Source organism: Lissotriton vulgaris, chromosome 3_1, assembly GCF_964263255.1.
Source record: "Lissotriton vulgaris chromosome 3_1, aLisVul1.2, whole genome shotgun sequence".
NCBI lineage: Eukaryota > Metazoa > Chordata > Amphibia > Caudata > Salamandridae > Lissotriton > Lissotriton vulgaris.
In genome coordinates this window covers 166,172,515-166,244,603 of record NC_141689.1, presented here as the reverse complement: position 1 = coordinate 166,244,603, position 72,089 = coordinate 166,172,515, and the positions used below count along the sequence as shown (strand labels likewise).

At 43.5% G+C, this 72,089-nt stretch overlaps 1 protein-coding gene across 1 annotated transcript; it reads right to left on the bottom strand.

The window, feature by feature from the left end:
• Positions 1-20,954: 20,954 nt before the first annotated feature.
• CCL27 (C-C motif chemokine ligand 27) lies at positions 20,955-51,579 on the bottom strand. The gene is made up of 3 exons (XM_086962891.1): positions 51,424-51,579; positions 46,136-46,262; positions 20,955-21,209 (listed from the first exon to the last, which is right to left on the bottom strand). The coding sequence occupies exons 1-3, from the start codon at positions 51,479-51,481 to the stop codon at positions 21,053-21,055; spliced, it is 342 nt and encodes a 113-aa protein (XP_086819017.1). The 5' UTR covers positions 51,482-51,579; the 3' UTR covers positions 20,955-21,052.
• Positions 51,580-72,089: the final 20,510 nt, after the last annotated feature.

The window sequence follows — 72,089 nt, the reverse complement described above, 5'->3', positions numbered from 1 at the left end:
ATAGGTGAAGAGCCACAAGGTGAGGCCCTGGCCTGGCAGTTTGGGCTAGACTGTTCCCATTGGGCGCAGGGTCAAGACTTATTTGCATATGGCTGGGTCCAAACTGGAATGGCATGGTGAGCAAATAAACTATGGATTTAGGCCCGGATCTCTGTACTGGGGTAAATCTATGACATTGTTCTGCATTCTGTCCATCAATAGTTCTTTTTGCATTTGTCACCCCGAGTGGGACGGGTATGCCCAGACATGAGTCCTGTGCTCTCTATGTTACTGGAATCAAGCTATCCTGGTTGAAGAGGTCCAAGAATGCTTGTTTCCAGTCCAGAGAGGACCTGGCCTGGCAGTTTGGGCTGGACTGTTCCCATTGAGCGCAGGGTCAAGACAAATTTGCATATGGCTGGGTCCAAACTGGAATGGCATTGTGAGCAAAAAAGCGATGGATTTAGGCCAAGATATTTGTACTGGGGTGAATGTATGACATTGTTCTGCATTCTGTCGATCAATAGTTCTTCTTTCATTATTCCATTTATAGGCATATCAGGGTTTCAAACCTCAAGTAAATTCCCTGATCTCTGGCAAAGCTACCGTGGTATGTTGGTGAGAACTCTTGCATGCCGATGTGGACCACATGGCCTTTAATCAGTCCTTTCAAAGAACCATACTCTAGAATCTGTAAAAACAAGCAAGATATCTATCTGTTATCCTTCCTGCACTAAAACGCATCCCTACCATTGTTGGTAAAGTCATAAAATGTGATGTCCTACTGACATATTGGGATCCCACCTTGAACAAATTTACCAGTCAGTAGATTCATGATGTAATAGAGTCATGGGCAGCTACCTCGCCTTAACTGAAGGAATTGCTGTTACGGTCTCAAAAAGAGCATTTGTAAGATGTTTGACTAGAGGAATATCTATACAATGCAGATTTAACACAAAAGGATAATAAGTGGTTTTGATGCTGTTGTGTTTGCCCTCGGGATACCATCTAACTGGACTCCCTAGTTTTGAATTAGTAAGCAATAAAATGTGCACTCTATGGCTTGCAATCAATACAGTAACAAATGCTGTTAAAAAAAAAAGACAGCGCAATACTCTGACTCAATCCACTACCCTTCCCTCCTCACATGTGTATCTTAAGACAGAACAGCTAGGCTTCTCTACTCATAGCCCCACGTTGGCCAACTCTAATCATTTGGGGAGAAGAGTTGGCCTAAAAGCTATGGCGGTCGACCTCGAATCTGGGGAACTGGGTTAGAGTCTCCGCAATGACGCTGAACATCCTGTGATTCTGGGAAAATCACTTATTCTCCCCATGCCTAACAAAAATTAATGTGTCTTCATGTAATGCAACTGGTGTACCACTACCCCGAACAGACACCAGACCTGAAACTCCAGGAAACATTTCCACATCCTAATAAGATATGGTCATCCTGGATACCAGCTCTGCATCTTAACAAAGGTAGTGGTAAACGAGTGTAATAAGCATTACCAATAGAAGCTGTAAACTTGTCTAACACTGCCTGTCCTCTTATTAGATGGCGACTAGAAGCAGCCCATGTCACCTATGCCAGGAGAGTAACTTTAAGCAGTTCACTCACAAATGAGGAATGGAAACTGTTCAGTGGCAGCAAAGAGCCATGAGTATAGTGTCTTCTATAAGTGTATCATCATCATCATCATCATTTTCAATCACCGTGCTTGGCATCATCAATGACCATCCAGCTCATCAAAATTCATCCTTATCAGTATTATCTACCACCATCCACCACCATCATCATCTTACATCATCCTCAATTATCAGACATGTCATCTGCTATCATTATACATATTTTTTCATCAATAAACATTCATATAATGACCCATCAACACCCATATCACATCATCATCATGAATTTCATTATTCAGTCATCATCCTCCATATCACTATCATCAATTGTCACAGTAGTCTTCCATTTCATTTTCAATTATCATCATCCTTAAACTCCTCTGCCAAAATAATATCTCTTCATCCATCTCGGCATTATTCATCATCCATCCTCCATCAGATATTGTCGTCCATCTCACAAGAAGCCATCATTATTCATCATCTATCGTCTCTGTTCCTCCTTGTCATATCATTCCTCATCCACTTCCGCTGTTGTCCAGATCATTCACATTCTATTCTAGTCTATTCTCCAGTATTTGTAGAGCACGTGGCTACCCAAAACCGGGAGTCCCAGCACTATCAGACTGGTTGGAGTGAGTGAGCTGAAAAGCCTCAAAAGATTAAGAAAAGATAGGTATTTTGTTTCTTTCTGAAACTCATAAAGTTGTCCTCCATTCTGAGGCTGGTAGGAGTTCCAAAGCTTGGGTGAGATATTAGCAGAAGATCAACCTCCACTTCTAGTTCTCTTGATTCTCGGGACAAAGAGCAGCTCAAGGTTATTTATCGCAGGTCCCTATTGGCATGGTAGGCGGTGGGCAATTGCTGAAGGATAAATGGGCCTATGTTGTGCTCGGCCTGATGTGAGATGCATAGTGTCTTAAAGTACACTCTGCAACTCATGGCCAGCCGGTGAAGAGTTTTGAGCACAGTACCAGATTATTGTCTTTCCAGAACACCTAACATTATCTCAGCATTTGTGCTTTGGGTAATCTGCAGTTTATTTGTTACTGATTTTGGGTTGCCGAAGTAAAGTGGATTGCCATAATCTAGGCGAGAAAGTATTCGACCTTGGATCACATGTCTATGTGATTCTACTGGGATCCATTACAAGACCTTTTTCACGGCTCTCAAAAGGCTGAAACAGCTGCCACCCACCTTTTTGTTTGTGAGGCCATGGTTATATGGTTGTCCAAGGTTATCCCATGGCTACTGAAGGACTGGGTTTTCCTAAGACCCAGCGGTGCCAGGGACAACACCTGAAACCTTTGTGGGTTACCTGTTCCGGCGTACAAATGACAGAGACACGGGACACTTCCTTCGGCGTCAAAGATTCGAGGTTTATTTACTGCAGGGAACACAGAAGTCGCAAGAAGTACATAGCATGTAGGTTCAAGGAGACTGTTTCAAATTGTATCTGTGGATCGCTTCTTTTATACAGTTTTTCGTCATACAACAACATGGCAAACAAAAGGTTACAACCCGGTTCCCACAGTAAACTTCATAGGGGGTCGCTTTCATGTATTCAGGGTCCCGGAACATAATTACAGTAGCATTGCTGGTTCCCAACTGTAAAAGTACATCTTCTCACCATTAGTGCATTCCATTCCGACAGTAAACAAATCAAGGAAGAGTCAGAAACAGGTGCAGAGGAAGACGAGGATAGCAAACAGATTGAAAAGAGTGTAAGGGGGTGCTATCAGAAACACGTTTACAGGGATCAAAGGAGACGTGCCTAATGAATGCACAACTGAGACAATAGGCACGGCAAGATGAGCCTCGAGCGGGGCCATCTGCCTTGCAGTGTCATCCCCCTCGTCATAAAGACACCCTCAAAGGAACACGTGTCTTCCGCAAGAGTTTGGGAATCCCAGGGTCACGAAGCGGACAGTGTCCGTTCGCTGGCTACTTGAGGGCAAGAAACAAAATGGATGCCATATCTAAAATGGAACCCGTGGGTTCAGATGAAGTAACCCACGAAACAGACGAACGGTTTAGGTTAGCACAGCGAAAACGCGTACACCCACTAAACTCGTCATTTGAGGTTCGTAGATACCAGACTCGACCATGTTCGAGTGAGTCGAAAACACCACTTACAATTGTCACGGAACCTCAGACGCTCCTTTGGCCCTCATGTAGGCAAGCACTAGTCGGAATCAGAATCGATCTCGATATTCATCAGACCATCTAGATGTTGCTGCAGCATTATTCTATCCATCAGTGCTTCCTTAGTAACAGGTGGCCGTCTTATACACGTCGTAGCACAGAGGCCACATAAGGCAGGACCGCACTGCACACAAAGACAACACGTGAACAGAAATGCTACAACAACCCCAATGATCATCAGAATTTTCCAACCCCACGTCGACATCAGGCCCCAAAAACCACCCCAGTAGCGTCCAATCCCTTACGTCCACGTGTATGGACTCGGAGATCTTATGCAACTTCGAGATGGCTTGATAGACAGTTGGAGCGTTGTCAGGAATGAAAATGCAACAACTCGAATGGATCACCTTACATACTCCACCTCTATCTGCAAGGACAACATCTAAAACCATACGATTTTGTAACGTCATAAGCTTGTCAGCCTGAAGCTCTGCTGTAAGATTACCAAGGGCGCTCGCAGTAATATTAGCGGTCGATTCTACCACTCGAGTCAATTGTCTCAGGTTCCTACTATTAATCATAGGTCCCCAAAACGGCAAGAAACCCTTAAAGAAGTCTCCTGCTTCTTGACCGGCAGTGTCTTCTTCGCTAATCACGCCTCTCACAACTCTGGTCTTGTGATAATCGGACCCAACAGTAAAGGTCGGCGGCAACAGATTCGCAATATAACATGTGCCTGAGAAGTCACGAGGCAACCATGTATATGCGCGGTCGTAACAAACAAAGTAAGTACCCTTGGCAGTCAGAAAAACAGGGGAAGAGGCCGACGGCAAAACATACGTTTCGGTACAGGCACTCCTCCCAAGCTGAGCTCGCGGGCTTCGGCCAAGCCTTTCAAACAGAAATTACCGAGATGGGGTACGATCCAGATCGGAGACGAGCTTTTAAGCTGCCGATCACCCACTGACATGCTATACTCAGCCTCACTCAGATCTCTGTATGCTCGCACCTCTTCCTCTGGGATAAGCGATGCGTCAAAGATATCCCTATCTAAATCGGCAATCGCTCTTGCCAAAGGCTTGTGGTACGGGCCAGAACCATGATCTGCAGTGCGTGGCTCTCGATGGGGGTAGGAATCTAGTGCGCTACGAAACATAGTTTGGAATGCTCGAGCAAACCCTGGGAACTGTAAGGAAGGACCAAGTACGGAATTCCCCTATCCGTGGTATGTGGCATTAACCCACACGCCCAACAATTGGTAGTGTTCATCACCAACTGATGTTGATGAAGAAGCTGGACAAAGGAGTTATTCATAAATTCCGCACGTCTAACCTGCTCGTGATGGGGTAAGATGTGAAAGGAATGAGGAGAAACAGTGGAAGTAGGTTTGGGTTCAGAGGAAAGGGTAGGTGAAGCAGAAGGCAACAATGATTGTATCGCATAGTATACTCCACCCACCAGTAACGAAGAAACAGTTAGGAACAGTAGGAACACCTGAAACATAAAACATTTGGTACGTACAACCCTATGCAATTCGAATCTTTGTGCTTGAGTCTTCTCCACTTCCAACAACCTTGAGAAAGCCATCCTCTAAAACCGTCCGCAACGTTCTTGACGCACTTCGTTCTGTGTAGCAATGGTCAATCCCCAGGAGTTCCTAGGAATCAACGGCCTCCGACCTAGTGTCAGGACCTACTAAACAGAAGGAAGTACCCGCACGGCCCTACGGTCAACCCAGATGTAAGGTTCTTTTGATCAAACAATATATACAAAATCTCCTAGCTGTGGAAAAACACACATGTGTGGAAAAGAACTCAGAATTTGATAAGAACCACAGTTGTTCAAAAATGTTCAGAGTGATAATGGGGGGTAACGTAAATTTAAAAAAGGAGAAAACGAAAATAATTTTTTATTTGTCTCTAGTATTGGAACGAAGAAAATATCTGCTTCTTCCAGGACGAGTCTGCTCTTCAAACAATGGGTCGGATTGTGGAACAGAGTCCTGTCGGTCAGACGTTAGTTCAGATCTTGAATTCTCCAATGGCAAAGGTTCAATAACGTTATCTGGCTGCACTGAAGTATCTCCCATAGGCTGAGCGTCACTGAACGGCACAAAATTCGGCAAAGCTTCTGTTTCTGTTGCAGCGATGCCAGTCCTCACCCACGAGTCCGCCGGTAAAAGTATTGGTACCTTTTTGGTGTGGGTGGCGTGCACCCAATGCTTACGTCCTTCCAAACGAGCAGCGGTTCTCGTGGCGAGTAGCACTTGGAAGGGTCCAATAAACCTCGGCTCAAGGTTTTGCTTCCGGCCAAAGTTTCTGGTTACCACCCAGTCTCCGGGTTGGAGCTGGTGGCCTGGACCCTCCGTCTGCGCCGGCAGTGCTTCAAAGACCTGTTGATGAATTAACCTCAGTTTAGCAGTCAGATCATGAAGGTAATCAATTAGCATTGGATATTCAAGATTCGTGAATGCACTAGGTCTAGGAACCCCCCAAATATTCGCAGGACGACCGAACACAATCTCATATGGGCTGAGCCCTACTCGAGAGTGTACAGTCGCCCTAGTTGACAGAAGAGCCAGAGGCAAAGCATCGGGCCACGAGAGACCAGTCGTAGCCTGAATCTTTGCGAGTTTTAGTTTCAGAGTACCATTGTACCCCTCAACCAAACCTGCTGACTGGGGATGATTGGCGCTGTGGAATTTTTGTGTAATTCCAAGGCCCTTACACACACTCTTCATCACACTTCCCACAAACTCACTTCCGTTATCAGACCATACAATCCGTGGCATTCCATACCGAGGAAAGTATTCCTTCAGTAGGACTTTCGCTGTGGACAGGGCAGTATTGTCTTTGAGAGGATAAGCTTCGATCCATCGGGAGAATGCGCAAACCACAACTAAAACATATTTCAGGTTATTACATCGCTCCATATGGATGAAATCCAGCTGGATTACCTCAAAGGGACATGTAGGAGGAGCGAAATGGCCAGGGGGTGTAGGAGTGCCCTTGCCAGAATTGTACATCCTACATACCATGCAATTCTTGACCAATCTCTCTGCACACTTAGCGATACCATCATTCTTCCATACAGGGGACAACAGCTTGCAGATACCCTTCACGCTAATATGTGACAAACCGTGTGCCATGGTCACAACAGCTAGCACATATGCATCCGGCAACATCCATCTTTGATTCTCCGACAAATCAATCCAACATCCATTCGCATCCAACTTTCCTGTGCTCTCCTTCCACTTGGTCTTTTCAGTTTCGGTGGCCTCATTCTGAATCGCTTTCACACTTTCGACAGTATCCTCACACATACCAGTTTCTGCAGGCCACCTTACCGAACTCGTCACATACATTCTAGTTGCAAGGTCTTTCGCAGTCTCCTTAGCAATCTCATCAGCAAACGCATTGCCACGACCAACATCATCCGTCACCTCACGGTGCGCACTGCATTTAATAATTGCCACATGCTTGGGCAATGTGAGTGCGTCTAAAAGATCATTCACAAGCTGTCCGTGCTGGATCTTCGTACCGTGCGATGTCATAAAACCTCTCTCTCGCCACAATCGTCCAAAGCTATGAGCAACACCAAAAGCATACTGGCTGTCGGTAAACACATTCACCCGCTTCCCTTTCGACAAAACACACGCTCTCGTCAAGGCAATTAATTCTGCTGCCTGTGCAGAATTCTGACTCAATCTCGCCGTTTCCACAACCGTGCTTAACGTTACCACAGCATACGCAGTCGTCACATCACCATTCGGCAACTTAAAACACGAACCGTCCACATACAAAGTACCATCGGGGTCTTCCAATGGAGTGTTTTTTAGGTCAACACGACCCTTCGTTTCTTCCTCAGTTCGCAGATAACAATCATGTGGTGGTACCTCGTCTGATTCCATATTGGTTGGCAACAACGTCGCCGGGTTCAGGACATTACAGCACTTTATTTGAATATGACTTGCCAAAAGCGTCAACTCATAACCGGACAACCTTGCGCTCGTCAAGTGTTGAGTTTTCGTTCGATTCAAGAGAGTGTCAACTGAATGCGGAACCATCACCGTAAGCATATTATCCATGACCAATCCTGAAGATTGTCGGATGGACACCGCAGCTGCCGCTGTTGCTCTCAGACAACTCGGCAATGCTCTAGCTACTGGGTCCAAGGCCGAGGAAAAATATGCACATGGACGCTGCTTACCACCAAATTGCTGCGTCAAAACACTCAACGCACAACCTTCCCTCTCGTGAACGTATAGTGTGAACGGCTTACTGTAATCAGGAGTACCTAACACAGGGGCCGAACACAACGCATCACGCAGTTCAGAAAAACTTTTCTGACATCCTTCGGTCCATGGCAAAGGAGTTGGAACATCCTTGCACGTGAGGGCTACCAATGGTTTCGCTAGCAATGAAAAATTTGGAATCCATTGCCTGCAGTATGACGTGATACCTAGAAAGGCACGCACATCTCTCTGAGTTGTTGGCACAGTCATTCGAGCGATCGCTGCAGTTCTCTCTGGGGTCAACCTTCTTCCCTCCTTTGACAATAAGTGACCTAGATAGGTTACTTCTTGGCAACAATATTGCAGTTTAGAAGGTGACACCTTGTGATGTAAGTCACAGAGATGTTGCAACAGAGACACCGTAGCAGTTTTGCAGATATCTTTTGTGTCTGCAGCCACCAACAAGTCGTCGACATATTGGATCAAGGCCGCACCAGCCGGTAACACAAACGCGTCAAGTTGACTCTTCAGGGCTTGGCTGTATATTGATGGGCTCTCACAATAGCCCTGAGGAGCGCGTTTAAACCTAAAGCTGCGACCACCTAACGAGAAACCGAATAGGTCCCTACTTTCCTCAGCAATCGGAATACTAAAGAAAGCATTCTTCAGGTCGATCACTGAGAACCAAGAAGCAGATGCTGGAATCAGAGTCAGTAAAGCCGTAATGTCAGGCACCACAGGGAACTGAGGAACCACAATTTTATTCACCTCCCGTAAATCAATGACAAAACGATAAACAGGAGGCTTAGATGGATCAGTGCGTTTCAGAATAGGTAGCACAGGACTATTACACACGTTTCCCCGAGTCTCCTCGATAACATATTTCACGATCAAATCATAGATGATCGCTAGCAACGCTCGCTCACCATCAAGGGAGATACGATACTGGGGAATACGTGGTAATCGCACATTTGATTTCAATTGGACAACATAAGGGGAGATGTCAAGCAGGCCCACGTCATTGGGACCTGTTGCCCACAAAGATGCAGGAAGAGAACTCAATTCCGATAGGAGCTTATCAGTTGACAAGTACATAGGAGAGATTACTCTCTCACCCAATGTAAGTTTTACTCCCGTGGGAGAACAATACAAAGTCGCATACAAACGTTTCAGCAAATCCAGTCCCAAAAGATTTTCACCACACCCAGTAGTCAAAATCAAAGGAGCTTTCAGCTCACGAGGCCCAATTGTAAGAGGCAAAGGGCAAGAAACCGGATTGCTAACAGGGGCACCAGAGAATCCAACGGAAACATTCGTTAAGCCAGACAAAGGTGCGCCAGGGAGTTTCGAATGCATGATGGAACTTTTTGCTGCACCAGTGTCCAACAGAAAAGGCTCAACTACGCCCGATGTGGCAACTGCGACGTAAGGCCCTCTCTGATCAACCGGAACTGATACTACTCCCTCTCTTTGTCTATGGCTGTCCTAGTAATTACCGTCATCAGTACCCTGGTCGATATAATAATCGTCCATATTGTACTGTGCGGATCTACCTGACGATGATCCATGCTGATCAAAACAATTATTGGAATCAGAGGAATTATTAGAACGCTCATTTTGATTCTGAGTAACACCACGACCTCTACCTCGTGAAGCCTGTTGAGGACCACTACGACCTCCTCTAGACGAATTGCCATTATTCCGATCGCGCAGAACCGGACAATCAAATTTCAAATGACCCTCACCTCGACAATAGGCACATTGATTGTACCCAAGCATAGATCTCTGCGAAGAAGAGTCATTCCGCGACTGTGACCTAGCGGGCTGCGATTGCGATCTATTCCGCTGTTGAGAATCGTCTTGATTTGAGCGCGGAGGATACGCTTGTTGTAACAAAACTTTCGTTTTTAACTCTTTCGTCTTTTTGTCTGCACGATCATTTTCCTCTTTCTCTCTATTTTCATAATATTGAGCCGTAACCAATATCTGAGCAGAAGTAGAAACAGCCCACGCACTTTCGGAATTTTTCAATTTGTTGCTAAGTTCAGGCAACAAATTTGATACAAACTTATCCACAAACAATCTCTGACCTCCCTCAGTGCCCATATCTTGACCACTATGATCGATGAATGCCTCCTCAAATCTCGTAAAGAAATCGGAGACACTCTCGTCCTTCTTTTGCTTACAAGCAGACAGTTTATCCCAGTTCACTTTCATTGCTGGCATAAGTTTCTTCATAAGGGTAATTATTCTCTGGGGAAGATCAGTAATGAGCTGTTCAGGTTTAGCCCCACCAACTTGTCGTACGTCAGCCGCCACAAGAGCAGCCCAATCACCGCCTAACTCGGCTGCGTGATTCTCTTGACGAATTTTCACCCAAACCGATTGTGGTACAACATTGCCGAACAACATGTCGATGTCGGCAAGATTCATTATCGTAGCATCCACTAGCTGAGACAATTCTTTATAATACCCCGCGGGATTTTTACGAGGGTCAGGCAAAGTTTGCTTAACCTGCAAAACTTCCGATCGTTTCCATGGAAGGTGTATCCACACTCTCTGGAAGTGTGGCTAAATAGCAGGATTAACAGTCGCATCACCTGGCCTCCACACTGAGGGGACTTCACGCATGGGATACTGACCAGGCGTCGACATCCATTCCTCATGTTTGTCTTTAAACAATGCACGAGGCATCAAAGTGGGACGAAAAGATAGTAGATGCTCGACAGCGCGTCGAACATTGCTACCCACAATCATACCACTCGAAAACTGAAGCTGAAGTTCAGTTAAAGCGGCCAGTACATCATCTGCCGCGTCAACTGATATCTCATCGCGTAAGAGTTTGCACATTTCTTCAAACACGAATCTTTGTGTTGGTTCATTGAATTGAGTAAAGTGTCAACAACTATACGTGGAGGATTCTTAAGGGGATATCTAATCCAATTTTTCGCCATTTTAATTAGCGTATCACGTTCCCTACCACCAGGAAGCTGACTACGTCTTTGGGGAGCATCAGAATCAGCAGACCCAAGAATCGGTCCAAGAGGAGAGTAAAAGTTGGCAACAATATTAGGAATACGTCGCCGAACAGACGGTGAAGAGGAGAGAAGTAAAGGGGTAACAATAGGAGGACCAAATACAGGAGGAGCAAGAGCAGTAGGAGTAGCCACATGAGTGGAAGTAGCGGGAAAGGTAGATTGAGAAGGTATAGACGGTGGAGCAGTAGGGACAGTAGCAGGTAGAGGAATAGGGACAGAGGGGTTCGCAAGAACAGGACCAGCGGCAGGCTGATTAACAGCTGCCGGAACAGCAGGTTGAGGAACAGGGGGAACCACAGGCACTATAGTATCCTGTGCGTATGGAGGTGGCGACTTCAGTAGGTATGACAACAAGGGATCCTCTACTGCTTCCTCTCCCTTCTTATCAGTACCCGTCGGTAATGCGGGATAACACTTATCCATTGTCATACGTTGCAATCTATCAAAAACTTCCTTTTCCTTCTCTTCTTTGTCTCGCTGGAACTGCTCTGCATTTCTCATTGTTGTAACAATACCTTCTCTCTTACTACGTTTAAGCTGTTTGATTTCTTTTTGCTTGGCTTCTTTGCGCCATAACCGAAAGGAATCAAACATGGCCGGCCTTGCTTTTCTTTGGAACAATTTAGTTTCAAGATTATCTAAAATCGGGGTCTCAAAACTACCATGAGGTGGCCAACTAAGGACACTGTCATCTTTAGTGTAGCGGACCCAGCAATCATTAAATGTGATAGGACCCACACCATGTCGACTATATAATTCATATATTGGAGTTCCAACTGGAGGTATCGGACATGAGTCCTCCAATCGGGAATCCGCACCACAACCTCTAAAGCAACTAAACAAAGTACTACGGCCAGGCATCGTGCACACTAGCCAAGTTTCACAAACTTCAAGGGTTATTGGACTTACAATATCCCCGCAAAATGCAAAAACCCTGGGTTTTTGGCGACTGCAGCCGTCAAATAGAACAACTAAGAACAAAATACGAAGGACCACAAATGCAATGGAACCATGCAACAACTAAGCACCCACAACAACTAAGGATTCTGGGGAGCGACCCACAAATACTTAACTCAAAGAACAATGGCGTCACCAGGAAGGCCCGTCAATCATCTCGCTGTACCAAGGTCTACGCCAGGCGCCAAAACAGGTCGACAGTCAGGGCAGCAGTCCGTCGCAGCCGTCAGGAGGCGGGGATCTTCGCGGGAAAAGTCGTCGGGCCACTTGTTTCGACAACAGGATCAATGAAGCGGGGTGCACCTTCCCTCGGAGATTTCACACGAAGTTCCTCACAATCGTCGGGCTTTGGACCGGTACCGCTGATGCCGCCCCAGGTTGGGCGCCAACTGAAGGACTGGGTTTTCCTAAGACCCAGAGGTGCCAGGGACAACACCTGAAACCTTCGTGGGTTACCTGTTCTGGCGTACAAATGACAGAGACACGGGACACTTCCTTCGGCGTCAAAGATTCGAGGTTTATTTACTGCAGGGAACACAGAAGTCGCAAGAAGTACATAGCATGTAGGTTCAAGGAGACTGTTTCAAATTGTATCTGTGGATCGCTTCTTTTATACAGTTTTTCGTCATACAACAACATGGCAAACAAAAGGTTACAACCCGGTTCCCACAGTAAACTTCATAGGGGGTCGCTTTCATGTATTCAGGGTCCCGGAACATAATTACAGTAGCATTGCTGGTTCCCAACTGTAAAAGTACATCTTCTCACCATTAGTGCATTCCATTCCGGCAGTAAACAAATCAACGAAGAGTCAGAAACAGGTGCAGAGGAAGACGAGGATAGCAAGCAGATTGAAAAGAGTGTAAGGGGGTGCTATCAGAAACACGTTTGCAGGGATCAAAGGAGACGTGCCTAATGAATGCACAACTGAGCCAATAGACCGACACGGCAAGATGAGCCTCGAGTGGGGCCATCTGCCTTGCAGTGTCATCCCCCTCGTCATGAAGACACCCTCAAAGGAACACGTGTCTTCCGCAAGAGTTTGGGAATCCCAGGGTCACGAAGCGGACAGTGTCCGTTCGCTGGCTACTTGAGGGCAAGAAACAAAATGGATGCCATATCTAAAATGGAACCCGTGGGTTCAGATGAAGTAACCCACGAAACAGACGAACGGTTTAGGTTAGCACAGCGAAAACGCGTAAACCCACTAAACTTGTCATTTGCGGTTCGTAGATCCCAGACTCTACCATATTCGAGCGAGTCGAAAACACCCCTTACAATTGTCACGGAACCTCACTACTTTGCTTCTAACTTAGGGATAGGTGCTCTTATAGGGGAGATTGCCAGATGCTCTGATCCAAGAGTGTTGGGTTGTTCCCCAAGACCTCCGTTTTTCCACCATTCAACATCAGACATCTGGCTGTCACCCACTCTGACACCTTTTCTAAGCAGCTGTTGCGGATCATGGAACTAGAGTCCACGGCTGGTAATAATCTGAAGATCAACTGGGTATCGTCCGCGTAAATTACCACCTTAAAGCCAAAGAAACAGATAATACCTGCTAGAGGGCAGACATAAATGTTGAAAAGTGTAGGGCTCAAGGGCGAGCTCTATGGTACACCACAGTACAGCCGGTGGTTGGATAAAAAGAAAGGCACCTAGCTATACTGGAATCAGTGTTTATTAAAAAATGAGGCAAGCCAGTTTAGGGCCCTCCCTGTAATCCCAACTTCTTTCAGTCGGTGACCAAGGGTAGGGTAGGAGACTGTATCAAAAGCAGCACCCAGGTCCAGGAGGATCAGTGCCACTGATCCATTGACCACATCATCAATACCATCTTCATCCATCATTATTCGTCTAATCACTCCTCATCATTATTCATTATTGATCATGCAGCATTCATCATCATCATTTCATATTATTAACCTTCTACTTCAGCCATCATCCAACTCATTCACTACCTTTACCATCATCCACAACATTAATCATCACAGATATCTTCATCCATCATCATCCATCTCATCAGTGTCTGTGAGTATCCATCATCCGTCATCATCCATATCAAATTTTTCATGTTCCACTTCATCTGTCATCTAGATAGCACACCATCTATATCAGCATGCATGTCATCAATCATCACCTTTTATCCTCCATCACCATCCGTCTTACCAGTGTACGTCATTATTCACCTTCCATTGTTCATTATCCATCATCATCCGTCTCACCAGTGTACGTCATTATTCATCTTCCATTGTTCATTATCCATCATCATCCGTCTCACCAGTGTACGTCATTATTCATCTTCCATTGTTCATTATCCATCATCATCCGTCTCACCAGTGTACGTCATTATTCATCTTCCATTGTTTATTATCCATCATCATCCGTCTCACCAGTGTACGTCATTATTCATCTTCCATTGTTCATTATCCATCATCACCCATCTCACCAGAATCCATCATTATTCATCATCCTTTGCTCATTGTCCATCATCATCCATATCTTATTATGTATCTTCCACCGCAGCTGCCATCCACATCATTCATTATCTCTGCTATGAGCATGCGCAAGAAGCCTCCTGATTGATTTATAAATGCACTTCCACAACTACTGATATATACTACGCATTGCTGGAAGTAGACATACGCGTAAGCGGCCTCACAGCAACAAAGGAAACAGAGAGGAGGGGGTATAGTTAGAAGATTCCGCTCAGAATCACCTCTGCCTACTAGAGAAGACACAACAGGGGAGGGAGGCGGTGAGGAGGAGGACTATTTGTCTTTTAAGAGGAGGAACTAAGCAGTGATGACGATCTCAGTCTGTCTCCAGAGAACATATCATTTACAGAATCAAGTATTGAAACAAGGCTGAAGATATAAATAAAATTAGGGCTTCCAAATGTTTTAAGAAAGTATTTACTTTTGCTCTGAATCCCATATTTGCACCTATTCTCCTCAAAGAACAGACAACTCTGCTATTTAATTCACTTTAAAAAGCCCCCTACAGACCAGGTAAATGGCTCTCCTTGAAATCAATTACTTCATGGCAGTCCAATGTGTGTTTAAAGTGTTCAAAATATGTTTACACAGTGGTTGTCAATGTGAGACTTGTGAAAATGCGCATGTGGTAACACTGCACGTGCAATATGCACTAGAGCAGAATGTACTATTTTCTGACCTCAGACTGGGTGATATGTACACAGCACACTATATGCATTCCCAGTTATGAGTAAGCCCGGGCAAAATTTGAATTACACTGGCGTAATTCATGTAATTTCTGGAATAATTGCAGCTCACGTGAGTTTTAAACCAATAGCTATTTTTAGCACAGCGCCCCCCATCAAAGTCAGCGCCAGGTGCGGCGGAACCGGTCGCACCACCCTAAAGACAGCCCTGTGAGCGGCCATTCCTTACGCCACTTGTGTTTTTTGCAGTATTTTTGTGCCACACCAACGTAACCTTCCATCAAAACTGCCTCGAAGATGCAAATCACGTTCAAATATAGCGCTAAATGATGGATTTTCATATTGCAATTGCCCATAATTCATATATTTTTCATTTAATTTCGTGTAATCATGCGAAATCAAACTATACGAATTTCACAAACCCTTAGTTATGAGCTGTACAAGGATGTTATGAGAGCCCGTACCTGTGCAGTGCCACAAAGCCTGCCTCAAGCAGCTACGAGGTTAGCCAATCCCAGATTATAATAGCGATTTAGACAGAAACGGATTTTTGTGCTGAATTATGATTTCTGCGGCCAGTCCAGAGCTGGAAGAAGAGCACTCTTAAGGTGGGCAGTCTCAGATCATGTGTGTGTGTGGTGTGAGCTCGAACATGTTTTACAATAGGCAGGGGAAGTTTTGAAAGTACAGAAAAGTAAAGAGTAATGTGCAAGAATGGCAAATATCTGTATGCTGGTGGTAGTAGCACAGCAATGTCTAGTTAATTGTTTCATTTCAGATTCAACTCACTGTAACTGCTCTCTCTTAAACTCGCCTCCTGTCCTAAACAGACTTACACATGCACACGCGTACACAAGCATGCACACTTGTACACACCACACACAAGAAAGCACTTAACTACACCGACTCAAGGATGCATGACAATCGCTTACACGCACACACAGGTGTGTGCAATGATATGACATTGTGCCCAGAGCAGATGAGAAGGTGATGCCCTTGGGTAAAGCCAAGAAGCTGAACCCCAACCCTTGTTCCTGAATCAGCCATGGCTGTGGGTTTTCTAGCAGCCAACACTGCAGAGGAGAGGTCTGTCCTACCCCTGGGCAAGCTATCAGGCAGAAAGCATTCAATTTAAGGAAATAAAGCTAAAGAACCCTTCTGTGTACTGAAGGGCACCCACAACTGGGCGTTTACCCCCACCCTAGTGAAGACCGACCAGACTCTACTTATGTAAAACTGACTGCTGCTCGAGTCCATGAAAGCGGAAATACTTTGGAGATCTGAAGTTGTATTTGTGCTACTTGAGAAGAGCTAGACCTACTCTGACCTCGATACCAAGATCGCAAGGTCAAACGCGCTGCCCTAGAAGAGTGACATTGATAGGCTCTGATCTGGCTTCTCGTCGATAACAAGATGTACTATTTGTTTGAATCCGCATAACCACTGGCGTCATTTTCAGATCTTTCTGCGACACAGGAAAACTTTGAATACCCTGTTCTCTGATCCAAACAAGGGGTCAACCATTATAATACTGTTCAGTCCTGAAGATGGCCTCGTCTATGAAAAAGTAGAGCCCGAAACGTCCCGACCTACGCTTTTTCTTCTATTACTTTGTATTAATTTAAACTGAGAAGAAAAGTGTTTACAATTGTCACAGTGAAGGCGTTCTAATATTTATTGTTACCTTCTTGTCACATTGTTTATATATTTTTGAGTACCCTTTTTTGATTGAAAATAAATAAAGTGAATAGTTTTTTTATACACACCCGTTTCTGCTCCAATTTTTATGTAGGCCTTTTGTCCTGCATGTCAATTAATGTTGGTCATTGTGATTTTTGACTCAATGTATGAAGTAATTAAGTTGTGATACCAAGTATTGAAAGCTAATAATGAGAAGAGGCAATTATTCATTTGGCCTGAAGTTCAATTATAAAAATAACTTAAATAGATTGTAAATCAAATCTCTCAGGCAAGGCACCATACCTGAATGCCTTAAAGTAGGGCAGGTAACACCCATAGTAAAGAAAGTCAACTCCCTCTCCTCAGATCTCAACAACTACCGTCCTATATCCAATATCCCCACTCAGATAAAACTACTAGAAAAATGTGTACAAACTCGATTATGCAACCACATTGAGAACTTCAACCTCCTAGACCAACACCAATCCGGATTCCGTCAAGGACGCAGCACCAAATCAGCCCTCAGCACTCACCTACAAAATGGATGATATATTAAAAATGCTAGACCAGATTGAATCATGTCTCTTGATACTTCTTGACTTATCCTCTGCCTTCGACACGGTTAAGCATCACAACCTACTGTCTCTTCTGAAACGAAGGATGAGCCTATCTGGTACCGTTCTATAATGGTTTACCTCTTTCCTTAACAACAGAACGTAAAGAATCAAGATGAAGCAATCACTCTCTCAACCTTCCTTGGTCACCCTAGGGGTTCCAGAGGGCTCAGCACTATCACCTGTTCTTTTTAATCTATTCATGGAACCCCTGGCAAACCTGCTGAACTCTACGAACATTGTAGATCACCTGAATGCAGACGATACACAACTCTATATGAAAATCTCCTCCCCAGAAGACTTAGTTTCACTCAATGCTATTCTGCATAATATTCAATATTGGCTCACTGACAACCACCTCATGCTCAACACCCAAAAAACGCAATTCCTCCTCATCTCCCCTCCCAACCACACACCCAAGATAGACCTCTGGTTGAAGCATCTAACTACCTTAGACTCCTCTCCCCATATCATTGACTCCGCTAAATCTTTGGGAATCACCCTAGACAAACATTTGAAGATGCAGGGGTATATAAGTTATGCATATAAGTAATGCCACCAAAGGAGCTAATCAAAGGAGCTAATCAATCATCAGTTGAGAATCCTTTAAGGAAACTTAAACCCTTCCTTCCCCAGGCCGGTTTAAAAATGGAGGTACAAGCCCTAGTGCTGCCAAGGTTGGACTACAGAAGCACCACTTCATGCGGACTTCCCAAATACAAGTTGGCCCCACTGAGGGCTTCTCTTAATGCTGCGGCCGGGCTCGTCTCTGGAACAAAAATAAATACCCACATTTCACTGACTCTAAAAGAACTGAATTGGCAACCATATGAGGCAAGAATACAACTAAAGAACTTCTGCATGACACATAGGGCCCTTCGTCTCAAACACCCCAGCTATTTAGCACAAAAGCTAGGGCCATCTGGAGGTTGCAGACACTCCAGAAGCGTGAGCTCACTACTACTGAAACCACAATCCTTTCACAAAAAGAGAACCTGCTGCAGAGCCTTCTCTGGTATCGCACCGAAGATCTGGAACTCCTTACCTCCAGAAGTACGCCAAATTCCTTCTCCTCCTCCTTCAAAAAAGAAGCGAAAATGCTTCTAATGAACAAATTCATTTCCTAAAACATTTTGGGCCAGATGTAGGTAAATCCCATTTACCGATTTAGAAATACCGAATTATACCGATTCGGTATTTCAAAATCGGTAAATGGGATGTAGGTCCCAACATCTGGATTTGTTACCGAATCCTTCACAATTCATTAATTACCGATTCGGTAAATACTGAATCGGTAATGCCCATTCATTCCTATGGGCATTCCTATAGGAATGATTAGGCATTACCGATTCAGTATTTACCGAATCGGTAATTAATGAATTCACAAGGGTGCAGGGGGTGTCACTTTGACACCCTCTGGCACCCCCAAAACAGGCACAGGTGCCATGTGGCAGGCATACCTGCCCTAAGGGCAGGTCTGCCTGTCACATGGCATAGGTGTGCATGCACACATGTGCATGCACACCGGAATCGGTATTTTACCATCAAATTGGTTTTGATGGTAAAATACCGATTCGTTAAGGCTCCTGGGACTATGAAGAGTCCCACCTACATATGGGTGGCTTCAAATTGGTAAATTTACTGATGCTTTATTTTACCGAATCGGTAATTTTACCGATTCGGTAAAATATTGCCCCCTACATGCCAAATCTTGTAAACCGGTCGGTAACGGACGAAAATACCGATTTTCGGCCGTTACCGACCGACCTACATCTGGCCCTTTGGCCTAGATGTAGGTAATAGCAATTTACCGAATGGTAAATACCGAATTTTACAGATTCGGTATTCACTATTCGGTAATTGCTATGTAGGTAGAATATTCGGTAAAAATACCGAATCTGTAAGATTCGGTAATTACCGATTCTGTAATTACAGAATCGGTAAAATTACCGATTTTGCAAGGGTGACAGGGTGTCACTTTGACACCCTGTTGCACCCCTGTTTCTGGCTTGTGTGCCATGTGACACACAGACATGCCCTTAGATGTGCATGTACACTGGAATTCGTTATTTACCATGGAATAGTATTCCATGGTAAATAACGATTCGGTAAGGATCTGTGGCACTGATTACAGTGCCACCTACATCTTGATTTACAGAATCGGTATATTTACTGATTCGGTATTTTACAGATTCTGTATATTTACCGAATCGGTAAATATACCGATTCTGTAAATAAAATGCCCCCTACATCTCAAAAGCAAAATACCGGTCGGAAACGGACGAAATCGGCCGTTTCCGACCGGTATTAAGGCTCCTACATCTGGCCCTAAATCATATGCCACTGTTAGCAACTGATGTTATCTTCGATTCCACTGTCTGCCTCTTTTTGTGTTGATTGTCGTTTACTGAAAGTATGTTTATTACCCCTCAACCATCTAATGTTTCTGTATGTTGTAATGTAAAGCGCTCTGATAAACTCAAGGGTCATGTTCGTGCTATGTAAAACTTTATAAATAAATTTAAAAAAATTATCACATCTGAAGTGCATGCTTCGTCTCCCTTTCACTTGCCCATAATCCCCGCATCTACCGAAGCAGAAGTGGAGGAAGCTCCTTCTCCCACATCGCAGCAAACACTTGGAACAGCCTCTCCACGCACCACTGGATTATCACCTCGCTTCTGGAATACTGAGGGGCCCTCAAGACCTGGCTGTTCGAATAAGCCTCCGGGACCTGCAAGCACTTGGATACCCTATCAGGTAATTAGTCATGCTTTATAAATCCTTATTGTTTGATCTGCATGAAGCACTTGTTTGTGACTCAAAACCTGGCAGATGTGGCTATGCGTAGACATGATGGTAATTTCAGTGATTTCTGATTCACTAGTCTACCACACATGGCAAATATAGCTAGAGAAGCAGCAAATTATTTGGTTGAATCACTTATAAATTTGGCCCTTCATGATGCACATTTCAAACTTAAAATGTGTATCTTTTTGTTTGTTCTTTGAAAGTTGTGTGCAGAATTATCAAGGGAAGAAGTGATGAGGGTCCTAAAGAAGCATTTTCCATTGACGTTCTAATGGGGACATCTTGATAATCCAGAATTGAATACCCCAAGCCTGAGGACCATGACCGTCGAGGACTGGTTCAGGGATTATTTCACACAGGACAAGGCCGAAAGACCTGTAACCACAGAGGGTTCACTGTAACCACCTTCTAATGCTGCAGAAGGCTACTTTAATTGGTATTGACCAATCTTGTGGGCCGCATGAGTGCTTTATACACTCTTTGTACATCTATGAGGTACCTTTGTCCATGCTCTCCTGCCCTGCCGCTGTCTGTCTTCCGTCAGCCCTCGAGGCACCTGGAGGTCTTCCATGTCCATTCATATCCTGCCCTTTAGGTTCTGCTATCTAGCAGAATGTAATGCCATTTAACACAAAAATGAATCACTGAAAATGAAATATATTCTAATATGAATTCACGAAACAGTATTGTATTTTTAATTTTTTTAATACATTTTATTTCATCTTAAGGTTTGCATTTTTATGTTTCACTTTATGCAGACATTTTGGTTTTATCAAAATTGCTGCTAATGGGAATTCGTTTTGGCAATTGCCTTTCTTGGAAAGCCAGTCCCCTTAGTTAGCAAGGAGCAGATTTTTCGATGCCGTTTGTGCTTGCAAAGCCAGGTTAGTAAGGAGTGGTTCTCAGCATCCACACAGACCTTTCTCCTCTTGAAATGCAACCTGTTGGGGAACAAAATATGAGGGTGAAACAGAAGGCGAAATACACAAGAGTTAATCATTTTATTACATTGTTGGAGATTTGCTCACTATAAGACATTACACCAGACCTACTTCCCTACATGGCAAGACATACAAGAACGGGTGTAAAGTAAGGAACAAATGATGAGGTTGCAGGTGGCACCCCAGTAACTCTGGGGCATATTACCAAGCAATAGCGATAATTATCGCTATTGCTTGGTTAGAGACAAAAATGTACCGCTGAGCGGCGGCGATTTTTATCGCAGATAAACCTTGGTATTACCAAGGTTTATCGCAAATGCGATAAAGTCGGCCGCAATGCATGAATATCGCTGAAAAGTCAGTGATATTCATGCATTACCGAGCTAATGCTCTTAGCCATGTAATCCACCTCCCATTGGATAACATGGCTAAGAACTGCTCAGGGGCAGGTGTTAGCTTTTGCAGATATTCGAGCTTAGCGCGAATATCTCCAAAAGTTGGTAATAGGAGATAGCGATGTTAGCGACTGTTTCCAGTCGCTAACATCTTGGCACGCCCACTTTGCATGTCATTAGTGATAAATATCACTGACATGCAAAGTGGGGCCCAAGATGGTCGCTATCTCCGACTAGCTGTCGCTAACTGGTGTTAGCGACAGCTAGGTAATAGGGAGATAAATTTATCTCCGCTTTCTTGGCTTTTAAAGCCAAACAAGCGGAGATAAACCCCCTTGATAATATTCCCCTCTGTCTTTTTCTTTACTTCGATATTCTTTTGCCCTTTCTTTACTCTTCCCAGCCCCTCAGACCAGGGCCAGCTTTAGCGTTGGGTGCGCCCGGGGCAACATTCTTTGGGGCAGATTTACAATTACTGGCGCATCCCTGCAAATTAGCAGAGATGCACCAGCAATAAAAACAATGATTATTACACCTGTTCAGAGGCACTTTGGATTCGGCGGCGTGTTTGTAGCGGACCCAGCGGACTTCACCCACCTCTCGCCGCACCCGCTCCGCGGGTGCCGCGTCGCTCAGTTGTAAGTGGCAGCTGATGGTGAGGACTTTCAAGGCGGTTCTGGGTGAGAGGCTCGGCGGGGCTGTGAGAGTGCGGGGACTCCGATAACCAGGAGTCCCTGCGAGACCGGGAAACAGCATCCGGTCCGCTCTCCCTGCTGGCCCGCCCCCCGCCCATCGCAGGTCATTAAAGGCACTCTCCACCTTTCCTCCCTGGGACACCTGTTCTTCTTTTGCACAGAGGTACTTTGGATCCGGCGGCGTGTTTGTAGCGGACCCAGTGGACTTCACCCACCTCTCGCCGCACCCGCTCCGCGGGAGCCGCGTCGCGCAGTTGTAAGTGGCAGCTGACGGTGAGGACTTCCAAGGTGGTTCTGGGTGAGAGGCTCGGCGGGGCTGCGAGCGTGCGGGGACTCCGATAACCAGGAGTCCCTGCGAGACCGGGAAACAGCATCCGGTCCGCTCTCCCTGCTGGCCCGCCCCCCGCCCAACAGACCCCCTATATCACAGTTCCAAACTCCTGCAGCGCGGGACGCAGCTCGGGGTAAAGACCGGGCAAAGACCGGGCCGTTTCAGGCCGTTCCAGACCGAGTAAGACCGGACCGGGCCACCTCCCTTGGCTGTATCTGTTACGGTATCCTGTTCAATTGTGCCCCAACTACCCCTATTCACTCACTAAATGATGTCTGTGCGCGAAACCCGGAGTAGGGCCACAAAGCCTGTGAAAAAGGCTACAGGGACCCTGGATGACTTTATTACAAGGACTAGCTTATCCATTGACAATGAGATCACAAAACGTCAGCATAGAGTGTCCCTGGAGTTGGAGACAGCCAGAAGGCTGTCCACAGATATAGCATTAAGAAAAAAATCTTCGTTAGGTAGCATTGCCTCTTCAAAAACTCCTGAGCGCACTACCCGCCCCATACCAATTATTACCTTGGCCGAAGTACATTCTATTCCCGAGGAAGCTGCTCCCTCTGCCAACCTCGACTTAGACCCCTCGCAGTTATCCGTCAGCGGTGTATCTGAAAACATTACGATTTCGGATCCACTGGCAGAGGACGTTGAGGGGGAGAAGGCGCTGGGGAAAGCAGCTTCTAAAAACAACCAGGGAGTCATTAAGGCAATACCCAAACAAAAGAGAAAACGGAAAAATGTGTCTGTGTACGCCAGGAAAAAGGCAAAGGTAGCCTCAAGCCAGTGTATTACAGGGGGGCCTCACAATTAACCACTGCAACCAGTAGGCCCGACCAGACGCTTCTAACTGTACAAACCAGTAATGACAACATAGAGGCGTCAAACTCGGATTTAATGGTTGACCATCCCATTGATGAGGGCGAGAAAACTTCCATATCCATGGTTGAGCCAGAGGGGGATAGGGAAGAGTTTCTGAAACTTGTATGGGAAACTCTTAAAAAACTTCTCTGGCCGTTAGAAGTTCGGTTAACTGGTATTGAGAATCAGCTACTTGAAGTAGAAAAAAGTATTATCACCTTATCTAGTTTAAGCCTTAATGGTAGTGATGTACCTGCAACTCCCACACAGGCTCTAACCATGGCCCCTGTGTTATCCTCAAATACAAATCCATCTAGCACGCAGCATCAAAAAAAGGGTGTAGTAAAAAATATAAGTACAAACCCGACAACGAGTACTGTAACAAAACCTAATGCCACACCCTTGAACCTGCCATCTGTTAACACCACTAGCAAACCTTCTTTGAAGGGTCCTGTACAAAGCAAGAAGTCACAGATAGCAAATGTTGTTGTCACTCATTCCCCTGCCCCCAAGACTCCCGTTACACAGAAGTCTTCTGCTGACACACCTCCCCCCACACACACTACTTTGGGTCTAAATAAATCCCTGGCTGATAGATCTTCTGCCAACAGAACGAACAAACTTAACTACCAAACAACCCATGCTTATGACAACTTTAAGGGAGGATATATAGATCTGCCCCCTGATGCCAGTCCCTATGTAGTTGTCCTTACTGGGGTGCCTGAATTGGAAAACCAATTTGAAGAGAACTTCTTATCCCTAAAAAATAAGGTGATCTATTGGTTAAATTCAAACAAACCTGTTCCAAACCATATGAAAAGTAGAATCCTTATGGTCCGCAGGGTACCATGGGTTGGTCCTATAGCTAAATCAATTCCGGGTGACTGTATAGTTATTTCATTCGAGGAACCCCATAGTGCCCATCAGATATGCACATGGAAATCATATGGAGACACTTCATCTATTGAAGCCAGGCCCTTATCTTTTTTCTATCCCCCACCTAGGCCCCCAAACTATGGGTCCAATTGGAATACTGTTAAACAATACTACGGTTATGCACCCAATCTGGCTAGACAGGTTGACCGAAATGTGTGGAATGGAATTCCCACTTTCAACAGGTTCAGTTGCTTAGATGCAGTGGACTGACTTGAGACCTCGCCAAATTGCATTCCTAAGTCATATGGCACCTACTGTTCACCCGGTGATGTGAATATCTACCCCAGAAGTAGAAATAGCGAGAAACCACTGAATGAGGGAGTGGGAGTTAAAAACTATTGCAAAACGTGGGATTCCCAGAATATGGAAAGTTTTGCAGTAGCGAACCCACAATGTCACGACGTGGATGAGGGTTGTCTTGGTGATGGAATTAGCATTGTAGCAGGGGTTTCGATCACCGAAGCAGAGAAACAAATTGCTGACTCACAGCTAGATAGTGTAAATCTTCTGTTGGTACCAGTGTTGTCCATTGATGACTCCACCCGTCCCGGTAGTGGGTCAACCCCAAAGTTGCTTATTTTGTCATGGAATATTGCTGGAGTCAGCAAAAATCTGATAGACCCAGATTGGGCTGATTATGTTGACTCCAGTGATTTCTGTCTATTGCAAGAAACATGGGTGATGGATATTCCGCATAGGATAGGATACAAAACCTTTGGTATTGAGGCGGTCCAGTCTGCCAGGGGGAGGCCGTCTGGGGGATTGATCATATGGCTCAAAGTTACATTAAAAATAAGGGTCGAAGCAATAGACACAGGAACCCCTGACATTCTGGCACTAAAACTTGTAAATTTGAATGGGGATGAATGTTACATTGTCAATGTTTATAATAGACCCCTTGGTCATTCCAAGGTTTCTCCTACTTTGGAAGCCTTGGATTCCTTCCTGAAAAGGGTGGTTGGTGACGTCCCTGTGATTCTGGGAGGCGACTTAAATTGCAACTTTGAACCGGTTCTTGGGATCACTGATGTCTTTGAGGATGAAGATCAAGCATATAATATCCCCCAGCTTGAGAATTCAAACTGCGTTAAATGCTCTACTCTGGCCGTCCAACTAACGAGGCTAACTGCAGATCATGGTCTCAGAGCATGCAACGGCCGTCTCCCATCTGACTTAACAAAACAGCCAACTTTCGCGAAGTCCAAAAGTAATCTAGACTTCATACTTGTCTCATTAAGCATTTGGCATTTCATGGTTGATTTTAAGGTGACAAACAGGGATGAGAGTGATCACTATCCCCTTGAACTTTATATCGACGCACACATGTTTAGTTACAGCTCTGCTTCAACATCGACTGAGATTGTCAACCGTAAAATGTGTGAGCAGGTACATGTTAATAATAACAGACGTGCACTAAAATGGCCGTACATTCTAGCCGAGGGTAAGGCCTTAGCTTCGGTCTATTCACTTTTTGGGACGATGTTCGGGCCTATAGCTGGTCAACCCTTCTTACCCGACCATTATGATCATTTTGTTGAGTTACACAAGATTTTTTTCAATGAGTTAAAAACCTGTTTGTCCAAAATGCCAAAGAAAAAGCAACAAAATGTACGAGTGGGATGCCATGGCAAACTATGGTATGACCATTCATGCAGGTTGGCTAAGAGGGAGCTTTTGCTTGCCATTAAAAATAAATCAAAGGAAGATGTCAGACTTGCAAGGGAAGAGTACAAGCATGTCCAAAAAGCAACAAAAAAATCATGGGAAGAATCGATCTGGGCCGACATGCTGGTTGCTGCCAAATCTAATGACAATGTTGGCTTCTGGAGGCTGGTTGCAAACGAGGGTCACGCAGGTAGAGTTGTGAAGGACACGTTTTTAGATGAATTGACTTGGGTGACACACTTCACATCTCTTTACAAACAATATGATAGTGGTGTTGATGAGACTCCATGGCTGCCTCCACCTATTGAATGTCTTGACTTTACACTAGATGAAACAAAAAGGGCAATCAACGAACTAAAAAACAGTAAAGCTCCTGGCCCTGATAAAATACCGGGAGACTTGTATAAACACGAAATTGAAGTATGGGCTCCATATATAAATCGCTTGTTCAATGTTCTGTCTAAAAATTGTCAATTTCCTTATAGCTGGCGCGCAGCAGAAGTTGTTTTAATTTTCAAAAAGGGAAATAGATCTGTACCTTCAAATTATAGACCAATTAGTTTAATGGACACCCTGCAAAAACTCTATGCCAAACATTTATTATTTCGGATAAATGATTGGCTGGAGGAAAAAACAATACTTTCCAAATTCCAAGTAGGCTTTAGGAGCAAGATCAGTACCATAGACCAGGTCTTCAAATTTTGTTGTATATATTGGAAATATGTGCACATTAGGAAAGGTCATTTGTATGTAGCTTTCGTAGATCTGAGAGCGGCATTTGACCTTGTCCCTCGCAACCTGCTCTGGAGATCCCTAAGCGAAGCCGGTCTGCCAGGGTGTCTTATGGTCCAAATAGTCGAGCTACATGCTAGGAATCATGCCAACATTAGGTGGGGTCCAAATGGTGAACTGACACGTAACATTCCAATTGAGCGTGGTGTCCGGCAAGGATGCGTCCTGGCCCCCACCTTATTTTCTTTATTTGTCAATGATGTTCCTGATCACTTGAATGGCTGTACCAATGATTCACCTCAGCTTAATGGAGAAAGGGTGCCTGCGTTGCTCTTCGCGGATGACACCATTTTAATATCCCAAACCAAGAAGGGCCTCCAGGCACTCCTAAACTCATTTAGTAGCTATTGTGTGATGAAAGGATTAGAAATAAACGTTGACAAAACCAAGTGTATGGCATTGAACCCCAGTAAACCAGATAGAGGGATTTTGACTTTAAATGGTCAAACTTTAGGAACTGTGGATAACTTTTCCTATCTGGGGGTTGTACTCGACTCAAATTTAACATGGAAGGCCCAAATCGAGAAAAGCAAGGTGTCGTATGCCCATAATGTCAAACCAATCATTAGCAAACTTAATGCTAGTACAAGTAAGAGCGTGACCCCTGTGCTTTAACTTTTTAAATTTAAAATCCAATCTGCCGCCCTGTATGGGGATGCGATATGGGGACCTTGGGCAAGGGATAGCTTCTATGGTTTGGATAATAAATTTATGAGAACAATTGTAAGGGTTCCCGCTAGTACACCATTAATCCCTCTCCAATTTGATTTGAATTTTAAAAGAACTGATTATTTTACTACCATTAGACCATTAATGTTCTGGATAAGGATATGGTCTACCCCAGAACTTTCCGAATATAGGAACAGCCTACGAGAGATATTGGACCTAGATTCTTATCACTCCATTCCATGGCTTAGACATATTAAAAAATGGTTCTCGATTCTGGGCTTGTCCCAGCTGTGGGAGAATCCAGATAATTTACCACCATTCGCCAAGTCCATAGTAAAGCGAGCCTTCTGGTCCTACATGACTTATAGGCTAGTGTTTGAAAATAGAACTGGGTCCTTAATCCAAGAATTTTTAACTTTTAAAGATGAACCCTCCTTTGAAATTTTCTTGGACGAAATAGAGACGCCCGTTGTGAAGTCTCTATTTTTGAAATTCAGGTATGGGAACCTCATGCTGAATTCCAATATAGAACGTTGGTCCAAGAGAAAACTGGAATGTCCAAATGCTGCAAGTGGGAAATGTTCAATGTGCTTAGATTCTTGTACGGAGAATGAGGTCCACATGTTGTTTATATGCAAAGCATATTCGAAAGCACGAAAGAGATGGCTAAAACCCATGTGCACTCTCCTAGGAACAAGATCTTGTATCACGGCATATAGGATTATAAAAACTAATACTTCCCAGTTTATTGTATTCAGTATTAGTAGGTTTCTTCACTCTGTGTATATCGTTCGCAGGAAGTTTGGTCAGATGCTTTGAGTAGTAATCTTGTATATGCTTATATTCCAGCTGCTAAATGAAATGGAGCACCTTGTGCTAAAAAGAGGATGCCGGAAATTTATCTTGTACTGTATTTTAAAAGACAGCTGTTTTTAAAGTATTTGTGTATGTACATTGTTATGACCCTCTGTTTTATGCATGTATATATGTGTGTCTTTTATGGCCAACTGGTCGAAATAAAGAATAATAATAATAATAAAAAAATAATTATTAGGAGAAGTAGCAGTAGTAGTGTTAGTATTCTTAATATTACTATTATTGTTGTTGTCAATATATTTAATTTGAAATTTTCTTGGGTTGGTGTCACATGAATCCTGCTTGGATGATGATGAAAATAATAATAATAATAATAATAATAATAATAATAATAATAGTAAAGGGAAGTGAAAGGTACTCAGTAGCATAGGTTTGAAGCTACAGAGAGGAGGATGGAGAGTTGAAGCTAAAAAGCAGGCTGTGTAGCTCATTTTTGAAAGAGGGACAAAGAATACCACAAATAGACAGTGAAGAGTTTCACACTTTGGGGGCGCAATCAGGTAATGAATGCATGCATTTGTATTGGAAGTTGAGGGCTATGTGTCAGAACTTTGCAGAATGTGCGCTGCTGTTCCTTACATCTTTTGTTTCCTTGTCAGGTGTGTGAAACTGATCACTACCTACAAATATATCAACTGTTGCGCCTAATTTAATTCATAGGTACATCTGTCCTCCATAGGTAGCCCTCTTTAAAAATCTAAATTTGGTCTTATTGTCTAATTGTATGCTCCTTGGGACAAGAACTGCCGCAGCAGAAAGAGTTAACCTCAGGGTCCAATTGGATTTGTGGGCGTTCCTAAGTGGAGTTTGCCTTGTTCAATCAGGACAGAACTAGTGATTGAACTATTACTCTGAAGTCTGGCTCTGAAGGGACATTTTTAATCCCACTGACTAATTTATGCTTATAATTGGCATTTTCTGAGATACTGTTAATAAATTTGTGTAAATTGATGAACCTGTCTGCGATAAAACCAAAAGATTTAGCGCTGTCCCTGGCAAATGGTTTATATCGGAGTACATTTAAGAAGTTCAGCTACTGAACTGTGATGGGAGTGGGGTGGTATGAAAAACTCAATTTTGGAAGAAATCATGTTGGCAGATCTTTTCAGGATATCGCTCCCCCTTAGTGCACTCAGGAGTACGCCATTCGTTACAGAGTATCGACGCTGAGCCCCACACTTTTTATTATTTACATACAACCCCTTGCAGGGTTAGCAAAAGACAGAGGGTTGTCATTAGTATCTTACACTGATGACACTCAGCTTGTGATCTCCTTCTCCAACAACTCTAACAAGAATCTGATGAAATTTCACAATGATATGTTGGCCGTTGCAGACTGGATGTCGGCTAACTGGCTGCAGCTCAACGCCAACAAATCTTAAATGTTACTTCTAAGAAGAGATACTCACATATAGGGCAAGCAATGGGCGCCCAATAGGCTTGGGTTATCCCCCCTGCCCGAGGAGGCTGTAAAAAATGTATTTATCTGGGTTGACAGTGCATTGTCCTATGAAGCGCAGACTAAAGGAGTGGCAGTTGTCTGCTTGGGCTTCTACGAGGACGAATGCCTCTGTTAGCGTTCTTAGACCCACAAACATGCCAGATAATTATCCAGTCTTCTGTTCTTTCTAGACTGGATTATTGCAATTCTCTGCATCTGGGCGCTAATAAATCTGAAATCCAACGACTACAGAGGGTCCGAAATGCTACAGCACGAACTCTTTTTGGACACCCTAATTTCTGTCCTGTGTCTAAATTCATTCTCAAATTACACTGGCTCCCTGTGGAGAAGAGAATCCACTTCAAGACTTTGTGTATTGCTCACAAAATCCTCATCTTCCAAACGCCCCCTATTTTGTCCAACTTACTATCTCCATATGTCCCACGCCGTGAGTTGCACTCGGTGGACCTTTACCTGGCATGTATTCCTCGAGTCAGAAGAGCAAGAGCTGGAGGGCGCTCGTTCCGTGCAATGGCGTTAGCCCTTTGGAACACCCTCCTGGTGATAATCAGGAACATTCAGAATCACGGGGCCTTTAGAAAGGCCATGAATACCTAGCTCTGTCCAACCTAATGCCATTTCCCTTCACTCCTCTGCAGTCTGTCTCTGGAACCAACGCTGGGAAGCCCCGTCGCTGGGGCAGCCATGCGCTCTATAAATCATTTAACATTAACATCAGGTTGATGTGATAACAATCCACACTGGATTTTGAAATGGATGTTTTCAAGCACTGTAACTGGATCTCTGACATCATCAGTATATGTAAGGTAAAGCTGAGTGTTGTCTGCATATTAGTGAGGGGATGAGTAAAGTTCTTAAGAATATCTCCCAGATAATGAGGAGCTAGATCAGAAACCTGATGGACTAAGGGGCATATCATCAAGGGACGGTGATAAATTACGCAAAGCATGCTTAGCGCTTTTTCATTTATCGCCGTCTATCTCTAGAATTTATCGCCCTGGTAGCACGTTATTAACAACCCTTTTCTCTAGGGCAATAAAAATTCCAGCGATAGCAGAGAAATCGCCATTTTGCAGGGAACATCGCTGGTTTTCCAGCGATGTTCCCTCCAAAATGGCGACAACCTTGCTAATACGACCCTGTTGTCGTATCACTATAATCCACCCCCAATGTTAGTGATAGGTAAGTCTGCATTTTTGCAGACGTTAGTTTTTGGCAAAAATAGCAGTTTTCTCCCAAAACTAACGTCTGCTTAAATGCTGGGGCATTCTTATAAATATCGCGATGTGCACATCAGCGATATTTTCAATATTGTACTTCCCAGTGACGCCCACTTTGTATCTCATTAGAGATGCCAAGGGAGACATTGGGTAAAAGGGTGCTAACATGCGCTAATGCAGTTAGCACCCACTTGTAAATAAGTCGAACAGATTATCTCCGCTTTTATGGCTTTTAAAGCCAAAGAAGCGGAGATAATGCCCTTGTTAATAGGCCTCTCTATACGGGAGAGATGGAGTTAGAGAACAACCTATCTGTTCTTGGCCTGTTGAGAATGATTAGCAAATTATTGCACACCTATCTATAAAGTAGTGGTCTCTTAGATTGTGTTCTGTTAGTTATGGATAATTCTGTCAAAAGCCAGCAAAGCAATCAATTAATCAGTGGTCAGGAATCAATGATGATCAAGAATGTGTAATGCATCGCTTATGATTTTCAGAATATCTCTTCCAGGGGCACAGCAAGCTCTGACAAATTTGTTATTGATGGTTGGTATTGGCTTTTTTAGTTGCTTGTTCACTGATCTCCCGAGAGTGTATGAGCGAAAGGGGAGGCGAGCGACTGATCAGAAAATATAAAGGGGAACATATTAGCAGATTGTTTTTAAATAAGAGAGTCTTAACCTGTCTTCCTGCAGTTGGTCCAATACAGCAGTACATTAATATGCAGATCTTTTGCTAGGCTAGCTGGTTTAGAATCTAAGCAACAAATTAATGGTTTGAGTTTGGAAATAGCTTTTATAAGATCAGACCAATTGTTTGGTGATTTTCTTTACAAGGTAGAAGTGGCATTATTAAAACACAGAATGGGTAAAACCCTTTGATGCATCTGGCCCTAAGGCCCTGGGGTCCTGGGTGCCTCTCTACAAAAAAATTATGACAGACCTTAAAGCAGTGGTCTTCAAATTCTTTTAATGCTCAGATTCGCCCATTGTAAAAAAAAATTCTCAGACCCCTCAGAATAGAAACATTTTTTTCATAATTATTCTTTAAAGATGCCAGCTCTCAAATTATTTAACAGTTGAAACATTCACTTATGACTATGGGATGATTCAATATTTTAGAATTAGTTTGAGAAACAGAGAGCAAATTCCTTACATTTATTTTTTGGGTCCTCGCAGTGACAAAGGTGGTGGTATTAATGGAAGGTTTGATGATGTCAAATCATTCCTGGGATGATTCAGCCAAATATGTAAATATGCTTATTATAAGACCTTATAACCTAGAAAAGATTCTGAAGATTGGCTGATGACATCTAATGTGTATCAGTTGTTAAGAATATTTCTTCCTCGTTTAGAATACCAAATGTATTCCATTGTAAATATGTTTCCTTCAAAGGGGCATATTACTCTATGATTTCGGCTATAGTATAATGACATTTCTAAAAACATCACCGACCTCACAGTTATCCGGAGGATGAAAAACTGAAGAAGATACCAAAGTGGAGGTTGATGAGATTAAGATTTGTCATGTCAGATTAAACAATGACACAGACTGTTGGTCTGTTGCAACAATGGAGAATGACGTCAAGAAGTGCATTTGTGCTTGATCTGACCAATCTACTAAAATTGAGTTCCCTGTCAGTAAAGAGTACAGAGAACTAATCTAGCACTTTGATGTGGGTAGGATTAAAAAAACTTTAAATGAGTTTATCTGAAGCTCGTCCTCTGAGGAGAGCTGGACTGCGAGCCAAAACCACCCCTTGTGGAAATGTTGACCCTGTCACACATTTCACTGCACGCGTGAGCCTGGCCCTCTCTCATATGTGAAGGATCAGGGTGAGGGTTCTGCCCTCATATTTCAGGACCAGCTGATTTCTAAGAATGGGCGGAAAATACGTTACGCTCGCGGATTTTGCGGATTTTCGGTAAATTTGCAATCCGCGAGATTCTCGAATTTCCGCAAAATCCGCAAATTCGCATGCAGCGGATTTTTTTTCTTTGCGGTGTAAGTTCGCAATTGCGAACATGTAGGTGCGGCGGGCAGCAACAATCTCGCACTCGCGTAATTACAAAAATTGCAATTCTGCACAAGAAATCTTCTAGCAAGCAGCATAGACCTTCTGAAAATGATTATTTTTATCAGAATAACTCCTCAGGTTGACATTTGCCTGCACTTTTTTAGATTTGAGGCCTTTTGATTTTCTTTGGATAACTTTTGGATTAGAAATCAACTTTCTCATATAAGCTTGGTGGGGCATTAAAGTTGCTGTAATGCTGCTCTGCAGAAAAACGAGTTTTGCAAAAGTGAAAGCAGGTTCAAAAGTTCAAACTCATCATTAGTAACCGTTCCCTGTAGTGCTTCCTGACAAGGGCCCCTCCAGAGTTCAGTTGCTAGTTGCAACAATTATATGACCCTGCTCTGACCCTCACAGCAGGCTCATAGAATAGCTACAAGTAGGCCACAAAGGTCCTGGAAAAAAAAATTGCACTGCAACAGAAAGCAAATTACAGATAAGGAAGCAGGTGCCAGACTGGAATTTTAAAACAGTGACACATTAATAAATCTACCCCAAATTAATTCATGTCAGCTGAAGCAGGCATGTGTGCTTGCTTTTTCCCCCCATAATCTACAGTGATGATGAACCAGAGGGTGGCATAAGGCATTGATGTACCAGCGGGTGGCATGGGTGAAACAGAGGAGGCAGGGGTGAAACAGAGGGTGCTGGGAACCTGTGATGATGAACCAGACGTAGAAACAACATAATCGTGACCATTGCGGGCTGACATGTAAGTTCGCAATTGCGAACTGTTACAAAACCCTCGCGAACTGTCAGAAATCCTTGCGAACACCAAAAAAAAAAATCCGCAAATTCCCAGTTCAGTTGCTAGTTGCAACAATTGTATGACCCTGCTCTGACCCTCACAGCAGGCTCATAGAATAGCTACAAGTAGGCCACAAAGGTCCTGGAAAAAAAAATTGCACTGCAACAGAAAGCAAATTACAGATAAGGAAGCAGGTGCCAGACTTGAATTTTAAAACAGTGACACATTAATAAATCTACCCCAAATTAATTCATGTCAGTTGAAGCAGGCAGGTGTGCTTGCTTTTCCCCCCCATAATCTACAGTGATGATGAACCAGAGGGTGGCATAAGGCATTGATGTACCAGAGGGTGGCATGGGTAAAACAGAAAACAGAGGGTGGCAGGGGTGAAACAGAGGGTGCTGAGAACCTATGATGATGAACCAGACGTACACCAGACGTACACTGCCTGCACTTTACTCCTGAGGCTTGAGCCGGGAGGATCATTTATTTTAAAAATTATCTCGCTGCTGATTTTAAATTGTATTACCTTTTCCCCGTGTGTCCTTTTCCTCCCCTTAGCCCCTTCGCGTTTCTCTGATCGAGCATTGACTGCTTGCTTAACATACAACAAAGCAAAGGCGATTGTCTTTTAAATTTACATTGCTCTTTAGTCTGACGACTTAATTCTCGCCCTGCCCTGGGGGTGTGGTCGAATCTTTGACCGTCATCATTGGGGACTAACGGAGCTATTGAGATAGAAAGCGGCCATCTATTGAGGGCTCACACTGCACGTCGCGCTACCGAGTGCATAAAACCATACGTCAATGGCTCCGCGCAGCGGACGCGCATTGCGGGCGCGCCGATCGCGCGCCGGAGTCAAGCCAGAGTCCTGCCCGTCTGCGCCCGTCCGTGATCGACTGGGGCGCGGGGCAGGACTCCATGCTCGCACAGAACAAACATCTGACGCAGATCAGCATAGTATTCATTATAACAAAATGGACCTCCTTACTATTGGTAAGAATAGTTCTCAAGCCTGCCTCCACACCATAGACCCTGAAGTGCTGCCCGCATACTGCAATATATGTAACATGTCACTTCCTACATTAAATAATACCACTGAACCAATAGTTAAATTGAAGATGACACTGTTAAATTGCAGATCAATGATAAAGCATAAATCGGAAATCCACGACTTATTAATAAACAATGACTTTGACACAATGTTCCTTACTGAAACATGGTTAGAAGAGTCATCCTCCCCCGACATTTTAGAAGCTATACCACCCAACTACTGTCTTCTTAGAATCGACAGGTACAAACAACGAGGTGGGGGACTTGCACTCATTTGTAAAAAAGAGTTAGAGTGCACTCTAAATACTAAAACCATCATTAACAGGGAATGCGGTGTTTTTTCCATAAAATTAGATGCATCTAATACGATAACAGCTTTACTTATTTATCGACCCCCTGGATCTTTGGGTCCTTTTTGTGATCAACTTGTAGAAGCAACGACCCAGCTGGCAATAAGACATAAAAACCTTATGATCTTAGGTGATCTGAATCTTCATTTTGAAGATATTAATGCAAAAGAAGCACAAACACTAAAGACCGCACTCAACTCATTGGGCTTAAAATTATTGCCACTAATCCCACCCACCAACAAGGACACCTTCTAGACCCAATATTTGCTAGTTGGGAAGGGATCGACATATTCCCCCCTATTCCGTTAATATGGTCTGACCATTATATGATAAATTTTGAAATACCTAATAGTCTCACTATGCCTGCACCTTCTAAAGCTTAGTCTCATAAACGCCGCAATTGGAAGAACTATACCCCGGACCGTTTCAAAAGCTCATTAGATGAACAACCTCTTGTCATGGGGCAATCCTTAAAAGAGACATGGAACAATTACGAACTTTGGCAAAGTAAGGCCTTGGACAAAATAGCACCATGGACCACCAAACCTCCAGTTAGAAGAAGGAAATCAGAGCAGTGGTTCACTGAAAAACTCCAACTTGCTAAAGCTCAATGTAAATCAGTGGAGCGCAAATGGAGAAAAAGCTATACACCTGAACTTAAGAAAGAGTATACAACTAAGCTTAAAGAATATCATAAATTGATAAGAGAAGAGAAGAGTGCTTTCTTTAAAAACAGAATTGAGGAGGCAAATAATCCCAGGAAGGAAATGTTCTGTATTTTTAAAGAACTAACAAATTCCTCACGCCTAGATACCCAAGACACGTACTCCTCGGAAATATGCAAACAAATAGCAGATTATTTTGTAGAAAAAGTAGAGAAAATCCATTCTACTTTCACTAAATCTACTAATTTGACTAATACTAATGTACCTATTAAAGCTCCTTGTACACACAATCTCACACTTAACAAATTCATTACACCTGACAGAAAGGATCTACTTAAGATCATAAATGGAATACATTCAGGATCCCCTAATGATGTGTGCCCGCAGAAAAGGAGTAAGGACATTATGGAAAACACACTTATTAATCATATCAGTCATATGATTACGCTATCCTTTCAGGAATGTCTGGTTCCAGAGGCTTGGAAAATAGCCCAAGTAATTCCTTTAAAGAAAAAACCGAATATTCCCATTTCTCAGCTTGAAAACCTGAGACCAATCTCCCTTCTCCCGTACTGTGCCAAAATTATTGAAAAAATAGTTAATAAACAACTCATGGCATTTTTGGAGGGAGAAACATTACTCCATCCATCCCAATCGGGATTTAGACCAGGTTATTCCACCGAATCCGCAGTCCTGTACTCCACAGAATACATCCGTAAGATGGTGGACGAGGGCGAGACGGCAGCGCTGGTCATGCTCGACCTCAGTGCAGCATTTGACACCGTGCTGCACTCCACGCTGTTGTCTCGCCTCTCGGATTTAGGTGTGACAGGATCTGCTCTTGCCTGGATGGAATCCTTCCTTACTGATAGATCGTTCCAGCTGTATTGCCCACCCTTTAAGTCATCTCCTCGCAGCGTGAACCATGGGGTTCCACAGGGCTCTGGTTTGAGCCCTACTTTATTCAACATCTATATGGAACCCCTGGCACACGTTGTAGAGAATTTTGGGATGGGCATTGTCAGCTACGCTGACGATACTCAATTAATGTTCAAATTAACACCGGATAGTAAAGACTATGCCGCCAACTTTTCCAACTGTATGGCGGCTGTAGCCACCTGGATGGACAACAATTGTCTCCGTTTAAATGGCGACAAGACAGAGGTGCTGGTGGTAGGGAAGGAAACCTCCATATGGTCTCACGCATGGTGGCCTAGTGAACTGGGAGAACTACCCAGTCCCGTTAAATCGGTAAGAAACCTAGGGATCATGCTAGACTCGGATCTTTCTGGCAAATCCCAAGTTAATAAAACTACAGGAATATGCTTCGGCACACTAAAGGTTCTTCGAAAAATTATCGACCTTATTCCCACCAAAGCTAGAAAAGCACTAGTCCATGCTCTCATAACTCCCCACTTGGACTACGGAAATGCTCTCCTGATAGGTCTCAATCAGAAAGGCCTGCACCAGCTACAATGCATTCAAAATGCAGCGGCTCGAATGGTGCTAGGCCTCTCGAGAAGAACATCTACCAAAGCAGCCTTAACCAAGCTACATTGGCTTCCTGTCAAGGAAAGAATTAGATTCAAAAGCCTCTGCTATGCCCATCGTATAGTTCATAAAAAAGGCCCCACCTACCTCAGAAGCCTTCTGACCATCCATTGTCCGTTAAGAGACTTAAGATCATCAGGAATGATGCAATTCAAACTCCCTCGCATTACAAGAGCCCAAATGGGAGGTAAATCCTTCTGTTTTTTGGCCACTAAATATTGGAACGCCCTTCCACTTCCTCTTCGGATGGAACCCTCCGAAACACTATTTAGGGCCAAACTGAAAACTCTTCTATTCCCTAAATAATTGCTGTCTTTACTCCCTCAGGTTTCATCTTCCTCAGTTTATGAATTGTAAGCAGTTAGCGCGGGGACACACAGTTTTGTGCAGCCAGGCGCTCTATAAATGCTTTTATTATTATTATTATTATTACGTAGAAACACATAATCGTGACCGTTGCGAGCCGACATGTAAGTTCGCAATTGCGAACTGTTACAAAACCCTCGCGAACTGTCAGAAATCCTTGCGAACTGGCAGAAATCCTTGCGAACACAAAAAAAAAAAATCCGCAAATTCGCGAGAATTCGCGGATTTTGCGGATTGCGAGTTCGCAAATTCGCAAAATTCGCGAACGCCAGATTCGCAAAATTCGCCCATGGTTACTGATTTACCTATACATGTGATGTTCACCGCCCCCCCCACCCAGCAGAATATCTCACTGGTTTGGTATTGGTCAGTACAGGAGCACATTCATGTCCCTGTCCAGTGGGCACCCTGTATTTATGGGACATAGACTATCTGTTTACACCAAAGATTCTAATGTGCCCTGCTCCAACAAGTATCTGCCCTCAGCATCAACGATACGAGTAGTGCTAACAAACTGGACTCCTCTCCTAAGCCATTTTATTACTCTTCCTTTGTAGGCTGAATAACATATGGTGAATAAATGGCCCCACCATCATCTCTGGGGTCTGTAGGTGTCTGTGTTCACCAAGCGAGTTTCTTGGAGAATAGACAAATGTATTCTCTTAGGCTGCAGGTATAAGTTAATGTTCTATATTTAGCTGCTCCTGCCATACTAACACATTTTGATACATTTCCATTTAGTTGTGTCGGTGGACTCACAGACCATTCTGTGTTCCATATCACACAGTACTCAGGAAGACTGCTGTGGACTTGGCAAAGCACATTCATATTTGAATATTATCTAATGATATAACTTCCCTGGTTGTGGAACAAGTTTATTCCGCCCATGAAACCCCAACCTACGAGCAGCTAGACCAGAGTTGAATTCAGTAGAGAATAAGTAATGGTCTAGAAATCAGAACCAACAGCCTCGTAATGGCACGCTCATGCCCAGAGATGCTCCTCGTACCTGTATCATTCCATCATATTGGGCATTTTCAATCTCAGCTAATTGTCCTTAGATAGACGGCGCTTTCAATTATATGACATGGTCTGAGCCCACAAGGATACTATACTTTGATATCTCTGAGCTCACAAATGACCCAGCGTACATCAAGTCTAGGTGGACCTCCTGACTTTGCTGCGACTTAGGTGACAGATTGCGGGTCCTTAAAAACATACTCAGCATCATATAGATCATTTCACCCCACCATATCATCTCATTGTGGGTTGGTCCTTCTTCAGGTGTGAGTTCTCAAGGGCAGCCAACCATTCAGCTAATCTGCTACCAAAGCTGCCATGTAGCAGAGGAGGGATGTCCTACTTTAAAGCACCTTGAGCTTTGCGGGAAAGAGTAGCATATATTTGATGCAGTTGGTCTGCCTTTTTCTTTTCATTTCCAATGAGAATTGCGTTCATTGTGTACAGCTAAGGTGTAGTTGGGAAACGTGTACTGCGGTGATCTCATATGATAATAGGATCAGATACCTTGCAGCTTGTAGTATATTATCTATTTCCCTGTAATTTAGTAACGTTGTTATTATTTGTTGTGGGCAAACCCCTGGTTGGGAAGTAACCCCTGGGGTCCTGGGTGCCTCTCTACAAAAAAATAATGACAGACCTTAAAGCAGTGGTCTTCAAATTCTTTTAATGCTCAGATTCGCCCATTGTAAAAAACAAAATCCTCAGACCCCTCAGAATAGAAACATTTTTTTCACAACTATTCTTTAAAGATGCCATCTCTCAAAGTATTTAACAAATGAAACATTCACTTCTGTTCAGTTATCCCATTTAAAAATACAATTAAATACTTGACTCCCAAATTGCTATGAGCAGCCTGGTCTTCCTAAAGTGCAAAAGAATCCAGTGGGTGATCCTGAATCAGAAATGGGGGAAGATTGAGGGATTTTGAGGATTATTTGTAGTCCCTTCCCTTTCAACACCTGCTCCCCAGCCAGGACTTATTGACAAAGGATGTTACCGATGGCCCATTACAGAGTGGTGCAATACCTCGCTGTTTATTTCCACTAAAAACAAGGTATAGTATCAGCAAGAAGCTTGTCTTGGCCATTGTTTTGCGCTCTCCCCCATCGGACTAATCAAGACCCTCCTATGGTCTCCCCTGGAGGCCCACCTCTCAGTTTGGTAAGTTCTTTCTTACAAAGTTACAATTGTTGTTGGCCAGTATTCACAAATAGTTACATGGTTGGTCCTTCTGCTTTTTCTGGCATGCCCACTAAGGGACCCATTTATGAAGTGTTGCATCGCTGCCTGAAAACAGCGATGCAACATTTTTCAGTGTGCCGTCCTTGCGAGAACATGGATGTGCCGTATTTACTGTATGGCACTCCATGTAGCAAGGATTTATAGATACATCAGTATTTCGGACGTATCTGTAGGCTTATTAATGACGCCTTGATGGAGTTTATTGCAAAAGTGACGCTACTTTAGCAGTGGGTCATTACACACGGGCCAGTCCCATGTTAAAGGCGCCTGTGTCAGTCTTACACCTGCTGTGAGGCAGGCGTAAGATTGGGACGCAGTGGCAACCTGGAATTGGCATAGTGAAATCTCATAGATTTCACTGCTCGCCTTCAATAACCCTTTTTTACGGGAAAACGCCCACCCAGGTATAATGTAGCAGAGGGCTTTACAAAGTGATGTATCAGCTTAGATGTGTCACTTTGTAAATATGGCACAATGTGGCCGCCACAGTGTCACAAAATGTGACCCAACGGTGACGCAAAGGGCTCATAAATAAGCCTCTATATGTAAGTTACTCCTTCCCTCTCTACCTTAAGTGTCCTCAGTCCTTATTTCGATGTAGTGGATTCTGTCTTGAAGTTCTAGTTACTGATTCTTCAATTCAGTATATTTAGAATCAATCACAGAGAATTTGATTTCCATCGTGGTCACTTTGTCCACTAGTTTGTGACAGTCTGCTTTTAATAAATTCACATCTATGTCTATGGTGTCTATCTTAATCTCCTTGGCCATCCACTCTTCTGGGATAGTTTTTATGATGTTGCCCAACTTGTGTGTGTTTGAGTTTAAGTTTGAGTTTAAAATTACTTGTATAGCGCACATATACCAGCGGTTTCTTGGCGCTAGAGCTAACAGGATCTCTGATATCTACTTGTTTAGGATCATTAATGCATGCAGGCACATTAAAGCATGTGCCTCTTCCTTTAAATTGTCAGTAAACCTCCTTGTCAGGGGAAAGGATAAAGGGGCGAGTATGGGCTCAGCCCGCAGGGCTTTGAATAGATCCAAGGTACTGGGATAAGAGCAGTCACTGCAGATAGGGTGTAGCCACTGTCATGCTTCAAAGCAGCATGGATGTTCTGAAAGGAAGCTAGAGTGACACTCCCACCTGCCCTCTGTATCCTCAGAGTCACACCTGTTGCTGCTGCATCAGATATGCAGATTGAGAAGAGAGATGCCCTCAGAATTGTGGGACTCCATTGTTAGCTCCACCTGTGTGGGACTCTAGCCAAGGCTGCCTCCAAGCACACTAGAGATCAGAGCTTTCACAACATTTATCCTGGAAAAATCTTGAGCTAGTGTTGAATGAGAAAAGAAGTTAACTACAATGCAGGGGATGGCCATGTCTAACAATTTTTAGAGGCTGGCTCACCTTGTTAGATACAGCGCCATGAAACTGTCTGGTGTAAGTGCGCTCTACAAATGATTTTAACATAACATAACACTCCTTTCAAAGCATAGAAAGCCTCTTTCGCGTCTCCTGGGGTTGCAGTGGTATCTGTTATAAAGACTCAAGGGCTTGCCCCTGTCAACTCAGCTACTCCATGTTGTGAGAGTATTTTGCGTGCTCTGCTTAGAGCCTGGAATGCGAATCCCTCATGCTGGTACAACACAAGCTCGTGCTGTCAAAACACAGAAGTACATTTTCACTGCAATTTTCCTTGGCAGCTGTCGTTCAACTCAGGAAGATTCCATAGTGCCTCAGGTCCAGTCAACTACAACTTCAAGTAAGACCGCAGGTATTGAGCCTACCATACCATAAACTGGCTGCCACCACACCTCAATCGGTGCAATGCCACCGCGATGCAATGCCACCGCGATGCAATGCGTCGAAGGGGAAAGCTGCGTTCCTTTAAATATGGCCTTGTCTCGGCCGGGAGAACCCACAGCCCAGAGGTGCTGATTTGTGTATTCACAGTCAGTCTCATTCCACAGCACATCAGCAGGTGCACCTCTGGCACAGGTATTATTGGTTCTGTGTTGTGATCATCCTTTGACTGTAGTAAAATTGTACCTTGTGTGGGAAGTTACCGCTCATCTCCCCGTTCCACCGCAGCTTGTGCTGTTTGTTGTGGAGGGAGTGGACCAGCGCGGGACAGAGGGAGTCTAGCACCCTCACTTCCGGTGGCCATTTTAGAGAGGTGACGGTCTAGTGGTTTCACTAGGACCGTCAGGAGCCTCCTACTTAAAGCTCACATGGGGCTGACGCGCAGCGGACGCGCGCAGCGGGCGCACCGATGGCGCGCCGGAGGTGCGCCAGAGGTAAGCCCGTCTGTGCCCGTCCGTGCCGCGGCCGGGCCTAGGGACACTGCCCTTGGCCATTCCAATCAGGAGTTACACTTATCCAGGGACAAGCTACTTACACTGCAGGGACAGAACAGCTGCTGTCAAAATACTCTGAATGCTGACACCTGGAGGGGACCTATACGCTGTAAACACTGTAACGTTGAGCTTAGCCCGCTGATACATGCCAATACACCCTCCGGCTTAAAAATCTTTCAGGGTGGACTCATTAACGCTAGGTCAATGGGTAAAAATGGCGCTAATGTACACGACCTAATTACTGAGAATGACCTTGATTGCCTGTTCGTCACTGAGACGTGGCTTAAAGACTGGTCCACCCCTGATGTTGTCCTAGCGCTACCACAAGGGTACCGCATCCAGCGATTGGATAGGCAGATACAACGCGGGGGGGGACTTGCCATTATCCACCGCGACTCGATCAAATGCACTACATTTGATCTTCCAGATATTAAGGAAGCGGAAAGTCTAGGTTTTAATCTTAATTTACTCAACACCACAACCTTCACTCTGTCCGGAGTACTGATATACCGACCCCCCGGTCAACAGAAAAACTTCCTAGCCAGCCTAGCTGAGGTGATTAGCAACCTCGCCCTCAAATTTGCGAACTTTACTGTCTTAGGCGACCTAAATCTACATCTTGATTCTGACTCCGACACTAACGCATCCTGTTTTAAAGATCTTATAGATGTATTAGGATTGACCCTACTGACACGGGACCCCACGCACAAGGCAGGACACGTATTGGACTGCGTATGCTCTAACCTTACATGTCTAAAGGTAAAACCGCCTCGTCTCCTAACTTGGACTGACCATATGTTCATTCCATTTGACTTTTCAGTAGAAGGAAAGGGGACTAAAAAGGGTCTCCCTAAAGTAAACACTAGCAAGAAACACGACTGGAAGAAAATAAGCAAGGACCCAGATTTGCAGCTCAGAGCTATGACACTTAAACCCATTCAGACTGGCATCACGGAGGCAGATAATAAAAATTTTAATTACTGGTTAGAGGAAATTCGAGGTCCCCCAAAGGCCACAAACCCCAGCAAACTTCTCTATACAAAAAAATCAGCACCCTGGTTCTCACTCTCCCTGAAGGAGAAACATTTAGAAGTTAGAAAATTAGAGAGAACCTGGCGCCGATTGTATAAGGAAGAAGATCTCTGCCACTACAAAGAATCTAGGAGGCAGTACCATGCCCAGATTAAAACTGCCAAAAAAGAATATTATTCAAAAGAAATTGATTCCTCGAATAACAAACAGAAAGAGATCTTTAAAGTGGTGAATGATTTTATGAAACCAAAGTTCCTCCTATCAGAGATTCCGCCCTCTCTCACCCTATGCAACTCGATTGCGGATTTCTTTGAGCAGAAAATACTAAACCTTACTAAAGGTTTCTCTGAACAGCCTGCTGTCATAGCAGTAGAGGACCTTGAAACCGCCCCTGTAGTAGCACATTTTTGTGATTTTCTGCCTATTAATCTAGAAGACTCACGTCAACTGATTCTGTCTACTAAATCTGGATCTCCCTTTGACCCCTGCCCCCCTATGATGCTACATGTCCTAGTAGATACAGTTAATCCTTTCATAAACAATATTATAAACTCATCTTTATCCTCTGCGGATATCCCCTCGGACTGGAAATTAGCGGCAGTGAAGCCCCTGCAAAAAAAATCTCTGCCAGATCCATCAACACTCTCCAACCTCCGTCCAATTTCCCTGCTCCCGATGCTTTTTAAAATGACCGAAAGGGTGGCGAATAAACAGCTCACCAAATTCCTAGAGGACGAGGATATCCTGCACCCTAATCAATCTGGATTTCGGGCCTCACACTCTACAGAATCCGCCCTTCTGTACACCGTGGAGACACTGAAGACCGCCATGGATCAGGGGAAGAAGGCCGTCCTTATCCTACTTGACCTATCGGCGGCCTTCGATACGGTGTCCCACTCAATACTAATCAGGCGACTGAGGGCAGCAAGGATTGGGGGCACCGTGTTGGACTGGCTGAGGAATTTCCTCGACCACCGTAGGCAGGTCACAATGTTAGGAGAACACCGCTCTGAGGAAAAAATCTTACAAACAGGGGTACCGCAGGGCTCTAGCCTAAGCCCGGTACTGTTTAACATATACATGATCCCTTTGATTGAGCTGATTTCGTCTTTTAACATCAGTACTATATCATACGCTGACGATACTCAGCTCATCCTAGTGCTAGACAGGGAAAATGGAAAGGCAGAGGAAAATCTAAAAGCCTGCCTCACAGCAACCTTTATTTGGATGCGTGACAACCACCTAAAATGTAATGCTGGGAAGACCGAAATTATACCTTTCGGCCCCCAAAATCCCTTCTCCCCCAGCCTATGGTGGCCTTTAGGGGTGGAGTCCCCTCCGGATACCATCACTGCGGCCCGGAACTTAGGGATCAGATTCGACAGTGCCCTATCTTTCAAACAGCAAGCAGGGGCAGTGGCAGGGTCTTGCTTTAACATCATCAGAGGGCTTAGAAAGTTTTTTGACTTTCTTCCTCTGACAGCTAGGAAGACGGTGACAGTAGCACTTGTAACATCTCGCTTGGACTACTGCAACAGCTTATATGCAGGATTAAATCGATCTGTCCTGCATAGGTTGCAAGTTGTCCAAAATGCTGCTGCCCGTCTGGTCCTAAAATGGCCGAGGAGGTCTTCTGCCTCTGCCGCCCTCAAGGCCCTACACTGGCTACCTATTCACAAACGCATACTTTTCAAAATCCTAGTGATTACCTTTAGGGCATATCACCACAAAGGACCTAAATACTTCCTTCCCTGGTTCAAACATTATGCTCCAACACGCTCCTTAAGATCAGCCAACAAGAACCTATTACAGACCCCTAAATTCAGACTTTCAACTAGAGGAGGGAAATCTCTTGCAACGCTGGGCGCAAGAGCTTGGAATAAACTCCCTTCCAACCTGCGCCTAATCTCCGAGGAGAAGATTTTCCGTAAGGCTCTGAAAACCTGGATTTTCAACCTTCCAGACTCGGTCTGTATGACCCTGGTGTAGACACAGTGCTCTGTTTAAATGAGATAGATGTGTGAGCTGATTTTCCGGCCTTCCATCTGGCTACGGGCTATAAGCGCCAGGATGCTCCTTGGAGTGACAGTCGCGCTATAAAAGTGCACATTTACATTACATTTGTCAGATGATTCCCTGCAAGATGGCATCCTTGAAAGAAGCTGGTGTAATACACATCACTATACTATACAGGGGTGCCACAACTCTGGTGGTTGACCTGACTTATTCACTGCTTCATGACCATTTGAATAGATAAGGAACGCTTAGTAATAGATAGCAGTGAAGCAGGATTAGATATTAAGAAATATAACTATGTCTGAGATTGAGTTGGGCTTCAGCATTCTGAAATCCCTCGAGTCTAGAGATGGAATATTTTGCATTAGACTGGTCCTTGTAATCATGGGCTCACACAATCTTTCTCAGCATCTGGCATTCATACATGGTCGTGGAGACAGGTCTACAGATATTCAGTCCTTATAGCAACATGGTATTTCTGTTCCTGCAGCTTGTGGATACCCCAATTCCCATCTTTCACACATATATGCTTAAACTTACAGAACAGCTTTAATGTTGCAGACGCCATCTTTATTTTGAACTGTAACGTTTTGCACATGCTTCAGAATATGATGTTGGAATGTTGTTGCCAACTCAGTACAACAGGGTGGGTGTTTTCCTGGCATTCCTAAAAGAATACAAATTTTAGGTTGAATAGAAAAGCCATACAAAAACTGTGCAGGGTAAATAATTATATTTGTATTTCTATGTAATTATCATTTGTCAAAATCCTCATGAATTAAAAACAGATGCAAATCTGATGATGTCCGTTTTAAAGTACCCAGTGGATGAGCCGTCGTTGACTCATGGATATTTTGGCAGTCGCGCAGCCCAGCACCGTGGCCGCTGCCTGCTTTGGGTGGAGACTTTTTGGGACTTATTAAATGCTCCTGGATGTACACCTCCCACTTTTGAAGTAATTTGAGAAGTTACAGAACTCTGAGCAAACCGGTCCTTGTGCAATGATGGGTGGTGGATGTGGTTGTCATTGGAGCTGTGTTAAAAAAAAATTCTTATATGTAAATTTTGGGAGACAAATTATTTGTGTGAATTAGTGGTTACAATATTAAAACATATAGTCGTAACCAATGAACTAATGAAAATGCACTTGAAACAACTTAATTATAATGGTTTAAAGGGTGATTAATAATAAAGTCTAGTTATCTCACATTTTTGTGAAAGAGTCAATTTTGTTAGAATGGATGAAGTTTTTGGTGCTCTGCTCATCTTGCTCCTGCTCATTTCCCTCTACCAATCAAAGGCCTAATGCCACTCTTCTCTCCTTACAGTTTCTGCCAGCAAAGAGTACTATGACATAAATGCTGATTTGACATGCCTCCAAAGCCCAATGAAAAGGAGCAAAAAGGTAATTGCAAGCTCCCACCAACAGGGGCAGCTCCTCCACTAGAGCAGAGGAGCGTCACCCCAATGCTTTCTCGCAGTGCAAGAAGCAGAAACATAAAACGGTAATAACCTTCAGTTATTACCATTTTATGTTTGTTTGCAAAGAGATATCCTTTTATACTAAGAAATGGGCTAGTACTAAACGTTTTAATTATTACGAAGATGCTTTTGCCAATGCGACCTAACCATGATTATGTCATGCTGAATCTGTAGTTTTTCTAATTGTTTATACATAAAATGTGTATAAAAACCCCTAGTTTAAAGGTTAGATATTGCTTTTCATTTTTCTCCTTAGATTTTGAGAATAACCTTGTCTTCCTTAGAATGTTGTCAGTACTCTCTATGAGTTTGACACTTAGGGGCCATTTTCGATGCGGTCGGAAACGGCTCTGGCCGTCGAACGCAGCTGTTCCAACCGCTCGAAATGTCCAGTTCAGATTCCTTTCCAACTGAGCCATTATGATGGGGTCAGTCGGAAAGGAATCCAAACGGGCTTTACTAATGGCTTCCAATGGTCTCGGAAAGCCCATCTGCCATTCGGAAAGGGGACTGTAATCTCAAGGGTAGCTCTTTCTGCCCAAGGGGTTACGATGGCAGATTCCCACAGCCTTTCTGTGCCAGCCTTTCCGACACAGAAAGGCTGTCAGAATCCCACTTTGGGGGCCATCATGGGTGCAAGGCCTCCGGATGGTGGCCGAGGGGGCACCTATGATTCCCCCCTGTTGATCCCTGCACCCAGTGCCTGCCACCGGGTGAAGGGATGAACTGCACCTCAGCTCTTTGCAATGAGAGCATGCATTCTGGTCAGAACGCATGCTCCCACTGTAAAGTATAGGTTTGTGACTTAACAGTGTTCAGTCGCATCGTATTTGCTGGTTTGGGACCGCTGATAGGAGGTCGGTCGGTCTGTCCCAGTTCCAGATCAATGTTGGACGGACTCGAAATCGGCTCCTAAGTATCCAGACAGATTTCTCTGCGTAAATGGGGATATTGATTCTGTGTTCTCTCTCTGAGACTTCATGGCAATCTGCGCATTTTTCTGTACCGCTTATATTAAGCATTCTGTAATAAATCTTTAAACTTATTTTCGATCGTGAACTCAATTATTAAGTGGTGTCAGTTCCTATTTGAATTTTACTCTGCTACGTCAGTCGGTTTAATGTTGGGGAGGATGGTGACTCTTACAGCTAGGTCAACAAGAACAACGGCGTTGCATTGCCTAAGAGAAAAATCGTGGTGCATAAATTATTGGAGTTCAGTAAATTATTGCGGTTTGTTTTCTACAGCAGCACAGTATGCTCTACTATGTAAATGACAGCTTAGGCGCTCAGGGTAAACAAACAGGTTGGTGATTGCACAAGGGCAGAGGCATACATGATCCACTGCTGTGAAGGGGACCCAGCCAAAGAGCAGTGAGGGTGCTGGTGGATGCATGGAGAGCCCAGAGTATGAACCTTGTATGTGGAATCATGAGATGAAACAAATGTAGTGATAAACAGCATATGTGCAAGGTTGTATGTTAGAATATTGAGCACAAAATGATTGTGCTAAAGAATATTACCGATAGGTGACTAACAAAGTATTGTGAAGTTAAAAATATATAGGGACAGGGCCGGCTTTAGGGCGGTGCGACCGGTGCAGTAGCCAGGCGCTGACCTCCGGGGGAGGGACGGGCTGCAGAGGGATAATATGTGGGTTTAGAAGCACATGCTGCAGAGTTTCTTGTGTGATGGACAGTTTTCAGGCAACACGAAAAAATGTCAAGATAACTTTGGTGATTAATGTTCCTGCTGGAAAAAGAAAGAGTTTTGTCTAGTGGGAGTTCTGACTCATCATAAAGTAAAGCGGAGGGCTAATTTGCCTACTGCAAAGAATTTGTGCACCATGCAGATGACAGAACTGTATTTATGTGGCTATCTCAGTGGGTTGCTGCTTTTGTCACAGAGATTCTTTTATCTGCAGTTCATAAGTTATAATCCTAATATAGCACAGAGACCGATGAACTTTCATGAAAGAGCTGCATGCAAACTGCAATACATAGAATTTGAAACTTTCTGTTTTTCCCCAGTATTTCATTGTCCTAATGTTGCTAAAAAAAGGTTTGTTTGGGTAGAAATACATTCTTATTAGTAAGGCCAACCCTAACCACTGTGGCGCATTTTAAATCCAGACTTTGTGCTTCTCCCGACCAAGCACTCTAAAAATATACTGCCTACTAGTATGGCTGACCTGTGATTCCTACACTTTGTAATCCTCATTGTTTTATGTAACATTTCCTATACGCTGATTACACACATATGATCACTAGTATGTGTATAATATGTGTGTGTGATGTGAAAATCCCTGACACCCTGTATTGGTATGAGTAGCACCATAAAAAATGCAGGGTCGACTGAGAGATGAGGGGTGCTGTTGGAGGGTGGAAGTGAGAGAATCCCTGGAGAAGGAGGTCATTGGGGGCACCCTGGAAAGGTAAGTAAAGCCAGCCCTGTATAGGTGAGTACAGATCTATTATTACTAATTACACACACACACACACACACACAGACACACACATATATATATTTGTGTGTGCATAGTGCATATATATGTATGTATATAAATATGTATATATGTATGTGTGTATACGATATATGTAACTATATAGCTATCTATATATCTATAGGTATAGATATAGATAGAGATATATACATAGGTCGTAAGTATATCATGACTGAATGGAAATGTTTGGAGTCCCAACAAGCAGCCAGCTGAGTGCCCACTGCCAATGAAAGTCACTGCAGAGCACTAGTTTAATTCGCTTAATATACACCTCAGAGAGAACACGCCTCACTCCTGATGAAGGTCTGCCCTAATCACAGAAAAATAATTGTAATAACTATTAGCCACAGCAAACAGTGAGTGGTCAATTACATGCAAAATGTATGTCTGGTAAAGTTCCAGATGTAGGAAGGTGCTTGTATACCATCATTCTAATAAGTAACATTCAGACACAACGGCTGTGAGACTAGTTTAGGATGGAACAAGCCTCTGCACCATTCCTGTTGTTAAGACACTTGACAGGGTCTGTGAAAAGCATATATCCACTTTCAGATATGGATATCTGTAAAATGTATACAACGGAAAATTATTATATATATTTTTTGCTTTCATTGATAAAAATGCAAACACTAAGGGCCCGATTCACAGAACTAACTTAAGACAAAATACTAAACTTACTACCATTTTGGTATTCACAGAAGGCACTTACTCATTTCGGTATTCACAGAAGTTAGGAGTCCCAACTTTAGGACACCTAAATGCCTTCTGTGAATACCGAAAGTCTTAAAGTTAGGATTGTTCTCAATTTAGTAGTAGTAAAGTTAAGACTCCTAACTTTAGGACTCCTAAATGCCTTCTGTGAATACCGAAAGTCTTAAAATTAGAATTTTTCTCAATTTAGTAGTACTAAAGTTTGAACTCCTAACTTTCAGACTCCTAAATGCCTTCTGTGAATACCGAAAGTCCTAAAATTAAGATTTTTCTCAACTTTACTACTACTAAACTGAGAAATATCCTAATTTTAAGACTTTCGGTATTCACAGAAGGCATTTAGGAGTCCTAAAGTTAGGACTCCTAACTTCTGTGAATACCGAAAGGAGTAAGTGTCTTCTGTGAATACCAAAATGAGTAAGTGCCTTTTGTGAATACGAAAATGATAGTAATTTTAGGATTTTGTCTTAAGTTAGTTCTGTGAATCGGGCCCTAAGCTCTCATTTTATGAATGTCAGTAGAAGGAACGTTTCAAACTTATGTCTTCCTGGTTGCAGGCAGACCTGAGTAGCAGGTGCATAAGAGAGTGAACTATTAATTAGAGCTGCATGAGAACTTCATGATAAAAAGGCTCTCTGTCTGTAAGAAGAAAACGGATCACAAACATGAGTAGACATGTACTGTAGCAGAGCATTTCTAATCAGAACAGGGCACACAACTCCTCGATTGCACGTGACCTGTGCTCAACACTTACCTTACGAAGACAAAACCACAAATGACCACTAGTGCAGAAATGGGGCAAAGCAACAAATAACCAGGACAGAAAAATAAACACAATTGCCCCATACACAGATTCAGCGAGTAAATTGAGAAGTTCTTGAATGTGCTCATCCCCATATATAGAACATCACATCGCAATGCATTAACCATCCAAATCCCACCTACCTCTCCTACAACTCGCAGACTTTATGCATGTCTTTGACTGTCTGGCGCTCCGCTGCCTCTTTGCTAGGTTCGTGCTATAGAAATACCACATACATACATGCATGCACTCCTACGGGTGGAATGCAAGTGTGATCCCTTCTCAGTTTTAGCAAAAAGTGCTGTAGGAGATGGCATCTGAGAGGACTTACCTCCTAGAGAAGGCAGTACAAGTGTCAGTAAGCAGAAGAACAGGAGAGCCGTCATCATGTCTGCTCGGCACCAGCGTGCACAATCTACTGCAGATGTGGGGAGGTGTGAATGCAAAGGACACACACCTCGATGGTGTTTACACAACACAATATTGATTCACTTATGTTTGAGCCAGAGCTGAAGGACGTCCTCCTCCAAACATCAAATGCCCTTGGGGCTCCCATTGCAGGGAAATAGTCGACAAACAAGATGGGGAAGTTTTATAAAACGTGCTTTCCCTTCGATGACATGTGAGCAGCTGGTACGTCTAGAATTTCCCTTCGCTGTACCTGTACATACCTGTGCATTAGTTGGAGATTATAGGTAAAGGGTTCCTGTTCCTTTGTGATCACAAGAGAAATAAAGGTGAGGACTCATCTTCGTGGAAACGCCGCAAATTCTCGAACATGAGAAGCCTGTCTAGCAGACTGTGTGCACCGATGGGCACTTGCAATCTACATCTGAACACATTGGGTCAATGGTCTCTGTCACCGATGACCATCCTGATTCGATTGCTCCTGGATCAACAGCAAGAAGTACATAAAATGTGCATTCAATGGTACACTACATTGCAGATGGCATATCCATGGTTGCAGGCTTGGGTTTTCACCTGCAAGATTTGCAGACGGTATAGCTTTGGAATTGTAATTAAACTCTTTACAACTCCTAGACCAATGAAATCCTTGTAGGCTCATCACATGTCTGTGAATGTTCATGTATTATTTATTTATTTATTTATTTATTTTGAATTTTGTAGAGCGCGCAGCTACCTCCGACGGAGGTGTCCCGGCGCTGAAGACATAGTCTCAGGAGGGTCGAGGAGGAGTGAAGAGGGGTCTTTAGATCTGTGAGAATAACAAGGTCTTTAGTTTTTTTCTGAATAGGGGTTCGGACGTCAGGAATCTTAGTTCAGTGGGTAGCTGATTCCATAGTTTGGAGGTTGCTACTGCCAGGGCCCTTCCCCCTGTACGTGTGAGGCGAAAGCGGGGGCAGATCATGAGGCGAAGATGATTGGATCTCAGGTTTCTTGGTGCTTGTGAAAACCTCATTCTGTGACGTAGGTAGGATGGGCCTCTGTCATTGAGCGCTCTGAAGGCCAGTGTTAAGGCCTTGAATTGGATACGGAGTTTTATTGGGAGCCAGTGAAGTTTGATTAGGTGGGGTGTGATGGAATGGCGGTAGGGGACATTGCAGACTAGCCTGGCCGCAGCATTCTGGACTTTTTGAAGTTGGTGGATGAGGTAAGTGGCGGCGCCTACGTATAGGCTGTTGGCATAGTCCAGATGAGCGGTAATGAGGGCATGGACCACCGTTTTGCGGGACTCCAGTGGGAGGTATGGGATGATTTTTTTTATCATTCGAAGTTACCCAAAGCAGGCTGAGGTAACTTTATTGATTTGAGTTTTGCAGGAGAGGGAGGTGTTGAATTGAAAGCCAAGGTTGCGTGCGGTTTGAACTGGTTCTGGGGGGGGGTTGAGTTCAGACGGCCACCAGAGATTGGAGGATATAGGCGATTTTTGATTGAAGAACAGGACCTCGGTTTTGTCTGTATTGAGTTTCAGGTTGTTGGCGGACATCCAGGCGGCGATGTTGAGCATACAGAGGCGGAAGTTGGTAAAAGATTTTTCAGTGTGTTCTTTGAAGGAGAACACCAGTTGGGTGTCGTCAGCGTAGAAGGTTACTTTGACGCCCCAGGATTCAACAACTTTAGCCAGAGGTTTGAGGTATACATTGAAAAGGAGCGGGCTGAGGGCAGAGCCCTGTGGGACGCCCCAGATCAGCTGTATTTTGGAGGAGAGAAAAGGTCCTAGCATCACTTGCTGTATTCTGTTTGTGAGAAAGGATTTTATCCATGCAAGGGGGAGGCCCGCTGATACCAACTTCTTGCAGGCGGGTCAGGAGTTTGTCGTGCAAGATGGTATCGAGCGCTGCGGATAGGTCGAGGAGGACCAGCATGACCTCCTCTCCCTTGTCTGTGCATTCGCGGATCGATTCGGATACCTCGAGTAGCGCCGACTCGGTACTATAGTCTGGTCTAAAGCCTGACTGGGTGTCGTGGAATAAGGCGTTGGATTCCAAGTAGTAGGACAGTTGTTTTTGGACGGCTTTTTCCAGAACTTTTGCGGGTTTGGGTAGAAGTGAAATTGGTCTGTAGTTATTTAGACAGGAAGGGTCGACGCCGGGTTTTTTTTGGAGAGGGATCAGCATGGCGTGTTTCCAGGCCGCGGGAACAACCCCAGTGAGTAGTGAGGAGTTCCAGATGTCTAATAGGGGGTTAATGATGATGGGGGCAATTTCGTTCATGATAAGAGCTGGGGCTGGGTCCAGAGGTGAGCCAGATTTACAATCCAGAAGTAACTTTAGAGCAAGTTCTTTGCTAAGTGGTTGGAATGAGATAAAAGCATGAGTGCTATTGGGTATTGGGTCTTTGGTGGTATCGGAATCTTTCTGAAGGATTGCTGCCGCTATGTTGGCAATTTTTTCTTCGAAGAAATTGGATAAGTTTTCACATAGTGTCTGTGACATGGGCACAGGAGTCGAGAGTGCGCTGGGGTGAGTGAATTCTTTTACTCTATTGAATAGGGCTTTGGTCGAGTTTTTTGCTTTGGCGATTGGTTCAGAAAAGTAAGTGCTCATGGATTGGCGTTTGAGTTTACGAAACTCTTTAAGGCTTTGTCGATAGAGGGCTTTAGCTCCGGTATCGTAGTTCTGTCTCCATTGTCGTTCTAGCTTTGCATATGCTTCTGTGTGCCCGTAGTTTTTCCGTAAACCATGGGGCCGATGGTTGTTTTCTACGGGAGGACAGGCTTTGAAGAGGCCCGACTTTCTCGATGGCGGGCGTGAGGTCGCTATTTAGTGTACTCACTGCTTTGTTGAGGTCGTCCGGGAGAGGGATAAGAGTGTTGTGGTAGTTTGGTTCTAGGGCAGCAAGTGTAAGTTTGTGCCATTTTCTGCCCTGAGATCTGATGGAGGACTCTTGTTTTGTAGCTAGAGTCAGGGGTAACTCGAAGGGTAAAAGAAAATGGTCGGACCATGGTAGGGGTAGGGAAGGGAGGATTTTGAGTTTCTCGCTGTTCGAGAAAATAAGGTCGAGGGTATGGCCTGCTTTATGAGTAGGGCCTTTTACTTTTTGCGTAAGATTGATGTTTTGCATAGATTCGTATGTATATGATATTTTTATAGTGCTATCCTAGCTAAAAGGCAGTGGAGTCATACCACTCAGAACTCCCAAGGAAGCACAAACCTACTTTTTACTGGCATTACAGTGGGACTAAATGTGCATCTCACACTTAGAATGTGGTGCTCTACAGGGCTCATCATTCCCACCCCTGTTGTTTAACATATGAATTGTCTCAATAAAACACATGAGGGATGTTTACAATAAAATGTTGGAGCACAGTGTTACTACAAAATTGGTAAGAATGCAGCATAAGAGGAGAAACTATTAATCTCTCTCCGTATTGCGAATCTTAGACCAGGTTTTACCTGGCCTTAGATTTTGGCTCACGTGACCAAGCCTTACGGCGAAACGCGTCGGCTTTTGTAACCTTTGTTGCTAATAAACTGATTTGAACCATCCCGGAGTGTCCCGACCCTTTCTGAACCCAGGAGGTTTGCAGGAAGCTTGCTGCTACATTTTACAAAAAACGCCAGTTTTTTGGAAGGGACCGCCGCGTTGTCAGAGCCCTGTACTACCGGCATTCAGTGGTAACATATATATATATATATATATTCACTGAAAAAACCATAGGTTTCACACCAGTTATAGTTAGCTGGAAGTTTTACTCACATAAAACCATTGAAATTCCCACGTTATAGTTAGATGGACTCACTATAACTTGCGCGTGCAATGCACTGCTGATGACGTCACATATTACATCACTCATGACATGAAGAGACAGGAACACCGATGCTCTCCACGTCCCTAAATTTTCTCATTTTTTTGCTCCTGTTGATCAGTTTTTGAATCCCTGTTTTTGTTTTTCCCCTGTAAAAAAGCCAAAAAAAATATAAAATCGTTTTAAAAAGTATAAAAAAATATAAAACATCAAAAACAAAAAAAAAGTTCTTTTCAGAACTACCTCCAATTTATAAAAAAATTCTATTTTTTTTAAGAAAAAGTGTCATTCTTTTTTCTCCATGGTACGCTCCCCGGTCCGCTCCCCGGTGCGCGTACCGGGCGCTCCCCCGAACAAATAAAAAAAAAAATATTTTTTTTGTCCCGTGGGGCCCTTTTATGACCCCCACAACAAACCTAGGGGGTCAGGGGGGGTGTACCCTGCCCCCTTTTGCTCATTTCCCCCTTTGATTTTTTCCACCTCAATCCTACCGAGGTACAAGATGGTGGCCGCTGCGGACTGTTTCGAATGTTTACAGACACCCGAGAGCCAATCAGCTTTCCGTACGCAAGTCGCGTGGCGCGCTTTGAGCGCTCCCCGGTGCGCAGCTCTAGATATATATATATTTTTTTAACCTAAATTACTAAAAATCCACTGGAGCACATATCTTAAGACATAGCAAAGGCACATCGGGCTACCAGTCCCTACAATGTTGCCAACTTTGGTGGAAATCCATTCAGCCGTTCGGGCTAAAAGTGAAATCGCCGCCCTATGGAAATTAACATGGGGAAACGCATTTTGGGAGCCCCCTTTTATCTCGGCTCCCGCTTGACGCATCCCCCTCAAACTTTCAGGGAAGGACCGGAGCGCCGCAAGGCCACTTTGAGGGAATTTTCAGGTAGATTCGTCAACCGGCGCCAAAGTTATTCCAAATATAATTTTGAGATTTAACATTGAAAAATATATATATATCCACCGAAGTACGGCCACACGAAAATGAATCAGCTCTCAGTTCTTTATTAACAGTATATCAGCAAGCCCTTCTGAAGGCACAACCACCGCTGCAGGCTGGTGAAAACTATAGCTCTTATTGGCAGCACAAAGCGGAACAAGTACCCTGAAGGACGGTTACATCCAAGATTTAGTTCATTTTATTCAACAGCGCATCCACTGTGATTTTATGTCTGTGAACTGCAAGAACCAGAAGGCCATGCTGGCCACGTCCACTGAGGCAGGTATTCCAATTGACAATGCACGAGCAGCAGCGCTGGGTTATGCTTTCGCCACTGAGGAAGGGAGAGTCCTGAAACGCATCTGGCGGCATATGGAAGCAATGGTTGTGCGTTCAGAAGTGCTTGTTGGCATATTGTTAATAAAGAACTGAGAGCTGATTCATTTTCGTGTGGCCGTACTTCAAAAGGGACCTGCTTTTGGTGGATATATGTATATATATATATATATATACATTTATATGTACAAATATATATATATGTTACAGTCAAAGTGTGAAATCCTGCATTCAATAGAGTGCCTAGGTAATGTATAGAATGCCTTAAAATGCCTGAAAATCGAACGTCAAAGTATGAAATGATTGATATTTTATACATTGCCTAGACATTGTATACTTTGCCGGATTGTCTGCCGGCAAAGTATATTATACGCCTAATCCCGCCATTTTATTCCCGCCCGGCAATGTGTGAAATCCGGCATTCTTTAGAATGGCTAGGTAATGTATAGAATGCCTGAAAATCGAAAATCAAAGTATGAAATGATTGATATTTTATACATTGCCTAGGCATTGTATACTTTGCCGGGTTGTCTGCCGGCAAAGTATATAATACACCTAATCCCATAGACAGCACAAGTTATCAGCTAGCGAGGGGCAGACACAGCACAGGTTATCAGCAAGCAAGGGGCAGAGACAGCACAAGTTGCCAGCAAGCGAGGGGCAGAGACAGTACAAGTAACCAGGCAAAGAGCAGGTGGCAGCTGTGCGGTGGTGTGGGGAGCGACCTGCCTGCAAGCAGGGTCAAAGGTCGTGTATAGCATCCGGCTGAGGTTCCACAGACGCTCTGCCGTCATCCTTTCCTGTGATTCTTGTATCACCATGTCGGAAGGGAGTGTAGTGCCAAGACAGGAATCACGCCATGCTGACATGCAACAACTTTTCTGCGATGAATTATCTCAAGTAAGAGCCAATGCTGCTAAAAAAGGTATTTTCCTAACCGAAACCAGTTACCAAAAGTTAGTGGACAATGTGAAAAAGGCTAAGACGACCATTAAGAAGGAACCACAGGACTATTAGCTGGTGAAGCACTATGAGGTAATGATGGTCGAGAATACGACTAAGTTGATCTATCCTGTTAAAGAAGGTACGAGTGCTATTCAGTTTTATGTCGCGGACTCCGAGTTATTTGACATACTCCATAAGGCCCATTTGGCTATTGGTCATGGGGGACGGGACAGGATGTTGAAAGAACTTTCACCCAAGTATAAGAACATTACCCATCATGATATTGAGCTATACATTCCCCTTTGTGAGCCTTGCCAGAAGAAGCAAAAAGGTGTTAAAAAGGTGTTGTGGTCAAGCCAATGTTTTTTTCTGAATTCAACTCCCGTTGTCAGGTCGATCTCATCGATTTTCAGTCCCATCCTGACAGAGAGTACAAGTTTATAATGGTGTACCAAGATCATCTCACTAAATTTGTAGTTCTCAGGGCTCTGAAATCAAAGAAGTAGCCTACAAGCTTGTCGACATATTTACTTTGCTTGGTGCTCCAACGATTCTACAGTCCGATAACGGCAGGGAATTTGCAAACAATGTGATAAGCAGCCTATTGGCCCACCTTGAAGATCGTCCATGGTAAGCCACGCCACTCACAAAGTCAGGGAAGCGTCAAAAGAGCTAATCAGGACATTGAAAGTATGCTGTGTGCTTGGATGCAAGATGAAAAAACTAGCTGCTGGAGTGAGGGATTGCGGTTCGTCCAACTTATGAAGAAGAGAGCTTTTCATTCTGGAATTCAGAGGTCAACATACGAAGCTCTGTTCGGCTGCAAAGCTAGAGTAGGTCTCTCAACGTCGTCCCTGCCTGACGACGTTTTACAAGACATAGAGACTGAGGAAGAGCTCAAAAAAATAATAGGGAGCGTACAAACAACACAACAGCAGCAAGAAAGACAAGATGATTCAATGCAAGAGGCACAGCTCCCTGCAGAAGACATAGCTGCTCATGCAATCCATGATGGAGGAAACCAAAAAAGTGATGAAGCCATGGTTATCGAAGAGCCTTCCATTTCCGTGGTTACCGAAAATCCTTCTTCTTCCGCTATCTGTTGCGTCTGCTTAAAAGAAACCAGCGGTGCTCATACATGTCGAAAGTGTGGCCGAAACGTTCATGCCACCTGTGGACATTTTCCTAAAGATGATGACGGCGATGAAGTAGAAGGTTATGGGGTTAGCATTTTGTGCAATATTTGCTTCAATATTGAGAAAGCTATCCAAAGTAAAATGGAATCAAAATCAAACCTTGAGATTCAGGCCAAAAAAATGAAAAGGGATTCTGACTAAAAAATTCCTCCAGTGTCTTTGGGTGCCACTGTGCGAGTTCCAATTCCGGACGTCGACAAAGGGCGGGGGACTCACGCAATCTCTTGGCAGTTGTTATGAATGTGACGGAAGATGGCTTTTACCGACTTGAAACTGAACAAGGAATCTTGTAGCAACTCTACGCCAGATCACAATACACCATATGTCCAAAGAATTTAATGAGAATGGAAGACATTTCTGACCGCAAAATACCTCTCCGATCTGTAGCTACTTCTCAGTCCACAGGAAGCGTCCAAGGATTCGTCAGGTGTATGTGCAAGACGAAATGCCAAAATATGAGGTGCCTTTGTGTGAAAAAGAAAATGAAGTGCAATTCAAAATGTCACCCTAGCCTTCCCTGCTGCAACAAGTAGGTCATGCCAGTTCTGCTTTGTGTTTCACCGGTAACAATATTCTGTTTGCATTCTTCTTTAAGTCGTGAAATGTATGTTCAAGATCAAAGTGCCAAAATAGAAGGTGTTTTTGTGCTGCAACAAGTAGGTCATGTCAGTTCTGCTTTGTGTTTTACCGGTAACAATATTCTGTTTACATTCTTCTTTAAGTCGTGAAATGTACGTGCAAGATCAAAGTGCCAAAATAGAAGGTGTTTTTGTGCTGCAACAAGTAGATCATGCCAGTTCCGCTTTGTGTTTTACCGGTAACAATATTCTGTTCGCATTCTTCTTTCAGTCGTGAAATGTATGTACAAAATCAAAGTGCCAAAATAGAAGGTGTTTTTGTGCTGCAACAAGTAGGTCATGCCAGTTCTGCTTTGTGTTTTACCGGTAAGAATATTCTGTTCGCATTCTGTAGGTCATGCCAGTTCTGCTTTGTGTTTTACTGGTAACAATATTCTGTTTGCATTCTTGTTTAAGTTGTGAAATGTATGTAACAAGATCAAAGTGACAGAATATAAGGTGTTTTTGTGTGAAGAATAAAAGTGAGTACAATTCCACGTGTTACTCTGGCCTTTCTTAGTGTAACAAGTACTTCAATCTCAGTTCTGCTTTCATTGTTTTCCGGTAGGAATATCCTGTGCTTTATTTCATCGTTTTGTACTTTCAGTTTCAAATGTGTATTAATTAATAAAGGCTTCTCAGCTTGTGCCCTTTTAACACTTTGCGTAAATGATACTGGTCATTCTGTATAATGCCCAGGAATTGTATAGAATGCCTCGGAAAAGTATGTAACATTTTCACAAAAAACGTATATTTCCTAGTTTGCCTCTAAACCATCAGGCATTCTATACATTACCTAGGCATTCTATACAATACCAGGATTTCACACTTTGCCGAATGCCTAGGAATCTCATCTTGTGGCCTTTTAACACTTTGCGTAAATGGTACTGATCATTCTGTATAATGCCTAGGAATTGTATAGAATGCCTAGGAAAAGTATGTAACATTTTTAAGGGTGGGCGTAAAATCCGTTTTAGCGGGCGAATTTGCGGATTTTCCGCGATTTCGCGATCCGCGAATCTCGCGAAATCGCGGTAAAATCCGCGAATCAGCGGGGACAAATTTTCAGCCAAGCAAGGGTTACAGCAGCAGGTGCAAAAGTTGAACCTAATTTCTTTGTAACCTTTTACAAAAGGGTTACAAACAAATTAACTTCAACTTGGACACCTGCTGCTAATTGCTTCCTCGCGCCTCGTTGCCTACTTGCAACTATTCTCTGACCCTGCTCTGACCCTTTAAGCAGGGTCAGAGAATACTTACAAGTAGGCAACTAGGCACCTGTCCAAGGAATTAAACCTCATCAGGAAGCACTTACAGATATAAAAAACAGGAAGAAGGGAGAGGATGGCAAATACACCCATTTTGAGTTGTCAGGAGTGGTTAAACTAAAAGAGACCTTTACAGCACAATTTTCATATGCATTTTGCTAAAAATAAAAAGCTGTATGTTCTGTAGGGGCAACTCAGGAATCTGGCCCTTCAGAGATCCGGCCTCTCTTTCTTTCTCTCGTTCTCTCTCTCCCTCTCTCTTTCCCTCTCTTTCTCTATCTATCTATCTATCTATCTATCTATCTATCTATCTATCTATCTATCTATCTATCTATCTATCTATCTATCTATCTATCTCTCTCTCCCTCTCCCATAAACAACTTCATGGGTAACTTCGCTATGCAAGCGGCTCGCGAAGACGCAAAAATCCCCGCGAACACGCAAAAAACCCCACAAACACGCTAAAAACCCCGCGAACACGCAAAAAAACAAAAATCCGCAAATTCGCACAAATTCGTGAATTTTGCGGATCGCGAATTCGCAAATCCGCAAATTCGCGGATCGCGAATTCGCAAAATTCGCCCATGCTTAAACATTTTCACAAAAAACGTATATTTCATAGTTTGCCGAAAACCATCAGGCATTCTATACATTACCTAGGCATTCTATACAATACCGGGATTTCACACTTCGACTGTAACATATATATATCAACTGGCGATATCCTTTTTTTTAAAATATATTTTTATTTTACATTTCAAAAGAAAAAGCACACATTAAAGTAAAAAGAAAAAAAAAATGTTCATCTTACATTTGTTCACCTCACAATATCATAGAAAATCCTTAGTCAAAAAAAAAGAGAAAATACATTAAATAAAAAGCAATATACATTCCAGTGAAGGAAGCCAATACATGGACGTATCATATTTTGACATTTTAAAGTAGTTCCAAAAAAAGGAAAAAAGCCATCAGCAAACCCTATCATCCTATTCCTGCCCTCCATTTCTCCAGTGGTCCCCAAATCTTGATACCCCGAATCCTCCCGACCCTGCCTTTTCTAGCATATATATGTTTCTCAAGATTATATATAGCAATAAGATTTGCTAACCATGTTTGTATGGATGGAGGACTCTTATCTAGCCATACTCTAGCTAGCATTAATCTAAACACAGCAGCTGCCATAAACAAAAACATTACGTCACCCGAATCCATTTGTGCATTTCCCTCATCGACCCCCAACATAATTAGACTTACTGTAAAGGTTATCTGTATCCTTAGTGTATTAACTAAGAAGTGTTCAATGTCCTTAATTAATTTATATAACTGCGGACATGTAGCAAACATGTGGACAATATCAGCCTCAGTGGAGTTGCATCTGGGACAAGTGATACCCTCTGTACCCCCCCACTTCGCAATCCTAGATGGAGTATAATACAGTGAAAATAAGGTTTTGTAATGTTGGGCTTGCAAGGGGGCAGAACAAAGCATAGTCCGACCTAATTCCAGGGATTCATTAAAAACTTCCGGAGTGGTCTCTATTCTCTCCTCCCATTTAACCCTATGCTTATCTAGATCATCTGGTCTATTTTTTGCCAAAGCAGCATATATTAACCTAATGGAATATTCCTCTCCCGCAATTATCCCTTCCATCAGTTCATTAGGTTGAAAACCCAATGGCCCCCCTTGCTTATTTCGTAAAAAACTCCTAATCTGAAGGTATTTAAAAAAATCTCTTCTATTTATGTTGTATGTATTCAACAAATCCTCGAACTGTACCATAGTCTCAGAATTTATTAAGTCCCCAATTTGAAGTATCCCCTTTTCTTCCCAACCAGCCATTACATGATCAGCAAAAATATCTTCAGGGAAGGATTTATTTTTATAAACTTTGGTATATCTATTAAACCTGCCCATGCCTGTTTTCTTCAAAAAGGAACTCCATATTTTAAGTGCCGCCCTAAGAGTCTTATACGTCTGTCTTCTAAGCTGACCCAAGTCTGTAAAATAGAGAAAGCAGTTCACCGCATTCTGTCCTAATACCGCTGTGTAGGCTTCAATTGACATATTAATAGACTTTGATGACCCTCCACCTCCCCCTATTAATCCCTGCATATACTGGAGAGCAGCAGCCAAATAATACATCCTGAAATCCGGTGCACCCCAACCCCCTCTATCCCTTGGCAACGTAATGAATTTGTAAGCCCTACGAGTTTTTCCTTGGGCCCATATAAATCTGTTAACTACATTCTCCAACATACCAAACCATTTATTCTCAAAAATTAGAGGTATAGACCTAAATAGATACAAAAATTTGGGTAAGACCATCATTTTCAACACATTCGTGCAGCCAACCAGTGAAAGGTGCAAGTTGTTTATCCTTTCCAAATCGCTTTTTACCTTCGCAATCAATGGCTTGATGTTACACTCTACTACCTCCTCCAAATTTGCAGAAATATCAATCCCTAAATATATTGCACTGCTAACCACCCTAGTATCCTGACTAATTGCAAACCTATTCAGGAATATTTGAGTCTTTGTTTTGTTTAGGCTGTAACCTGAGACCAGTCCAAATTCCTGTGCCTCTGCTTCTATACCTATCATAGCCATATCTGGGTTGGGAGTCAGTATAGCAACATCATCTGCATAAGCGAGGGTTTTCACGGTACTGTCATTTAATGTCATAGACTGAATCTCAGGGTTTCCCTCTAGTTTGCGAAGTAGTGGCTCTATGTATAAGGCAAAAAGCAATGGAGAAGACAGGCAACCCTGTCTGGTCCCTCTTTGTATATTTACTAGATCTGAGTGCCCTCCATTTACTCTTATTTTTGCGACCGGGTTTCTATATAAAGCTTGTATAGCCTGTATGTATCCTGGCCCAATACCACACCACTTCATAACCTCCCATAGATAGTCCCAGGCGACCCTATCAAATGCCTTCTCGGCGTCTAAGAAGAGAGCTGAAATAGGATCGCCTGCAACCTCTGCCGCATCAAACATAGTGATGACTGTCCTAATATGCTGTGTAGTGCCCCTCCCGGGTATGAAACCGTGCTGTGATGGGCTCACCAGATGTTCTATACAGCCTGCAAGTCTTTTTGCCAACATCTTCGAATATACCTTAACATCTGAATTCATCAGAGTAATTGGCCTGTAGGATCCAGGGAGAGTTAAAGGCTTCCCTTTTTTAGCGATAATAATTATATCTGCCCCTCCCCATGAATCCGGTGCCTGCCCCCCTTGTTGTACATACAACATAACCTCAAACATATAAATCAGTATACACTCCCTAAATACCTTATAAAACTCAATCAGGATTTGATCAGGTCCAGATGCCTTTCCTGACGGTAAACTACTCAATGCATCGGTAAATTCCTCTAGGCCTAGAGTAGATTCTAACATTTCTCTTTCTTCTCCTGAAAGATGAGATGGGGCTACATCCTTAAGGTAATTGCTAATTTCCTCTATTCCCCCTGTGCCTTCCCGTGTGTAGAGTTTTTCATAAAATATTCTAAAAACATCTCTTATCTTATCCGGTTCTGTAACAATGATATCCAGTGGATCCAATATTTCCTTTATCTCTGCAGCTGCCCTCTGTTGTCTAACTTTGACTGCTAGTATATGCCCTACTTTTTCAATGCACTCGTATGCTTCCTCTTTTTTAGCCGTATATTTTTCATCCAGCTTTCTGGACAAACTTTCTACAGCTTCTGCTTTCAATACAACCAGGTTTAACAATATATGCTCCAGGCTAACTTTAGATTCTACGGCAGCCGCTAACTTCCCTTCCTCTATATACAACTTCTGCCGGATAGCCTCATTCTTTAATCTCTCTTTCTTCCGTCTTGTCACTACATAACACAGTGTTTCTCCTCTCACACCTGCTTTGAAGCAGTCCCAAGTCTGTCCTATAGAGGCGGTACCATGATTGATCTCCCAAAAAACCCTAATCCATCCCTCCATATGCTTCCTATATTCAGCATCCTGAAGGAGACTCCTCTCAAAAGTCCATGTTGATCTTTTTGGCGTCACTTGCGGAACCTTGATTGTTAATATAAGTGGGCTATGATCGGAGATAATCCTTGGTTGTTTTTCAATCAGTGTCTCCATAACCAAAGATTTTGAGACTAAAAAATAGTCTAATCTTACCAACACCTGATGGGGTGCTGAGTAAAAGGTGCTACTATCTAACATTGGATGTTGCATCAGCCATGGATCCACCAGAAGATTATTATAAACCATATTAGTAATGGCCCTGTTTACCTTCTTCTTTCTACCACTATACTTCCCTCCTGTACTCATAAATGAACTTGTAGGGTCATGTAAGTTGAAATCGCCACAACAAATGACAGGTTCGGGCCATTGTGCTAGTTCTGTATCTATAAATTGCCATATCTCCGGATCATCCTCCGTGGAGCCATATACGGTCACCAATGTTAACCTGAGACTTTTGAAACATAATTCTGCTATGACCCATCTCCCCCATTGATCCTCTTTCTTTCTTTTGACTATCACCTCCCTTCTTTTCCCAAGAATTGCAACTCCTCTTGTCCTAGATCCTTGCCTGCTAGCTGCAAGAACATCAAGCCTCAAATATATCTGTTTTTCTTCAATATGTGTTTCTTGTAAGCATATCAGGTCTACTTGTAAAGTTCTAATATAGGCTGCTACATTTGCCCTTTTCCTTGGATCGTTTAATCCACAAACATTTATAGAGACTACCTTACATGACATTGCACTTTGTAGAAAAAAACCCTTCTTCGTATCCCAGCTATTTCTTTGATCGACTTTCCCTCCATTCCCATCATTCTCTTCCCTTCTCTTCTTGGAAAAAATACATACAACAAACTATAAATGCAATCAATGTGTGCTAAAGAACATAACCAAACTATACACCTCGGTTGGTTTTTTGACCTCCACCCCCTCCCCCCCCCCTCCCCTCCCCTTCCCTCCCTGCCCCCCTCCCTACAGGCAAATAGGTCAGCAATGACCTATGTGTGGCTGCTTCCTGGATGTGTTAGTCGCACCCCTCTCCCATCTTTTTCCATGTCTCTCCTATATTATCATCTAAGCATTTTCACACAAGAACCTGATTTCCAACCAGTTAATTGGATCAATCTCTTATTTCTTCTCCTTTCCCAACTCCTGAATAAACTCTTGAGCTTTCATTTCCGACATAAACATCCTGACTCTGCCCCTTGTGATCACTTTCAGTCTAGCTGGAAACAGCAAATATGCCTCAGACCCCAAGGCCTGAAACTGTGGAATCATTTTCCTGAGCCTCCACCTCCTCTCAACTGTCACATGACAAAAATCCGGTCTTGTGAAGAAGGTGACACCCTCTACAGTTCTTTTACTATCCGGTCTGGCTTTCTGAATAATTTCTTCACGGAGCAAAAAGTTCCCAACATAAACTAATATTGCTCTGGGGAGTGATGCTTTAGAGCCTCCTTCGGCTCCATATGTTTTACGCTGGACAAAGGGGAACCTGTGTGCCCTCTGAATCTCTGCCTCCCACTGCCACTGGGATTCAGGAAACACACCCTTTAATAGTTTGACCACAAAACCCCTAGGGTCCTGCCCTTCAAGCCCTTCTGCCACCCCCAAAATGCGAATGTTATTGCGCCTTTGACGATTTTCAAAATCCTCCATTTTCCAAAGGAAATCATCTGCCTTCTTTTCCTGTTGTGTTTTAAAATCACTGAAGCTGTGTAAGTCATCCTCTATCTTGCCTGTTCTTTCCTCGACTTCAGCTACTCTCCCTGCCAGTCCTTCATACAGTTTGTTTGTTTTCCGGAGTGTATTTTGAATCTTCTTTAAGTCTTGTCTTGTTTTACGACTTGTGGATCTTGCTTCAGTCTGTATTTGTTTCAGCATATCAAAGACCATTCCTAGTGCCTCATCTCGCCTTGGGCCTGTCTCTTGCTCTTCCTGATATGTCTGTGAGGTTGCCGAATAGTCCCAATCCAGTATCCTCTCCGCACCTCTTGTGGGCGTTCTTTCATGCCTACAATGTTTTAACTGTTTCTTTTTTTGAGTAGACTCTTTGCCTATGTCCGTTTCTGAGGAAGTAGAGGCTGACCATGAATCCCCTTCATCCTCAACTTCGTCCTCGTCTTCATCCTCCTCCTTTTCTCCCTCTTCTTCTATAACCTCCCCTTCTTGTTGCATAGAGTCAGAGTCTTCATTAACCGAGAAAAAGTGATCCCCCTCCAACGAGCATACATCTTCCTTTTCCCTGGGGTAGACAACATCTACTTTCTCAGCCACCAGGTTAACAGAGCTCCCCCATGAGGAGCTAGGGGTTTCAGCCCGTATTTCTGCCTCCACCTGCATGATTGCATGTAACATGTCTGCATTTTCGTTTTCTTTTCCGTTTTCTTTTCCGTTTTCTTTTTCATGCCCCCTTGACTCCCCCTTACCGTTTTCTGTTTCTCCATCCACAATATTTCCATCTGCAAACACCATCTTCTGCAGTGTCCCCTTCTCTCGTTTCTTACCGTCACTTTGTACAACCCTCTGTCCCGCATTCTCCACTGTTTTCCCCTCTGTGCCACTTTCAGCGTTCTGCTCGAGAATGAGGTTTGCCGCGAGGGGTTGCCTAGCAACCGTCGTCTGTCACGTTTCCAGCTCCGGTCTTCGCTGCTACCGCTGCGTCCTCGAGGACGTTCCGATGGCTGACAGACTCCGCTTCTGCATTGTCGGGGGCCCCTGCTGTGTTCGCCAGGCCCGCTGTCTCTAAGCTGGCTGGTCGAGTAAATGATTCCGGTAAGGTGGGCTGTCTGAGGGGGGTTCCTTTATTCTTTCCGCTCGCAGGTTTTTCAGCTGTATTAGTGCGTCCTTTCGCCGTAGCGCTTTCCTCGCTGCCCAGCGGTTTCCCTTTTTGATCCAGCTTCTTTTTTACAGGAGGGACCACCACTTTCCTTATGGCGCCTGGATTCTTCGCTGCCAGCTGTGTCCTCAGTGCTGCGGGAGTCTCTGGTTCCATGGGGGCTGATTTACTGCTCTCGCGCCCCTCTTTAGCTTTCACTTTATCAGCTTTCGCAGATCTTGGGGGCATTGTTGATCTCCGCATGCAGCTTAACTCCTGGATTCTAAGTATTGAAAAGCTTTTTACTTGCCACAGCAGGTTGTTTGTAAACCTTCTCAGTCTCTTAGAAAATCTTCTGAAATCAGCCACTACCTTGTTAGCAAGCAGATTAATAGCTGGCTGTACGGTGCTGTAAACTATACATTTCCCGGTGCCGAGTCCAATTATCGTGCGGTCAATGTCAGTAGCCATCCGCATGGTCTGGTCCATCATTATGAATCCGGCTTTGTCATGATGTAGCCGACAGATAGGAGAGAGGTTTGGTGCGACTGCTCACAGCACCCTGCCCGCGGCCATCTTGCCCTCAACTGACGAGTCCGTATTCCTGCATGTGCGCGATCTCGCGAGGATGTCAACTGACGATATCCTCGCGAGATTGCGCACATGCAGGAATACGGACTTACGATATAGCTGGTGTCAAAATTTGTGCTTTAGTTTCAGAAAAAGGGGTGCTGTCTCTGATGCGTTTCGGACACACGCTGTGTCCTTGAGCACATACAAAACGTTCTACAAAAGCAGGAATTTAAAGGGAAAGTACTGCTTCCTGTAGCGTGGTCGGCATACAAATGGCAATAGAAAACATACTATACATTAGTATCAACTGTTTTGTATATCTTTAATCATCATTTGGCCCAGCATGAAATATCTCTTTTATATTTAACACTCAGTTGTAGTAAAAAAGGGGCCTCCTTGATAATCGACCTTCTCTACATTAAAGGCATAAAGTGCACAGTGCATAATGTCTACAAATATTGTAGTATCATGCCCTAACGGTCACACCTATATTGATATGTTAGATATTTAGTGCATGAAAATATGTAGTTAATACACAGGAATAGTACATTATAATTGGCTTAGTGCTTAAAATATTAATTAAACACTGTATTTTTTTTTTAAACCTTATCTTGTCTGGACAATGCCCTCAACTGGTGCGCTATTTATCTCATAGCCGACATCATGTGGATTGATATTCTTAATAGATCTAATCTTTTATTACACAATTATTCCTGTATACATGATATAAAGTGCAAAAGTTCCTTTCTATAATGTTGTCCTCACTACAATATACCAATGGAGCCCTCCATCGCATTATCAAATTAGCAGAGAAAAACTGAGCCTACTACAAATGTAGTAAAAAGTGCCAATGCCTAAACAGTACCGAAGCGTGCAAAAGTGCAAAATAATCTATTACTGTGCAAAAAGTGCAATAAACCGTCTAAAACATATGAGATCATATGGCGGCATGAAGAAATAAAAACCTTCTGACGGGTTCACTTTTAAACCAACAAAGAAGAAATTGGCACGGAAGCTGTAATATTAAAACAATGTATTTATTAACCTCACATGAGTGAGACTACGTCACACAGTACCTTCAGGCTGCTGTATGAGACAGTCCAAGGAATACAGAGAACAGGGGCCTTATATATGCATAGGTTACATAGTCAGCATAAAACCAAGGGGAGCTCCTGGCACATACAAGCATGCTTTTATTTATTAATATGGGTATACAAAATTTGCTTGCTCAACAAAGTGGGAGGAGAAACATTTCTCCTTACATCAGCAAGAATAGCCTGACAGTTATAATATAAGAGCAGATGCAGTCTGACAGCTAGGCCTTTCTGAGCATGTGCAAGGCTCTGGAAGAGGGAGAAAGCACAGGGCTAACTATGATGGCTGCCAAGTACAAAATGGCTTTCAGCTCATGCTAACAGATCCCTGCAATCTTTAACGGATGGTCCTTTTAGCATGAGCTAAAGACATTACTATGATCTTGTAGGAACATACAAAATATTTTGGACATTTATTCTCATAAATTCATCAATATCTTAATCCATTGCTAGGTGGGCATTTTTCCTTCTAAACATTTCATTAAGTTGGTATATATAAGGTATGAGCAGGTGTACAAAGAGAACAGAGCATTGGGTCATAATTAACATACAGATAGCAGGAGAGAGTAATGACTATTATTACAAACAGAACCATCAATATTTTTTAACCCTAAACAGAAAGCAAATCCTAGAACCATCTAGTCCAATTCTATGTAAAAAACATTTTCAATAGACTTTTCCAGTGTTCCTTTTATGAGGGCTAGAGTATCAATTAATAGAGTCAAAAACAATCCTGGTTCCAGGGGACTAAGAGGACCACACAGGGCTATAGGAATTAGGACGAGGAGCCGCAAAGGGCTGCTCCTCCTCAAAAATGGGATGACTAAAGAGGTACATTACTAACAAAAAGAAGTCCTTGGGAAATTGAAGCTGCTGTACAACCAGCCGGAGGGGAGTCTTCTCCCTGTGTCCGTTTGAGCCTCACAGGCAGGCTCTTGTTGTTCCCACAGTGGACCTGCACAACTCGCAACTCAGGAATCACGGCCCAGTTTGAGAAGAAAATCTTGCAATAATCCTGTCCAGTGTCTCAGGCAGTGCACCAGTTTTCTTCACTTCGGTCTAGCAGGCACCAGAGACACATCACCTGTAGCCTAAACTCAATTCCTTCCCTAACTCCTGTATTGCTCTGCTGGAGCACTGCTCTGTTGTTGGGGCCACAAATTATATCCAATGTGCCAAGGCACCTCTTGGTCAACAAACAAAGGTACAAACTTGCATTCACTTTGGGACCAGGATCCAGAGGCCTGATACTGGGATCTCTGAAGCAACCCTTATTTCAAAAGGGGTCACCTCAAGCAACAGCCTTCTTGGCATTCTGGTTGGTTATGACTCTCTCAGCTGGGCATCAAAAACTTGATCCATGACTTCTCCTTTCTGATTTGTGACCCTGTCTTTCGCCCAAGACAGTGGCAGGGGTACACACTTCACATCCCAGTGCTTCTGCCTTCACTGAGGTCCTAGTTGCCAGCATTGCCTGTGCTGGTTACCTTCACCTTGGCTTCAACCTGGAACGATGCTGACTCCCCAGGCTGGATCTGATGTCTGGGCCCCTCTGGCAATGGTTGTAAGACAGTAAATATCTATTGGCAAACCTAACAAAGGGGCAGATTAGCAAGAAGTTGCGATATTTATTGCAAAACGTGCTTAGCACATTTATTTTTATCGCTGGATATTTTAGCAGAGAAAACATGCTATTAGCAACGTTTATCTCAACTGTGCTAAAATATCCAGCGATAGCGGCGAAATGCCTGAATATCGCTGGAAACCCAGCGATATTCATACATTAATGCCATGGTGGACTTAGCTTGATAATCCACCTCCCGTTAGGGAATACAGGTAAGTAAGGTTCAAGCAGGTGTTAATTACTAGCGATATTCGCGCTTAGCATGACTTTTTTTATTTGCTTCACCTGCCTTGCTAATAGGCGATAGCTGTGTTATCGGCTGCTTTCAGTCGCTAACAGTTTGGATACGCCCACTTTGCATGTCATTAGCTTTAAATATCGCTGACATGCAAAGCGGGCCCCAAACCGGTCGCTGTTACCTGAAAGCTGTTGCTAACTGCTGTTAGCCACAGCTTACTGATAGGGCAAAAGAAATATTACTGCTTTAGCAAAAAGTGCTGCTAAAGCGGCGATACTGCCCTTGCTAATACGCCCCAAAAGGTCTTTAGACAAGGTATAGAAATAATCTATCAACAGAGAGGATAGTCTCAGGATACTTCCTAGTCTTGGGACGCCCCATATATTAGCAAGGCACCCAAGAACCACTTCATCTATCTGAGAGTAAAAAACTTGAACCTATTACATTATTTGAAGCAGCTAAGGAAGTCTGTGTTCATTTACTAAATTCTGAGGAAAAGAGAAACACAATACAGACATACTCCAAATCCTTACATTTGTGTATTTCTACATTATTCATCTGACAAAACCTCAAGAAAGGGAAATGTTCTACACTTTTACTCCTAAAACTTGCATTACTTGTACAGGACTGCAGACACTTCTAAAATTATTTCTCTTAATAAAAGCACCTACATTGTACGCTTAGGGCCATGCTTTCATGTTATAGGTACAGCAGGAAAATCTAAAACTGCTAATTTAACAAGGATTCCTATTACATAAAGAACTTTAAAAACTTTTTATAAAACTTCAACATAGTGGGTACATACATTTCTCCAGCAGAACATGTTGTGATAAACAAACTCCTATAGAACAATATTTTCTTTTCAAAAATGTTTGCTGAGGATCTAACATGAGAATAGCATAAACAATAATGGTGTTATCACCTGAGAATGTTAGAACAAAAACTACCCACATCTAGTTCCCCTTAAAGGTCAAATAAGGGAACAGCAATCTAGACTACTCATCCTTTCACAATTTCATCAGACAGGATGGGCAGTAACATAGCATATTTATTTTTCATTTTATTAATGCTAACAATTTTAAAACAGTATTATTGAATAGTCAAATAAATGTCTCATGGCTGTTTCCTAGACTGCT

Bases quoted from the DNA above. Each gene is read 5' to 3' on its own strand.
- CCL27 (XM_086962891.1), bottom strand. From the start codon at position 51,481: ATGATGACGGCTCTCCTGTTCTTCTGCTTACTGACACTTGTACTGCCT. The intron at 46,263-51,423 runs GTAAGTCCTCTC...GTATTCTTTTAG, and splicing joins TGTACTGCCTTCTCTAGGAG to GAATGCCAGGAAAACACCCA. The intron at 21,210-46,135 runs GTAAGTTTAAGC...GTTCCCCAACAG, and splicing joins TGCAACATTAAAGCTGTTCT to GTTGCATTTCAAGAGGAGAA.